Source organism: Aythya marila, assembly GCF_965140915.1.
Source record: "Aythya marila genome assembly, chromosome: 2".
Taxonomy (NCBI): Eukaryota; Metazoa; Chordata; class Aves; order Anseriformes; family Anatidae; genus Aythya; species Aythya marila.
This window is the reverse complement of record NC_139043.1, coordinates 69,103,295-69,175,383: the sequence shown is the minus strand read 5'-3', so window position 1 is coordinate 69,175,383 and position 72,089 is coordinate 69,103,295. Positions and strand designations below refer to the sequence as shown.

Sequence of the window (72,089 nt, the reverse complement as noted above, 5' to 3'; positions counted from 1 at the left end):
TAAACTTCCAAAGGTTAGGTTTGCTCACTACATGGAATTTTTCATTATAAAACCTTCTTTGGACTTCTCTTGACATGTGTAAAAGAAGAAAAAATAACAAAATAAATTTCTTGCTCCGGGCCCAACCCTGTTTTGCAGGTGAATTTTAACTTTTGATAATCCATAAGAGTTTAGGGAACATTTTGAATAACAACTTAATGTAGATAAACTGTTCTCTTTCATAAATTCCTCCTCCTATCTCTACATGTGTCTCTATCAGGAATAGGTTAATATATCACACGAAGTCAGTGTTAGTCCCAGGTGCAGAATATGCTGCCAATGAGCAGCTACATGTCTAATTAAAGAAATTACCTTGACAACATCTGTAGTCGCTTCTGGATGCTAATGGAGACCTGTGAACATGTACTGATGACCTTCAAGGTCCAAAGAGCTAGAGAGAGCATAAGAAAGACAAAGAAGCAAAGCAGCTGGCAAGTTTGAAAATATCGTGGGCTATTTTTTCACTTGGACACTGTCTTTTATTTCAATTGGGACAGGGATCACAAAATATCAAACTCTATATGACATCTAATATAGATGCCAATATCTTTTCTATCAGGGAAGCTTCTTAAAATTCATGAGAAGCAATAAGAAAGACTTCAGATGTGTAGAAAGTGAGGAGAAAGTGATTGATACATTAGACAAATACATACCTGCCCAAGTCATTAACATGAGGGAGGGAGGAAGGATACCATGGTTAATGCACAGAGAAAATGCTTTATATAGAAATATCTCTGAAAGCATTCAGCTAATTAAGGACCTGAAACAAGAAAGTATTACTCACATGAGTAGTCAAAATGGTAATCAAACCACCACTGTAAGGACAACTCATGAGTAAAGGTTTTCTGTCAAGGCCTGTATGAAGTAAATGCACGAAAACCCTGCACTGATGATTAAATCCTGTGCTTGTTAAAATGTAATAATTCCAGTGACAAGGAAGAGATTTGATTAGTGTGCTTGGACAGGAAGGCATTATTATGAAGGAGTGATTTATGGTATAAAGCAGCACAAAATTTTCAGATTTTTTTGTATGTTTCAACAGAATCCAAAGGTTTTTTTTTTTTTTGTTTTTTTTTGTTTTTTTTTTTTTTCTTTTCACAGAGTAAGACCATAATAAATTAAAAGCATTCATTAATTTTAGTGAAGAAAGTGAAGAAGCACTTCTGTTGTTCATGAGTTAAAAACAAACAACTTTTTTCAAGTGTAAATATTGGGTTGGTGTTGAGTGGTGTAATTTTTTTTTGGGGGGGGGGGTATAAATTAAAAAATGATCAAAAAAAAGCTTTCACTTTAATAATAGAGGTTTTCCATGTAGCCAGGTGGCATAAGATGTGTGCAAGATTTATTATTTGTGCTACAGATTGTAAAGAATAATTGTACCTGTTAGCTGAGTGTATGTTTCACGGAATATCAAATATAGTCCACTGAAATCATTGAGAATCTTTCTGCCAGTGCGGTGGATTTTAGACCAAACCAACAGAGATGTTAGCTCTTCACAGAATATTTCTGTTATACATTTAAAAGAAAATTAATCAGGATTTATTCCGTCCTGAGATTACCAAGAGTAGGTACAGAGACACACTGCAAGCCCTCTGTGACTGGCCATGTTGTGCTTTTGTGACTTGTATAGCAAAGCATCTTCTAAGGTAATATAAATTAGTATACTAATTCTAAGCCAATATAAATTAGTTACTTATACTTCATATATACTAATAACGTATTAGTATACTAATAGCATATTAGTATATATGAAGATATAGTCTTCATAGTGTTGATTAATACAAGATGAGGATCAGGGTCTGCTGTACCCTTGGAAACTAGCTTCCATTGTTGTTTTTACCAATAAGCTACCACCTTTCTCCTGGTGCTCTTATCCCATGTCAGTATATTAAGAACAAACATGAAACCTTTTTCTAGGGGTCTAGGTAGTGTCCTGTGACACTGCCATGTAATACAAATAATGACTATGCTCCTCTAATTATCATGAGGCTGCATCTCAATCACTGTGTCCAGTTTTGGTCTTCTGAGTACAAGAAAGACTTTGATATACTGATAGGATACAGTGGAGGGCCAACAAGGCAGTCCAAGGTGGAAGCACATGTATATGAGGAGTGGCTCAGGGAAGTGAATTTTTTCACCTGGAAAGAGAAGGCTTTGGGGGAGATCTTATTTCTGTTGTCCATCACCTGAGAGAGCATAGGTATGGTCAGAACTATCTTTTCACAAATTCATAGTGAAAGGATGATGGGCAGTGGGTCCAAGCTGCAATAAGGAGAGTTCTGATTAGATACTAGGAAATAAATTTGCATAGTGAGAGCAGTCAAATATTGGAACAGGTTGCCAGAGATGTTGTATGCTCTACATCTTTGCAGATACTCAAACTTGCCAAGTCAAGGCTCTGAGTAACTGGTTGGACCTGCTTTGAGCTGTGGTTGAACCAACTTCCCCCAGAGGTCCCCTTGAAGCTAAATTATTCTATTATTCTGCGTAAGTACTTTTCATCTCACAAGCAGTGATTTCCTATAACTGAAATTTTCACACGGCTTCTATATATTATCATGAATTGAAACAACAACAGATGTTCATCTGGTGGGTTTTCACTAGATTCAAGTTCTGTTAAAGTATTCTTTACTGTATATTCTTCTCAACAGTAGCTAGATTTGTAAATAAGTGTTGTTATTCATTTTGTAAATAAGTGTTGTTATTCATTTTGTACTGCGCCATAAATAATAAAGTTTTCAAAGAATAAATTATAGAGAGTGTAAGAGGTGCACTGCTGACTGTTTTGAATTTTTCTCATGCACAACAAAAATGATTTAAACAAAGTATATCATGTACATACAAAGTTAATCTATGTATTATGCAAAACAAACTAATGTTGAAAGTTAAGACTACGGAATGAAGTGCTCTGGAGTTAAAAATACTAGAAAGAGTATGGGTTGTGCAGAATGAAAATTAAGACTATAGGAAGATTCTTCTAAAAGATAAAATTCAGTGTAGGTACATGTAACTGGCACATGGGGGAAAAAAGCATTCTCAGATTCATATATCTCTCTTTGTCTCTCAGGAACCAGATATTATGACAACAAAATCAGTATTTACATGAGAGCACCAAAACAGTTATCAAATGGTCAAAGAAAGAAACAAAATCTTAGCACTAGAAAGAATGAGACGTGTAACCCAAAAATGTTAATAGACCTCTGCAGGTTTGTATCTAGAATACTATGAGCAGTTCTGGTCTCTACTGTCTCTAATTTCAAAAGAATCCAACAGATCTGGATTGTATGTACAGAAGGACAACAAGGGTGACCAGGTATAGGATGGAATGTCCATACAGGGAATATTAAATGCCTCATTCATTTGCCTGCACAGAAGTATCTAGCACCAGTTGAGATACCTTTGAATAACTGAGACATTCACACAGTGCCAGCAGATATAATAAAGAACTTTGTATGTACACCCTTTTGGTGTGGCATTTAGGATGTATAAAAGGGTATCTCAGGTAGAATTAGAAACCAGTGTGAGGGCAACTGAATCAAACCCAAGCTCATTGCTCCAGGAGCTTTATTTAAGCTCAGGCCAGTCCCTTCCTGAACTATCTCATAGGCATACCTCTCTCCAGAGCAGTCTCCAAGCTTGTCTCATGCATGGACTTTGAAATCATATTTGTAGGCTTATCTCCAGTTCCATCTCCACCTCTGTTTCTTGCTACTCCTGACTGGAACCCCCCAGTAGGACTCTGGATAGACCCTGGACTTGATTTGTGTCCTTTGGCTTGTTAGGGACAGTTGATGGAGATTATTATTTCCACCCAGGTCTGCCCACTTCACCCACCAGCCCTGCGGGATGGCATCCTAGCTGGGGAGACCATATCCTAGGCTGTGGTCACCCTCATCTACCAGCTCATTCCCTGTTGTGGAGCAGCCCTGTTCTTATTGCTCCCTGATTTTTTTTTTCCCCATGATCATAGCAAAGCAGAGGAGTAGGCTGCCCAGAGAGGTTGTACAGCCTTCTTTCTCAAAGCTTTTCCACCACAGATTGGATGGATCCCTGGCTAGTCTGCCTTCACCCTGCTTTGAGAAGGAGGTTGGTCCACATGGTGTCCCAAGAGACCAACAGGAATTATCCTATTAATACTGAATGGATAAATGTTGATTTTTTTTATTTCATCTTCCAATACAAGAATTATTGGGATATCAAAAGAATTGGACAAGTTTAAGACAATGGAAAGTGTTTTTATTTATTTTTATTATTTTTATTTATTCATTTCCTACATAATTTCTTGCCTTTAGGATAACAGTGAAGTTTGAGGCTTACATGTAGTCAAGATCTAGACAAGCTCATGGAGGAAAAATCCAGTAAGGATTTCATAAACAGAAACTGCCTTTGACTCTGGAAGTCTCAGAGTTGCAAAATTTCAGAAACTTGATGGATATTCAAGGCTATTATTATTTTATAATTATTTCTAGTCAGCATACGTGGTGTGACCAGCCAGTCCATGCCCCACAGTTTTTCCCATAGCCCACAGAAAAAGAGATTATTTTCCAGTTGCAGACAAGGCAGAGGGAGGAGAAGCAACACGCAAGGACTGCAATTGGTGCAGTCACACAACATGACAGAATCATGGGAAATCAGGCTTCATTACAGCTGCTCGTTGTGAAACTGCTTGCTGCAGAAACTCCATAGCAGCATCCTGGAGACTGCGGTTAAACCCCTGGCATTCTGAAAGGGATCCTGCATTTATATCATGCAAGAATGATAATAATCATTTTCTCTTAGTCATTTTCTTTTTGTTGCAAACCTAGATTTGGTAGGATTCTTTCCTAATGGATATTCACATAGTGTATACCGCATTATCACTTGGAAATTAGGAGACATTTCTTCTCAGAAAGAGCAGTAAGGCATTGGAACGGGTTGCCCAGGGAGGTGGTGGAGTCACCATCCCTGGAGGTGTTTAAGGAAAGGTTGGACGTGGTGCTCAGGGACATGGTCTAGTGGATGACATTGGTGGTAGGGGAATGGTTGGACCAGATGGTCTTGGATGTCTTTTCTAACCTTAATGATTAATGATTCTATGATCATGATTTCACATAAGGCCATTATAAAAAACAATAATCCAAGTAAACAAGCAACTATGTGATGCAGGTAATATGCTTTGTGCAGGTGAGAAGGAGGCAAATAAAATGTTCAGATCTGATATTATTTATACAAACATTCTCTGCTGGGAGACATCTCTTCATGAGCAGTCACTGTGGTCACTGTGGCCTAATCTTCAAGCCTATTCCTTGTGAAATGTTATTAAAACTAATGGTGGTCCAATCAGTTTATTGAAGAATCAAGAACAGTTATAAACTGTTTATATTTCGGAAGAAAATGAGCCTTGTTGGGAAATAAATATTTCTCTTATTTATAGTTTTGTTTTGTTTTGTTTTGTTTTTGGATAACAGAAAAAATTAGAACTGATTTTGTAAAGCATAGGAGTGCCCTATTAAGATACATATAAAATTAATGAGAAAAGCAGTCAGACAGCTAGTTCACTTCTCTTTTCTCTGTACCCAGCATCCATTTTCAAACAACCTCCATTTGGTTCACAAAGCTAAATGAAACTGGACAGGTTACACCACATTGCAATGTCTTTGTCACAAAAAGGTATTCAACAGTATAATGAAGTGAGAAATACATTAAAACTGGTATATCCAAAATATCCATGTGCATTCCTGAGATACATATGTACATACTTTTTATTAGTAATACTAATAAAGGCCAGGCACGGGTGCAGCAGGCCTTAGTTTCTGTCTTTGGGGACTTTCATCTTTAATATAGTCTCTTAAAAATACATGCATTGCTACATTTTTCATTACCCTTAATTTTTTCATCAATCACGTTAATTTATACAGGGGACACTTAATAATAGCTAATTAACACTTATGACTTTTTAAATTAAAAGACCTTTGGAGAGATTACTGCTGATTGTGAAAAGGTTTTTGTTCCTCCCATTAAAAAGAGATGGAAAGAGAGACTGAAGATATGGCTCAGGCATATGAGGGGAACTTCTCTCTTGCTTCACTGATCACACAACAAATGAAAACAGCAAAGGCCTGCACAAAGGCAGTAGTGCTATTAGCCTCCATTCCTGAAAGGTGCCATTATTTTAACTGATTATTAAGCAGCATATATATTATTCAGAGTGACCTTTAAATAGCTGAAAATTAAATTATAATTTATATCTAAAACCATGTAGCTATTATTACCATAAAAAGGACCATGAGCTTGTGCAATCTTCTGAAAATATATTTTTATTATTACCAAATGCAGTGAAGAGAGAAAAGACATTGAATTCTGACAGTAAGAGAGATTTCATGGATATAAATATTTTTGAATAAAACCCCTGTTCTTACAGTGAGAACTTGCTCACATTTAATTTTTTGACTGTGTTCACTTTTATATGTTATCGGGGAACTGTTCTGATTCACACCAATTTCCTTCTCTAGTAACGATGGTAAGATTACTTCCTTAAAAAAAAAATAAAATAAACACAAACACATATATCATCATTCAATATATGTAGTAAACAGTTCTCACATTCTCTAAATCTTTATGATTTGGCCACATTGCTTTACTTTCAAGCATCAGCGAGAGCTTGTTGGTTTTGTTGTTGTTGTTATTGTCATTGTTATTACTGTTATTATTGTTGTTGTGATGATGATGACGATGATCATGACGACGATGATGATAATGATGATGTCTCACCATTAGATGCCTCCAAATCCTGACAGATCCCATGGAAATACTCAGCATCTGTAACATCTATTAGGTCTTACATCAGTCTGCTGCTGACAGGGGGGAATCCAGTTTAGGAAGACTATATTCCACACCATTAAAGAAATCTCTAATAAGCTCCTCTGAATGTGGCACCACTACAGCTGCCTGAGGGCCAAAGGAAAGGCTGTCTAACATGCCCAGTGCTTCCTCCTACATTCATCCAAGGCTGTGATGCTTCTTCTCTTTCAGGCACGGTGCGCTCTCCAGAAAGTCGGTACACACCCAGACCAACTACCCGTTAAAAAATGCCGCAGTTCAGGTCACCGGATGCAGGGAGTGTCTGAGCCTGTTGCTGCCATCGGTGGGAGGCAGAGAAACTGCGTGCGTGAGGTGCTGCGAGCAGGTGGATGACCTGGTCCGCATGGTGGCAGAGCTCAAGGAGGAGGTGGAGAGGTTGAGGGCCATCAGGGAGTGTGAGCGAGAGATAGACTGTAGGAGTAACTCCCTGCAGGGCCTCAAGGGGAGGTACCGAGGTGAGACTCCTCAAATGGGGGTGGACCCCCTGCCCTGTAGCCGTCAGGCAGAGGGAGGGAATCTGGGAGTTCAGGAGGAATGGAAACAGGTCCCTGCTCGACATCGCAGGCGATGCCCTCCCCTTCCGGCCCCACCTTCCCAGGTGCCCTTACACAACAGGTTTGAGACCCTAGAGCTCGACAGACCAATAGCTGAGGAAGAGGTAGCAAGTGTTCCCAGGAGGATGCCTAGGGCAAGAAGTTCGACTCCACGCCTAAGGACTGCCTCCATCAAGAAAGACAGGAGGGTTATTGTTGTGGGAGACTCTATTCTTAGGGAAAAGAGGGCCCTATTTGTCGGCCTGACCCTACCCGTAGGGAAGTCTGCTGCCTCCCTGGGGCCAGGGTCAGGGACGTTGCCAGGAAGCTTCCCAACCTGGTACGCCCCTCTGACTATTATCCTCTTTTGATAGTCAAGGCAGGCAGTGACAACATTGAAGAGAGAAGCCTCAAGGCTATCAAATGAGACTTTAGGGGGCTGGGTCAGTTAGTGGATGGAGCGGGAGTGCAGGTGGTGTTTTCATCTATCCCTATGGTGGCAGGGAGGGGTACAGAGAGGACACAGAAAGCCCACCTGTTAAACACGTGGCTCCGGGGCTGGTGCCAACGCAGAAATCTTGGGTTTTTCGATCATGGGGCACTTTACTCAGCACCTGGCCTGATGGCCGCAGACGGGTCCCTATCTTTTAGGGGAAAAAGGATCCTGGGCCAGGAGCTGGCAGGGTTCATTGAGAGGGCTTTAAACTAGGTAGGAAGGGGGATGGGGCTAAAGCTAGGATCGTTGGGGCTGTGCCGGGGGAACAATGGCAAGGCCGGAGGATAAGGCAATGGCCCAGCTGAAGTGCATCTACACCAATGCACGCAGCATGGGTAACAAACAGGAGGAGCTGGAAGCCATCGTGCGGCAGGCAGGCTACGACTTGGTTGTGTCACTGGTCCCACCAGCTACGACTGGTCCCACCACGTCTCCGTGGTGGGACCAGTCTCATGACTGGAGTGCTGCAATGCCTGGCTATAAGCTCTTCAGAAGGGACAGGCAGCACAGAAGGGGTGGTGGTGTGGCTCTCTATATTAGAGAGTCTTTTGAGGTTGTAGAACTCGAGGCTGGGAATGACAAGGTCGAGTCCCTTTGGGTTAGGATCAGCAGGGACAACAAGGCTAGTGTCCTGGTCGGGGTCTGCTATAGACCGCTGAACCAGGATGAGGAGACGGATGAGGAACTCTACAGGCAGCTGACAGAAGTTGCGAAATCTTCAGAGCTTGTTCTTGTGGGGGACTTCAACTTCCCTGACATATCCTGGAAGCACAACACAGCCCTGAGAAAGCAGTCAAGGAGGTTTCTGGAGAGCGTGGAAGATAGCTTCCTGACGCAGCTGGTTAGTGAACCTACCAGGGGTGGTGCCCCGCTAGACCTTCTCTTCACAAACAGAGAAGGACTGGTGGAGGACGTGATTGTCGGGAGCTGTCTTGGGCAGAGTGACCACGAAATGGTGGAGTTCACTATTCTTGGCGAGGCCAGGAAGGGGACCAGTAAAACCTCTGTATTGGACTTTCGGAGGGCTGACTTTGAGCTGCTCAGGACACTAGTTGGTGGAGTCCCTTGGGAGGCGGTTCTGAAGGACAGAGGGGTCCAGGAAGGCTGGGCGCTCTTCAAGAGGGAAATCTTAATGGCGCAGGAACGGTCTGTCCCCACGTGCCCAAAGACGAACTGGCGGGGAAGAAGACCAGCCTGGCTCAACAGAGAATTGTGGCTTGATCTTAGGAGAAAAAAGAGGGTTTATAATCTTTGGAAAAGTGGGCAGGCCACTAGGGAGGACTTTAAGAATGTAGCGAGGCTGTGCAGGGACAAAATTAGGAAGGCCAAAGCTCATCTGGAGCTCAATCTGGCTACTGCCGTTAAAGATAACAAAAAACGTTTCTATAAATACATCAACACAAAAAGGAGGACTAAGGAGAATCTCCATCCTTTACTGGATGCGGGGGGAAACTTAGTTACAAGAGATGATGAAATGGCGGAGGTGCTTAATGCCTTCTTTGCCTCAGTCTTTAGCGGCAATACCGGTTGTTCTCTGGATAATCAGTACCCTGAGCTGGTGGAAGGGGATGGGGAGCAGGATGTGGCCCTCACTATCCATAAAGAACTGGTTGGTGACCTGCTATGGCACTTGGATGTGCACAAGTCGATGGGGCCGGATGGGATCCACCCAAGGGTACTGAGAGAACTGGCAGAGGAGCTGGCCAAGCCACTTACCATCATTTATCAGCAGTCCTGGCGATCGGGGGAGGTCCCAGTTGACTGGCGGCTAGCAAATGTGACGCCCATCTACAAGAAGGGCCGGAGGGCAGACCCGGGAAACTACAGGCCTGTCAGTTTGACCTCAGTACCAGGGAAGCTCATGGAGCAGATCCTCCTGAGGGTCATCACGTGGCACTTGCAAGGCAAGCAGGCGATCAGGCCCAGTCAGCATGGGTTTATGAAAGGCAGGTCCTGTTTGACGAATCTGATCTCCTTCTATGCCAAAGTGACGCGCCTGGTGGATGAGGGAAAGGCTGTGGATGTGGTCTACCTTGACTTCAGCAAGGCTTTTGACACCGTCTCCCACAGCATTCTCCTCAAGAAACTGGCTGCTCTTGGCTTGGACTGGCGCACGCTTCGTTGGGTTAGAAACTGGCTGGATAGCCGGGCCCAAAGAGTCGTGGTGAATGGAGTCAAGTCCATTTGGAGGCCGGTCACTAGTGGCGTCCCCCAGGGCTCGGTGCTGGGGCCGGTCCTCTTTAATATCTTCATCGATGATCTGGACGAGGGCATCGAGTGCACCCTCAGTAAGTTCGCAGATGTCACCAAGTTAGGTGCGTGTGTCGATCTGCTCAAGGGTAGGAAGGCTCTGCAGGAGGATCTAGATAGGCTGCACCGATGGGCTGAGGTCAACTGCATGAAGTTCAACAAGGCCAAGTGCCGGGTCCTGCACCTGGGGCGCAATAACCCCAAGCAGAGCTACAGGCTGGGAGATGAGTGGTTGGAGAGCTGCCAGGCAGAGAAGGACCTGGGAGTGATGGTTGATAGTCGGCTGAATATGAGCCAGCAGTGTGCTCAGGTGGCCAAGAAGGCCAACGGCATCCTGGCTTGCATAAGAAGCAGTGTGGCCAGCAGGTCTAGGGAAGTGATTGTCCCCCTGTACTTGGCTCTGGTGAGGCCGCACCTTGAGTACTGTGTTCAGGTTTGGGCCCCTCGCTGCAAGAAGAACATCAAGGTCCTCAGATGAATCCAGAGAAGGACAACAAAGCTGGTGAGTGGTCTGGAGAACAAGTCCTACGAGGCGCAGCTGAGGGAGCTGGGATTGTTCAGCCTGGAGAAAAGGAGGCTCAGGGGCGACTTTATCGCACTCTACAGGTACCTTAAAGGAGGCTGTAGCGAGGTGGGTGTTGGTCTGTTCTCCCACGTGCCTGGTGACAGGACAAGGGGGAATGGGCTAAAGTTGCGCCAGGGGACTTTTAGGTTGGATGTTAGGAAGAACTTCTTTACTGAGAGGGTTGTTAGGCATTGGAATGGGCTGCCCAGGGAAGTGGTGGAGTCACCATCCCTAGAGGTCTTTAAAGGACGTTTAGATGTAGAGCTTAGTGATATGGTTTAGTGTAGGACTGGTTAGTGTTAGGTCAGAGGTTGGACTCGATGATCTTGAGGTCTCTTCCAACCTAGAAATTCTGTGATTCTGTGATTCTCTCTAAAACTGAGAACATATGGCTGCCTGTAGCAAACAGTGTTTATGGGTATGTTTTCTAGATAATATGAAGGCAGGTTCACACAGCACAAGACTGTATCACAAGACTGATATAATTCCTTTATAAGAGTCTCCAAGCCATTCCTTCTGTTCTTAGGTATAAAGGAAAGTGCCACCTTGGAAGCAGCATTTTGTAGTCATTATCTCATATTAATCACCGTGCTTTACATGGCTTGCTTATCACAAATTAAAATGGTACAGGATATTTTTCTGCTACAAATCAGACTCAATAAAAATCAAATCCACAACCATATGGATGTGAAGGATTAAAAAAATCTAAATGTATTAATGAAGTTGATTGAGCATAACAGTTTCTGCTTAATAACCTTCTATGAATTGTTTTGGGGCTCTTGGGTATCACTTCAGCAGATAAATACAACTGCACAATACCATATACTATCAGAGATTTCAAAGTCTACCTGTAGGGTCAACCTGTGGCATTGATGAGTTGGCAGGAACAATCAAGAAAATAAAAATTGCACCCACACTAGATTTACATGCTTCACTCCACAAAATTAGTAGAATAGTGATTTTTTTTAAGTGGAAATGTGAGAACAACTGCATTTCAAACTGAAATTGCTTTTACACTTAGGCTATATATACTTTTACTTTGAAATGAGTGCATTGTTTCCACATGAGACCTATTTTCTTGGAAAAGCACAGTGGAACTGATGAAAATCAAAATCACCTCTGACTTCAAAATTCTTAGATCAAACTATAGAAAAAGTTTAAATATTCAATATTGAGTCTTAAAACAATTTTCTTTGCATTCTATTAAAACATAGCACATCCTGTAACAAAAATTCTAAAAACAAAAGTGATAACATAAAGAGTAATTTCTTTTTCATTATCAGAACAATCTTCACCACAATCTGTAGAACTATCTGTGGGCTTACAGCTGGGGCTAATATTATCTCTAATTTTTGTAGATCACATAGCCTTTAAAATTCAATTTGTCTGGCTCATAAAAAAGAAAGACCTGAAACGAGTAGTGATATATTTTACTGATGAAACACAATATATAATTGCATAAATATATATAGGATATATAGGATATATACTGAGAGAACATTCTGAGAGAATGGATAGATGCAACTTTTTAAATAAATTAGATTTTTAATGAATTATTTACTCATTTAGAGTAGAATCACAGAATCACAGAATTTCTAGGTTGGAAGAGACCTCAAGATCATTGAGTCCAACCTCTGACCTAACACTAACCAGTCCTCCACTAAACCATATCACTAAGCTCTACATCTAAACGTCTTTTAAAGACTTCCAGGGATGGTGACTCCACCACTTCCCTGGGCAGCCCATTCCAATGCCTAACAACCCTCTCAGTAAAGAAGTTCTTCCTAACATCCAACCTAAAACTCCCCTGGCACAACTTCAGCCCATTCCCCCTCGTCCTGTCACCAGGCACTTGGGAGAATAGACCAACACCCACCTCGCTACAGCCTCCTTTAAGGTATCTGTAAAGAGCAATAAGATCACCTCCTGAGCCACCCCTGAGCTGGGAACAATCCCAGCTCCCTCAGCCGCTCCTCGTAGGACTTGTTCTCCAGACCCCTCATCAGCTTCGTCACCCTTCTCTGCACCCGCTCAAGCACCTTGATGTCCTTCTTGTAGCGAGGGGCCCAAAACTGAAGACAGTACTCAAGCTGCGGCCTCACCAGAGCCGAGTACAGGGGGACGATCACCTCCCTAGCCCTGCTGGTCACACCGTTTCTTATACAAGCCAGGATGCTGTTGACCTTCTTGGCCACCTGGGCACACTGCTGGCTCGTATTCAGCCAACTATCAACCATCACTCCCAGATCCTTCTCTGCCTGGCAGCTCTCCAACCACTCATCTCCCAGCCTGTAGCTCTGCTTGGGGTTATTGCACCCCAGGTGGAGGACCAGGCACTTGGCCTTGTTGAACTTGTAGAAAGGTTGTCTCTAAAAACACAATGAACAGGAATTATCTCAAGGTACACACTCAATATTAAAAAAGGAAAAACAAACAAAAAAAAATCAAAACTGTAAAATAAACAATATTGTAGTATAGTTTATGTTGTCTTTGAAGTCCATGGATCTCAGCTTGCACATGGTGGTCATTTTTCCACCACAGGACTAATGGTTCTTCCAGATGCCTGGAACCAACGTTATGTTGGTCAAAGAAGCAAAATTATGTTTTCAGAAAATAAGATGTTGATCTTTGCAATAATGTGAACAGACAGTCATAATGAAACAGCACATTGTATTGTATCAGAGCCAAACAGGTCAAATTGAGTAAATTTGCAAATTTGCAGTGAAAGGATGATGGAGAATGTTGTAGGTTTTTGTTACACATTTATTTTTCTATTGGCCCCAGAGGAGTTTGGATGAGGCTAATTACACTGGCTGTGAAATTCACTGCTGACCTGGAACAACTAAGAGTAGTACTTTGAAGCCTCTTGTGAGGCATATTTCCTGCGACTCTCTTAACTTTTGCTGTTCTTTTCTATCTGGCAACTCCAAACTGGAGAAAGCAGCTGGCCAAAAGGGGTGCCAGTTCTGGAGAATGCCTGATTGTTTTGCTTGCCCCTTCAGTTAAGATTTCCTGCATTAACAAACTACTGAGCCACTGAACCACACATTGGAAAACTGGCATCAGATGTCAAGACAATCTTAGAGCTGAGGCAACAGGAGCTAGCAGCAGAGTTGTCAGCGGTAACATTTGCTAGCATGGCTGTATGGTGGGACTTGTAGTGAGGGCATTTGCCTCTCATCAGAGGAAGCAGGACAGGAATCAAAGCAGTACAAGAGAAGAAACTTGCAGCTCACTTAAAGAGTGACTTGCAAGTCAGTGCAATGACTTTCAAACTGCTTAACATCCCAGGAATGGGATTTACATATAAATGATGTCATTCATGTTTATTTGCCATAAAGCTTTGCCAGTAACCACCTCAGTATTATTCATTTTGATATCGCCCCATGCTCTGACAACACATATGAACCAAGAGAGTTTTACTGTGTTCTACTGAGTAGAAAAAAAAATAATTGTAAAAATAAAAAGCAAATATGCAAATACTCATCATTATATATTGCCAACTCAGTAATGGCCAACATAGTTATAACCAACATCCCTCATGTTAGAATTTCATGCTGCAAGTTAAAGCTTTAAATTAAAATGCCGTGGTGCAGTGTGTTGAATTACCAAATATCTGAATAATAGTAATTTAAAAGGAACTTGAAAAAGCCAAGCGTTACAGTTTTTTAAATAGTTTACAATTATTTTTGGTTTAACCAAGACAGTTTTAAATCTTTTTCTTTAATCCACATTTATAGAAAGTTACTGAATTTTCCCACCCTACCAGTAGATGATAATTTTTACACAATTTTCAGTAGCTGTACCAGTGATTCATACTTTACCATCTCCAAAGACTTCAAATATTAGACAGATTGTAGCAGATGAAATCCTGATGCTGGAAAAAACAATAGGCACTACACCCATCATCCCTAAATATCAGGAGGGGAGACAAATGTTTAAACCCTTGATTTTCTATTATCAGAAAGGTAATAGCAATACCTCATGTAACTTGTGACAACAAGAATGCAAGGGAAGGTGGAATTCATAGGAAGTGATAGTTTGCTCTCAAATACAGGAGGGATTTTTTCCTGTAGTATTTTTATAAGTAAACAGTGGTTTACCATCTAGTTAACAACAGAAATAGTGAAGGCCCTGGTAGATTTCCTTAAATCTTTGGCAAATCTTCCTTTTTTGGTTCTTTCTGGGAAGTGTGAAGGGGGGGGAGTTTAAGATTCAGAGTGGGTAGACAGTTAAGGTTCAGGGGCTTAATCTACATGTTTGACTCAAACTGGAGTTTCCCTGAAGAACTCACTGTTTTTCTTGGAGAATTTAATGTTTGTCTGATCCCTTTAGGATCCACTCAGTTGAAGATATTCCCAGCACTTATGTGCTACTTCTAGGATTTTGTGAGCTTCCTTGTCGTAAAGGAACACTGCTGTCATGGCAGTGCATAAAACAGAACTGGAATTTTGGTGTAAATGAGGCTGAATCCAGTAATTGTTTTAAAAGTCTTTGAGATTCACATTGTCCCAGAAGAGATGCAGTTAGAGCAGTTCAAAGAGCATACCACACTTTGACGTTGTAAGGGATGGATGCATTATTGTTTGAGATTGTAAGAGCAAAGCTTTACATGGACATTGGAAATTAGATGGGAGCCAGTGGAGGGATATGATTGCTGTCCTGCAGTGCTCACAGCAGACTGAACCCTGAAAATTCACTGCTACATTCTCTGCCATCTCCAGCCCACTCACACTTTCAATGGGCAGCTCCAATGAGTCTCAGTTACTCAAGTATTTTCCAGTGGCTAAATCCTCAGCCAGGAGGAAGGGAGATAATTTCCTTTTCAGTTTTAGGGTGAAGGAAAGTTCCTCAGGAAGCTGATGCTATTTTCTTCTCCATGCTTAATGAGCCTTAGAAAACACCAACAATTTCTTAATATACAGAAGTTGTTTGTCTTTGGCATGTGCGGACAGAATCCTTGGCCACATTTTTGAGTGTTGTCTGAGCTCAACCACAGCCAGCTTCTTCATCCTGGAGATAGCTCCTTGAAATTTGACGTGTTATAAATGCTGGGCTTGGATATTGCTAGCAGTTTGTCTGAAGGAAAATGGAGAACAGCCAATTTACTAAGGTGTGTGGTTGCTGGTATGGTTAAATGGGCTCCTGAGCTTAACAGACACTGTAACTTGCTAGATATCCCAAATTATGGAGGTTTATATCACACAACCAACCTCGGTGTCCCACAGGAAAACCATATGGGGCATAGATCCTCTTACACAGTTGCTTTTCTGGATAGTTTGCAGCCTGGTTTGCAGTGTGTCAGGGTAACAGGCACTGCAGGAGTCCGACTGAGGAGGCACACCTGAGGTAGTCTGTCTGAATGTGCATCAATTGTCTATCTGGAACTGTCAAAAATCTCTATTCAGCACTGTGCATAAGGTCTCCAAAATATTTTATGACAGCTTTAGTCATGAAAAGATCCTTCAGGGTGTAGGCCCACAACTGGATTCAGAGTCTGAAACTCTGGTGTGTCTGACATTCGTAGTCCAGCTCTGTGGTTTGAGAAAACAAGTCTACTGCCTTTATATGGTGAAGTTAATTCATTGTACTGCTTACAAGTTCACATACATATGAGGACAAAATCAGATTCATCTTGCAGGGTGTACAGAAATAATTTTATAATAGATGCGTAGTATGGAAAAAATAGGCAACATAATAAGAGGAATAAAATCAATAATAATAATAGTAATTAACAATTCCTTTCCCTTTTCCAGACCAGGCAAAGAAGAGTTAAAACAGTTTGTACCAATTATTGACTACAAGATCTGCAAATGATTGCATAAAATTTCCAAAATATGCCTGCAAGCTTCTATTATTGATGTTGCGCCCCGGGACATGCACATATGGATTTAATTGTCTAAAGTGTTTTATTAATTAAATTGCTATGATTTACCTCTCCCATGTTAGCATTTACAGTTTATGAAACAGCTCGTAATTAGGAAATGACTATACTGATGTTGCTTGTTTACTTTGCAAGCAATACATAATAGTGCCACATTCCTCTTTGAAACCCACCCTCCCAGGCTACCTTTTTTCTAGCCCGATTAATAGGCAACTGCTGCTGGTGCGTTAAATTGCTTTTTGGATATGTGTAGGGGAGAAGATAAGTGCTAGGGTTACTACACAGCAGTATTCTTTTTCCTAGAATAGAAGCTTCATCTAGAGCTCTCTGAAATTAACAGACATCTTACCCACATCAGTGTGTTTTGGGTCTGTCTCAACAAGCCAAAATGAGGATTTTTGGAAAAAAAGGAAAGGGAAAGGGAAAGGGAAAGGGAAAGGGAAAGGGAAAGGGAAAGGGAAAGGGAAAGGGAAAGGGAGAGGGAAAGGGAGAGGGAAAGGGAGAGGGAGAGGGAGAGGGAGAGGGAGAGGGAGAGGGAGAGGGAGAGGGAGAGGGAGAGGGAGAGGGAGAGGGAAAGGGAAAGGGAAAGGGAGAGGGAGAGGGAAAGGGAAAGGGAAAGGGAAAGGGAAAGGGAAAGGGAAAGGGAAAGGGAAAGGGAAAGGGAAAGGGAAAGGGAAAGGGAAAGGGAAAGGGAAAGGGAAAGGGAAAGGGAAAGGGAAAGGGAAAGGGAAAGGGAACAAACATAGGTCACCAGAATTATGCAAATAAAATAATAATATATGTGGGAAGAGAATCAGGACTTAAGATGTTTGCATGGCAACTGGCATTGTTTTCTGAAAAAATGAGTTCACCCTTTCCTACAAAACAAAATCTTGGCCAGCTTTAGACTTTGTTTTGCTAGTGAATAGTAGATGGTATTTACTAGACAGTAGAAAATAAAACAGTGTTTGGCCTGTCTAATAAAATGGGCATTAGCAGCCCTGAACTGTTTTTGTGGCTTTGTTAAAACATAAAGTTGTCTTATAAATGATTCCTACCCCTGTGCCTTGCTGAGCATTTGGTGTGTGGCAAGCTATATTTCCAAGAGGCAAATTGATCATGGATCTCTATGTGTAAAAGTTATTTGGGGAGAAATCATTAAATGGGATTTACCGACACTGTTGCATTGACTTTGATTGTATTTGATGAATGAGTGAGACCATGTCCATCTGCAGTCTGACTGATAAGTTGGTTTCTTTCTCCTTCTTCGCTGTCTGTGTATTAGGAACAGAAAGTTACTGTCATGTAGCAATGCATTGTAAGATAGCTAAAACCAGATAAAAAGGTCAGACTCCAGAGCCTTATTTCATGCTTTTAAACACCTCTTTACTTTCCCAAAATGTTCACCAAAGCAATTCTGCCTAGTACTATGAGACCTGCTAGGCAGACATCTTTGAAAAACAGATCCTTTCTGCAAGTGCAAGAATATGACCATCTGAGAACACTGAAAAACAAAGAGGCTAGAGGTCCTTACATCTAGCCACCACCCTTTGGAGGAATCCCTATTTTCCTGTGGACCACAGCGGGAGCCTGCAAAGGTTTACTATCTGCCAGGCCAACTTCAATGCTTGCAAATAGCTCACCATCCTCCCTACCCACATGCAGAACTACAGACAACCACTCAGCCATGGAAATAATTTTGGGTTCAGCAGCAGTGGCCAGTGTTGCACTCATCTATTCCAGCCTGTTTGGTGCAATGCCATCATGGGCAGTGATAATGCTTCCACAGCAAGGCTTGCTGCAAGCACAGGCAAGGCAAGGAGGCAGCTGCCTAGGATAGCTGGCTGCCAAGGACAGCAAAACAAACCAAGAATGGTGGGTTAATTTCTCTACCAAATGAGGCTTGCTGATACTGCTTCTGCTGTTGTCATTTAAGAGCTTAGAGGATTGAGGACCAGGTAGGGAGGGGGACTGTTGGCAGATATCAATCCTCCCTGCAGACTGAAGCTCCCATCCCTCCCATTTCCCTGGGGCAGCAAGAGCAAAAAGCATGCTTCCACTGTGCTCTCTGACACCAAAGTACCATTTCTTCTATTTCCCATTCCTATGGCTCAGCTTTCTTTCCCAGATAGGCAAAATTTACCTTCTTTGTAGCTGGGAAGCTTTCCGTGGACTATGCCTAAACTATGCCACTGGCTGTGCACTTTCTGAATTCTAGTGCACAAAGTCACTTTCCTTGACATCATGTGCATGCTTCAGGCATCCCGCAACTTCACAAGGTAATTTATCTGGATTCCAATTAAAAGCCTGTGAAGAAATGTATCTGTTGCTCTTTTCATCGTAAGATCATCATAAGACTTTGGTTTGCCAATGGAATATTGAAGCTGGTGTCTGTACAACTAAAATACCAATTATACTGTTTTTCAGTTTCATTTTGTCCTTCACTCCTTTATAAACTCCCTCACTATGCCTAAGATAAGCAAGAATAGTCAGAAGAAAGTATAGTCAGGAGAAAAAGAAAATGATAGGGAGAATGAAATCCTCAAAGATAGCATCTAACCTTTATAGGACACAGAAAACCACTTAGTACCAGCACTTGGTACAATGCTCAGCTCCATGAGGGCAACAGCAGTGTTTCTGCTCTAGTAACGGTTTTGCCTCTCTATAATATTAATTGATTGAATTTCAAATGGCAACATCAGTGTCAGCATGCTGTCTTCAAATCCCTGCCATGATTTTTCAGTGTGTGTACAGAGTGTTTCCTACTGGAGCAGCAATTAGACAGCCTCTAGCTAGTGCAGAGCTCTGTGTGATCGCTATTCTTGATGGCTGTAAGCCCTGGAGTGGCTTCCCCCAGTGGAACAACTCACCTTTGCTCCTGTGTTCATCTCAGACAGTGTAACAGGCAGCTTCTGCTGATTTGGGGTAATGTCCCCATGTACTCCCAAGACCTGACGCAGTTGTTGGCTACTAATCTAAAAAAAAGACAAAGGAAAACTAATGAAGAGAAGAAATGAAGAGAACAAAGAGAAGACAACTTCTAAAGGCATGCATAAAAATCTTGCCACCAAACTACGTTCTTCAAGAATAAATTGTAACTTCTTGATGGAGGCCTTGATCCAAGGCCCAAGAGAGTTGTGGAGAGTGCTTTCTGCTGACTTCTGGCTGTGGGTCAAGTCCTTAGAGCAAAGTTTTCTTTTCTCATAACTTAGAGCAGTGACACAGAGAATCACTGATTAAAAAACTGAAAATAAACAAACAAAACAATAAAAACCTTAAACTGCACTTTGAAATAAATAAGGACCATGAGTTTTTCCTATTTTTTTTTTTTTTTTTTATCTTAAAGAACAAAACAAGCTAACAACACTCAAAACTGTGAAGTAATGCACACCACCGTGATCACAAGTTTAAGAGCCCATCTGTTGATAGGCAGGCCCAGCTTGTCAGAAATGCCTCCTTGCACAGAAGGCCCAAATGAAGTGGCCGGGGCCTTGAGAAGGATCCTCAGGTGACATCCAATGCTGCAGCTCTCTGGTGGTGTTAGGGCAGCATGTGCCAGCCCTGCTCCTCCCGAGGCTTCTGCAGGCCCTCCACACCACTTGGAGCTCATATCTAAGTCATAGCAAAAACTGGGCATTACAGATGCCTTTTTGTGAGCCTTCACTTGGAAATTTGGTCCCACAGACCTCTCTGCTGAGTAGCCCCAGATGAATACTATTCTGACAGCAAGATTAAAAGCAGAAACCATACTTGGCACCCATGTAAAGGTAAATTTATGTCATTTTCCTCTTCAATTTTATCTCTTGCAACAGTATTAATCGTCCCCAAATGACATATTTTTATGATGGTCTTTTCTTTATTAAGTGCTGAGCAAAACCTGTATTTCTCCAGAGCACTGAGGGGCCACTGGTGTGAATTTGTCATTAACATGCTAAAGAGTTCTGCTGCAGAAGCAGTGTGACCTGTTCGTTTGTATGTTAATAGAACTCGTGTCTAGAAAGATTTGAAGGCGGTCTTCTGGCAGACACAGAGTGCTCATTAGGACAAAGAAAAGGGCTTCTGTGAAATAATAATAATAATTAATACTTTCCCACTTCTGTAGCGCCTTTCATTCAAACAACTCCAAGCATCCCACAAATTAATTAGGCCTCACGGCAGTTCTGGGAAGTGCCATCCGCTACCAATCTGCCTCAGGAACTCAAGGGGTGGAGATGGGGAAGGAGAGATATTTGTCCCAGACTTTCCATGGAGTCAAGTGGGAGAGCTCTGAAAAGCACCTGGAGTCCTGAGACACATGCCCCTGCAGCCTGACTCTAAGGTGGCACTGCTAGGTACAGTGCAAAGAAGCAGAGTGGCTATAGAGGGTCTAGAAAAAAAATTCCTTAACACCAAGAAAATGTATCAGTTATTACATTTCACACTGGATTCCTGAAATGAGCTTCTAGATAAATGTAGAAATGAAAGTGGCCTGGTTTTCATTTATACTGAGCATATGTGGCTAAATCTTAGCTAATTCTGGGCATTTTGGTGTGAATGCAGATATCAGACTGAAAGCTGCTGGATTTCAAACAGTTGGCTCTGCAGAGTCACAGAAAACAGAAACCGTGGTCCTGGCTCTTATTTGATGCACAGCTGATGTGTGTGACATTTGTGTTGTGGTGAAGGTGTAACATATCTGTATTAGGACATCTTATAGGATCGTGCCATGTAGCAAAGACGTACTTCTGGCAGAGAGACAGACTGATGAGAGGAGCTGGAAAATGTTGGAAGCTAGAGGCCGTGGCTAGTAACTAATTTCTGTAGGAGATATTTCCTGTCATATATAGAATCACAGAATCACAGAATCATTTAGGTTGGAAGAGACCTCCAAGATCACTGAGTCCAACCTCTGACCTAACACTAACCAGTCCTACACTAAACCTTATCACTAAGCTCTACATCTAAACGTCTTTTAAAGACTTCCAGGGATGGTGACTCAATCACTTCCCTGGGCAGCCCATTCCAATGCCTAACAACCCTCTCAGTAAAGAAGTTCTTCCTAATATCCAACCTAAACCTCCCATGGCACAACTTTAGCCCATTCCCCCTCATCCTGTCACCAGGCACGTGGGAGAACAGACCAACACCCACCTCGCTACAGCCTCCTTTAAGGTACCTGTAGAGTGCAATAAGGTTGCCCCTGAGCCTCCTTTTCTCCAGGCTGAACAACCCCAGCTCCCTCAGCCACTCCTCATAAGACTTGTTCTCCAGACCCCTCACCAGCTTTGTCGCCCTTCTCTGGACTCGCTCAAGCACCTTGATGTTCTTCTTGTAGCGAGGGGCCCAAAACTGAACACAGTACTCAAGGTGCGGCCTCACCAGAGCCGAGTACGGGGGAACAATCACTTCCCTAGACCTGCTGGCCACACTGCTTCTTATGCAAGCCAGGATGCTGTTGGTCTTCTTGGCCACCTGAGCACACTGCTGGCTCGTATTCAGCCAACTATCAACCATCACTCCCAGGTCCTTCTCTGCCTGGTAGCTTTCCAACCACTCATCTCCCAGCCTGTAGTGCTGCTTGGGGTTGTTGTGCCCCAGGTGCAGGACCCGGCACTTGGCCTTGTTAAACTTCATGCAGTTGACCTCAGCCCATCGGTGCAGCCTATCCAGATCCTCCTGCAGAGCCTTCCTACCCCCAAGCAGATCGACACACACCCCTAACTTGGTGTTGTCTGCAAACTTACTGAGGGTGCAGTTGATCCCCTCATCCAGATTATCAATAAAGTTATTAATGAGAACTGACCCCAGTACTGAGCCCTGGGGGACTCCACTAGTGATCGGCCTCCAACGGGATTTAACTCCATTCACCACGACTCTTTGGGCCTGGCTACCCGGGCAGTTTCTAACCCAACTAAGCATATGCCAGTTTCTTGAGGAGAATGCTGTGGGAAATGGTGTCATAAGCCTTGCTGAAGTCAAATAGACCACATTCACAGCCTTTCCCTTATCCACCAAGTGCATCACTTTGTCATAGAAGGAGATCAGGTTCATCAAGCAGGACCTGCCTTTCATAAACCCATGCTGACTGGACCTGATTTCCTACTTGCCCTGCAAGTGCTGCGTGATGACACTCGATAATCTGCTCCACGAGCTTCCCAGGCACTGAGGTCAAACTAACAGGCCTATAGTTCCCTTGGTCTACCTTCTGGCCTGGTAGATGGGCATCACGTTTGCTAGCTGCCGGTCGACTGGGACCTCCCCTGATAGCCAGGACTGCTGATAAATGGTGGAAACCAGCTTGGCCAGTTCTTCCGTCAGTTCTCGCAGCATCCTCGGGTGGATCCCATCCAGCCCCATCGACATCAAAGACCTAAGGTCTTAGGTCGTACATCCAAGAGCTGTAGTAGGTTGCCAACCATTTTCTTGTGGATTATGAGGGCCACGTTCTGCTTCCCATCCCTTTCCACCAGCTCAGGGTACTGCGTATCCAGAGAACAACTGTTTTTGCCACTAAAGACTGAGGCAAAGAAGGCATTAAGCACCTCAGCCTTTTCCTCGTCTCTCATCACTAAGTTTCCCCCCGCATCTAGTAAAGGATGGAGATTCTCCTTAGTCCTCCTTTTTATGTTAATATATGTATAAAAACATTTTCTGTTACCCTTCTGATCACTCATGACTTTCCTGTGATTCCTACTTCTAGAGGAGTTGAGAAGGAGTTGAGAGGTTGAGAAGGAGCAGCTTGAGAGGTGTCACTTGAGGGTAGGAGTGATAAAGGCCCAAAGAAGTACTCAGAGGCTTTCCTCACACTGACTGAGGAACATAAGTCCTTCTGTCAGCACAGACTTGTACCTGTAGCGGGTGATAGGAACATCTGTCCCATCAAGCTTAACCTCTGCAGGGTGGAAATGGATACATAACTATACTCCTATCAGCTCTATCAAACACTTCTGAAATAAACTCAAAAGGCTTACTGGACAGAATGGACAATGTTGTGTCTTTTATCATATAGGTAGTATTATGGGGAAGGAATAGGAGGAAAGAAAAATAATTGCTTTTTCTGACTGGATCCAGATGCAAAAATGTCCCCCTGCTCCCCCCACCCTGCACCCACATGTACATATACACACACATGCACACACACACATGAAAATTGGTGAATTGCACATTCCTAGCTCAGTACTTGTAGACAGCTTTTCATATCATGTGAACAGGGCAAATGGGCTGAATTAAATTTATTAGGTCAGGGAAAGATAACAAAGCCCACCTTGTAGTGTTGCTCTGTCCTCAGGTTTGAAGATTTTGCAGATCAAGATGCCCTTAATTCCACTTGTCAGTCATTTGTGTGAACTGACAAATAGGGAAAAGTAGTCGCTAATGCAGAGTAGAAACAGTTAGGTCTTTAAACAGAGGGAGAGTATGTGGCTCGTCTCTGTACCAGTGTTTATCTATGCACTTCATGTTGTATTTGCAATGGATGTAGAGCAGACCATGAAGTAAACAATGTCTTTGCCCTGAAGAGCATCTCATCTAAGGAGCAAGGAGAAACATCATATATATAATTACTTTGCCATAGGAACGAGACTGCTTCATCTGGCAAATTACAAGAGTACATACTTGAAGGAAGAATTTATTGGAAGAAAGTAACTTGCTTTACTGAAATAACAGCAAGTACCTGAAAAGAGATAGACTAAAAAAGATTAAAAGTGATTTCTTAGGCAGGAATCAGAAAAGACCCGGAACATGCACCAAACATTTTCTCATTGTATTCAGATGAAGCCAGAAGCTGGCACATACAGAAGATGCTGTAACTGTTAAGTTATGATTGGACTAGATGATCATGGAAGTCTTTGCCAACCTTAAGGATTCTACAGTTCTATGAAGATATGGTTTGTTTTTTTTTGTTTAGATTCAGATGGAAAGAAAATAAGCATCTAAAACTGCTGCATTCTCTAACTCTCATCCAAATCAAAATTTAGCCGGGCTATGCAGAAATTCTTCCTGTTTTCTTCAAGGATTCCCCCCGCCTTTTATTTTTTGCCAAGTATTAAGGTTTTCTGCCACTCAAGAATATACCAAATGATATAATTTATCCAGCAAAGTAAATGTCAGACAAAGCCCAGAAATATCAGTTGTTAAATTATCTACTAACAGTTCTACTAACAGTTTTCTGTTTCATTGTTTAATGCTAAAGGAAAATAGGAGAAGAATTGAAAGAACATTGGGCAAATTCCACTTGGTTACTTGGTTCAAGCAATGGTTTGGAGTTTCCTTGAGTTCATGGTAGTAAAATAAAACAAATCATACTCTCTCCATGTGGATTGGAAACCATGTCTAGCAACAGAGGAAATGTATTGAAAAACCAAAAGGTGTGAAAGAGAAAAGAAACAAAAAAGAAAAGAAAAAAAGCAGAATGGCAGAGACTCAAAAAAGAACTGGGAGAAAACACAACATTTTGGAGCAGGCTTTGTATAAATGAAGGAATTTTGGGGCATCTTTACTTATGCCTGTATTCATGTGATACAGAGTTCATTCAGACTAAGGCCCTCAGCTAATTCACTTGCTCTCACATCAAAGCTTTAGACTATTGCAATCCTGAATTTTTTAAAGCTCATTTTACTGATTACAGTAGTCACAATTTCCCAACAGCTATGCAGGGCTATGTCACTGTAGTTCACTGGATATACCTTAGCCTAATGGCAGAACTAATAATGTGCATAACTGATAGTGTCATGCCAAAATCAGCAATACACTGCTGATTTCAGTAACCCAATTTAGAAGAGAAGAATCAGTTAAAGAAAAGTTAGCATTAGCTCACAAAAGCACTTATGACCTGTTTCCAAAGGGCAATGACAGAGCACTTTGGTAAAAGAATTAATATGACTTACATTAGGGTTTAAAGTGGCTCTGGGAATTATCTGTCATCTAGAAGTAAAAGAGTTGATATCTGTCTTAGTTGTGAGATGTAAATTTTGTTTAGGTTGTATCATTGGGTATTTACTTTTTTTTTTTTTTTTTTTTCTTCCCCTGAGAATAAAATACATTTTAAAATACATTATTAAATACCAATTAAGTAGCCAGGTTCTCATTTAGGTTAAAAGGAAAAATTGCAAACCCCTGTCTGTTGTGTGCTCCAGGCTCAGGGGGCTATGCAGGAGCACAGTGAAAAGAAAAGAGAAGGAAGAAACAGAAGATGTTTAACATTCAGAATTTGTCCACAGCTGATAATTTATTGGAACTCATCTGTAACAAGGCCTGGCACTGATTTATAAGTTGATTTGAAAAATAAATAAAAGTGATAGAAACCTGCATTCGGTTTTAATGATAGACTGTTGCAGCGTGAAAAGTAAGGATATGAAACATTGCAAGGAAATTAGATATTATGCCCTGAAGACAACTGCAGCTACCAGCCCATTAATTGTTAGATATTTATTATTAAAAATTTCTTTTCATGAGCGACTGCAGAATATTTGCGCTCTTAAAGTTGTTGAGTTCTGACATGAATGGAGTGTATGAAGCTCATTTTTTTTCTTGCCTCTGTGTGCGTGCGTGTATGTGTTTGTGGAGCTGACAAGGTAGCTGACCCCCAAATGTGATGAATCTTTACTGCACAATTACAAACACTCAAGTGCTGCCTCTGAATTGATAGTGAATAGGATAATGAATGCTGGGAAGTTTGTTTCTGCTCTGAATCTCAATAGCAAGGGGCCTGTGGGTGCCCTTAAACGGCTCTCTCTGGAAGCACAGAGTACCTGACTGTTCACAGTGAAATGAACATCATCTCAAAGGGGCTCTGAGCGTTCACATCCATAGCCTACCATTGTGTGGGTGCTCCCAGAATGCCACTGATCACTTGCCAGGTGCTGCAGACAGGTAGCTAGGAAACAAACAAGGAAAAAAAAAAAAAACAGCCATGCATATCAGCCAAACCTAAAGGAAGGTACATATTTTAACAAGTGCTCTAAAGCTCTTGGCAAACAGAAGCATTTTATCATGTCTTAAAAATACAGAGGACATTTGATCAAATACATTCTAAACGGTTTACAGAAAGGCAAGACCACCTAACATGTTCTCCTACTTCTCCATCCTGGAATTACACAACAACCAGCATTGCTGATCTTTTAAGGAAGCAATACCTAAGAGAGAGAGCATGCATCCGACTGATGCATAGGAGGCATGGCACAGGGAGCTGAGTGCCTGTGTGCTGATTGCCACACTGTTGGCTGAGCATGCATGTTGACCCACCTGTATAAACAGATGATAATCTGCCCTTTCTTTTAAAAGCATTTTGAGGTCAACTACTGCAAATGGGAGACAGACAGGGAGAGCATAACAGAATGTTTTATTATTACATGGTTATATTTCAGCAGTAGCGAGAGTTAAGATGTTACAAAAATATATAATGAGGAATGGTCCCTACCTCAACTGGCCTGTCATCTACCTGTCTCTCATTCTGCTATGAATTATTAAGAGCAGTAATAGTAATTAAATGGGATAATAACATGGTTACAGAAACTTTTTGGAGGAAGATCACATTTTAAACATTTGCTACTTGGGCTTGTATGGCCTTTTGAACATAAAAGGGAACTCTTACTCTACTACAGGGAAAAAAGTGCATCCTTGTTCCTCTTTCCCTTCCAAGTTGCATAAGGCAGTTTATCCCCAATTCTCCATCTTTCTTTCACTTGGAAAACCACGTCTGTAAAGCCACATGCCCTATACAAGTGAGGTTTTCAGAAACTGAACAGGGATGCATTCAGCCCATAGTAAAAAGTACCTGGTACTTCGTCTGTCTTTGTGGTGTGAACGTTTTTCTCCATAATGATATATTATCTACAGTCTACCTAAGAGTAATTTCCTCCTAGGTGTTTCTTTGGTGTTTCTAATGAAGATAAAATGTGAGAGGCCACATTTCATTTACAGAACATGGATTTAGAAAGGGGGAACGTTTTACACAGTGCAAAGAAGACAGGCAGCTATTAAAGAAGATTCACAGTTATAGGCAAATATACTAATGGTGGGGTTAGCTCTTGAAATGAGAATTTAGAACATGCCTTAACCTAATCCCTCATTAAGATAATTTATTCCCACCCTCAAGGTCTCACAACACAGCTAGCACTAGGCAAATAATTAGTAACAAACAATTCATTTGATCAATTTCAACTCTTCCTGTTTAATGAATTGTCATCCAACGCAGTACATTTTCTCAAATATATTTATTATTCAACATTATTTGCCAATTTCTGTTACAAATTTGTAGGCTGTTGTTTATTCAGGAGGAGTTGGGTGCTGTATGGTAGGCAGTGTGAGTGGATGCAGAATTCACATGGCATAACCCTGTTCTCTGTCTGGGAAATGGAACATAGAGATGAATTTTGTGAATACTCAGGCTTTCAAAATTTGAACTAAATAAAGTTGAGTGCGTTTTTTGCGCATAACTCATGTATGACAATAGCAGTTCTTTGCTTTGCAGTCACATTGCTTTAAAAACTCACAGCTCCTTTTTATAGCAAGCTGGGAAAAGGATCTACTTCTATTTTGCTGCTGTGAGATAGCATCCTGCCATAGAGAAGGTTGCAAGCCTTTGTGCTAATTAAGATAGCCTTAGGAAGTTACTGCATCGGAAATGTTTCCTGAATGAATCTCCAGCAAGTGTCCAATGCTTGAAGTACTGACTAAGCTCTTTGCCCAGCTGCCCTTCTGCCACTGTGGAGAAACCTGTGGGAGCCTGCTTCACAAACATGGCATCTAGAGGACTGACAGGCTGTGAAATGAATTGGGGTCTCTGACACGGCCATATCTGGGCCACAACCACAGCAGCCCTGGAAGGTACTTTCAAACTACATTTTTCTTGTTGTTTCAGCCAGAATGAGCGCAGTTATCACACTAATGAAATTCTTACATCTCTGTCAGCTGAGGGGAATAAAGCCACACAATGCCATTTCCTAAAACAGCAGCATAAAGCCACTGACTAAATGCATAGCCTATAAAAAAAGAAAAATACAATGTATAATAAGCAGTCATGGTATAAACGCACCAGACTGGCGAGTTGCAGGGCTGCATCAGATTCACCCCATACAGCATTCCTGTGCCAGTGTTTTTCTTTTCTGTGCCTGTGGAGTTTTGTTGCTCTTCATGTGAGGACAACTGCCTGTTGATTGTGATGAAAGTTGAAGGACTAATTCTGAAGATCTTGAAAGCCAGCTTCTTACTGCAAGGTTGTTTAAGGACCAGCAAGACAGAGTTTGGTGTGTGTGTCACCCTTTACAGTGATAACTGGGTGGTTTAAAGACTGTCACTAGACAGTACTGCAAAATTAGAAACTTCATTGAAGATTATGTTCCAAGACACTCAGGTAGCAAATGCAACTAAAGTACTCAGCCTCAACTCAGCTGATAAAAAGCTGCTACAGTGATAAAAAGCTGCAACTACTCAGCCACAGAAAAGCATTTTAGCACCTGAAACTAAACGCTTTATAAACAATGTAATACATTTTCCTGCAATGCTTTATCCTTCGCATGCCTGGATACAAAGCAAAAAAAACTGTGTGGGGGATTTTTTGAGAGGGTTAAGTGTCAAACTACACTGTTCTGGCTGGGGACCATTACAATTTCCCCATAAAATTTATGTTCTGTGCATAACATTATCAAAACCTTAACTCAATTTTAATTTAGCTCAAGAATTTCCTTAGGATAAACTATTAGAAATCTGCTACATGAATGCCAATTAAGAAACTCAAATGAAGTATTAGTATGCAGTATTTCTAATGAAGACACCATTAAAAAAAAAAAAAAAAAAAAGAAAAAGACAACACATCCACATCACCCCTTACTTCAAAAATGGCTTAAGCAAAGAAAAACAAGTTCATAGTTTGACCATTTTTCCCCCTTTGCTTGCAGGGGATGTACTGTTTTAGAGGACTTTTAGAGTGGCCAGCTCTCCAAAGCATGGCCTCACCTATTTCTCCACGTTGAAAAGGCAGTTTAGACTTCCTGCTAAATCCCATCCCAGTATAACTTCGGAGGAGAAACAAGCGTCGTGAACAGATTCACTGCTATTGATGCTTCAGTTATAATACTGGGGAAGTGTAAGTAACAAAATTAAATGAAATCATTTGTAAAAGTGCTTATTCATTCTTGTACTGTAAAACTGGTAACATATATATTATATATATATATATGTTACAAGTTTTCTCTAAAAGATGCAACATACAAGACCCAACTATTTTTTCTTTTACTTCTCTACTACTTGCTAGGAAAATGCCCAAGTAGACTGTGTTGTACAAAGTGGTGGGATACTGTCCCTCAAAATTTTGCTCCACATCCTTCAACATGGCCTATAATTTACTATCTCTGACAAGATTACATCCTTCTCAAGAAAATAAGAACTGAAATAAAGCAAATGCTTTAAAAATTATTCTGGATTAGAAGCAAGTTTAATGCATATTAAATGTACGAGGTCATAGTAGCACTCTGTCCTTCATTTAGAATGGAAAGGTCTCTTGAACACTTCTACTTTAGGGAAGATGCTCTGTTCTGCCCAGAGAGAGAGAAGCACTAGCTTCTTTTCTGAGGTTTCTGTTATCAGAAATGCAAGTAGCACTTACAGTCATATTGCACTGAAATAACAATAGATCTGCAGTCTGTGCTGCTCATATGATAAAAGACTTTACAGTAAATTGTGCAATGGACTACATTCAATAGAATCTGGATGAAGCTGTAGTTACTGCACATCTTGCAAACAATACAGTTTTTTTATAGAAAACCATAGAGAAACAGGGAGATGTATCTGAACAGAAGTTTATTAATCCCTTGTTTAAAAAAAAATCTGTAGTGTCAGCTATAGACTTCTGAGTAACAAATCCAAGTAAATCACCTGATTTGCTTTTGGATACCAGCATTCCAGAGGCAAAGAGACTAAATTAGGTTAGAGTCATAACCATCAGTTATTCCATGCAGTCAAAATAAATCAACAATTGACTACACACATTGAGAGCTAGTCAGGATGTAGCTCATACATTAACCAAAATGAAATTACACCTGTTAGAAAAATGTATTTTTATTTATCACTAGAATAATAAAAAATATAAATCTGTGCTTAATAGGAAGAACATGTTACTCCCTACAGCAATGTGCAGCTCACAGGCTACTAGAACTAGTGCTTTGGTAGTTGGATATTAATAGACTCCACAAGCAATAGCACATGATATGACATTTCTCCTTCATCTTTTCATGCAAAGAGAGCTCCAAGGTTATGAGACTACATGAGTATTCAAGGAAGTATGGTTGCATCTCTTTGCATGAAGAAATAGTACATATACCATTGGCTCAGAAGAATAAACCCATGAACACTCCATAGTGGCTCATCTGTCATGGTGTAAAGTAGTAGAAAAATTACTTATATAAAACTAGTAACCAGGAATAGAGGAGAGAAAAAAGTAAAGTGCAAGAGCAGAGGCACAATAGAGATATGAACTATAAGCAATCTGGTATAGGTTGCTCCCCCCAAAAAAAGGAACAGCATTCTTCTGAAGGACCACTTCCTCACGTAGCTATCTCAGCTTCTTCTGTTGCTGCCTTACAAATTCCATGAACAGAAAAAAAAAAACAAAAAAAACCAAAAACACACACACAAAAAAACCCCACTCATTTTTGTGAGAAATAGCAGAAGTAACAGAATGCACTGCCATCCCTCCTTGCTGGGGCAGTTTTGAAAGGATGATGTGTTATATGCTATCTTACATGTATTTGCTGTTGTGATGAGCTTCAAACATGTACTATTATCTACTACATGAGGATGAGAAAATAACACAGGTTACCAATTCTATTGAAGTTATAATAGAAATGAACAAATGGAAGAAGAGATGCAGATAGCTACTTCTGTGAGTCTCAGTAAGTGCACTAAACAGAGTATAAAAGCTAAATACTGAAAACTACTTATAAAAAACTGTTCTGAGTAATATTAATCTGGAAAAAAAAAAAAAAAACAACAACAAAAAAAATTGAACTGAAGCTCCCTAATCTGTGCCAACATAAGTATCTATGCTTTAAAAAAAAAAAAATACATTTTATCACTAAGTCATTACCAGAAGGAGAACAGTTAAACTCCATTCAGTCATAGCTCTGAAAGAAGAAATCTAGGAGCCCAAAAAAGCCTCATACTAAAGCATGTACAACTTCCTTCTTCAGTCACCTGCATGTGTACCAAACATGATTAACAAGCATGGCACAGCTACTCTCAGCTCTGAAGGACTTGCAAAGATGATGACTGAGAGAAGCCATACTATTTCCAAACATGAAGTCTCAAAATCCCAAAAATGAATGTTTCTGGTCAAAGTTTATATTTGAGATGAATCTGTCTTCAAGGTGGATCTTCACAGACAGCAAGGAAGCTTTGTAAACATGGAGACAGTACAGAGCAGTCTTCTGTGGTGTTTGAATTTGGCATTTTCCAAGCAGGAAAGCAGGATTTAGAGATTTTTCTTAGATTACTTTGAAAAATCCCAGTCCTGATTCTTAGTGTCATTACTGAAGCCTGAGCTGTATCTGTTACATTCAACATTATACAATGGAAAAATAGGATAGCCAAACACTAACACTCTTGCTGTCCAGTACATCTGGATTTTTATTTCTCTCCTTCGCTTTCTTTCCTCATCCTACCACAACAGAGAAATACAGCCAGTAAAAGAAACTGCACTGCACACTTCTGATACACAGCTATACCTCTGTTCTCCATATGAATTCAGCTGTCAAAAGAAAGCTAACTATCCCAAGTAGTGACATTTCTATTTAGAAACCAAACAAACAGGTATCATATGTACACAGTCCATGCTTCAAATTGTTGGGGGAAAAAAGAGCTTTTATCTGGGAAAAGAGTGAAAAGTGTTGAAGTTGTCCTGCAATGCAAAAATTACCCAGTCTGACATTGTCAGTTCATGCTGCCTCTACCTAATATGCCTTAGGATCCAAAAGCATGAGGCAATACATGGCCTCATATCAGGCAAGCATGCAATCCTGGCTGTTTAATCATGGGCTGCTTTAATCCCAGGAGAAATGGAATTTGGAAGCCAAGCTTGTATAGTCACACACGAATCAATAAATAAGGATAAGGAGTTCATGGAAATTATGTGTGATACTTATCACAGATTAGCCACTTTTAAGTCACTTCTTACCTATATAGCTATATAGAATCTGTTTTCTTTTGTTAAAATCAAGGGTGTTGATACTGCTTAACAGCAAGAATATGGTCTTCATTCAAAGAAGCCCAAGCCCTCTGTTAGATTTTAACATCAATTGCATTGCACTGGATAGTGTAAACTGGGCATAGCACAGCAACAGCTGTTAACCTGTACTGCTTATTAAGGGCAGTTTTTAGTCTATTTCTCACTAAAATGATTTTCCAGTACCAAAATTTGGAGAGTAGGCAAAATAAATAATCCTAACTTTAGGCTAGTGTAACAAAAGATTAAAGGCATGTTAAAGCCTAAAGAGCTTAAATACTGCGTAGTTGCCTGAAGCCTATGTGAACTCTGCTTTATGCATTAAAGCCTTTCAGGGGCCTCAAATCCTCTTTGTAGAAATGTCTGTGATTGTCCAAATCTTGTGATGGCAAATATCTATCTTAAACACCCATCAAGTTCAAAATAAATAGGTATACCTTTACCTGTATGCAAGAATAAGCAGATTTACAGGATTAAGCATGAGAATATTGATATAGCAGGCTACATCTAAAGACACAGTGAGCCACAGAGAAGCCACTTATCTTTCAACAGCACTGCTCACCACTGTATGATATGGCTTTTCTCTCCTCAGTCACAGTAGTATGAGCCATGCCACCCCCTCAACTCTCTTCTGATAGGGTACTTTTAAACCACAGATGGGGCACTTTAATTCCTATTGCTGCTTCAATCACGAGGGACAACTATTTAGCTGGACCTGGCCATTCAAATTAAGGCTAAGACAGGTGTAACTCACTTACTTGTACATTTGGGTGTCTCTACTTTCTATACCTAGCCTGTAACATAACCTACTTCCTGAGTACAGACTGTAGTGTCCTTATTTTTCTCTGCTGAGAGATGTTTACTTGTAATACTTAGTCCTGCAAAATACTGTGCTATTTCTCATGTAATTAAACCTGTATGAGTGCTTGCAGTTTTGAAGTCACATATAAGCACAACATGAAGAAATACCTTTGTAGCATGCAGCCAGAAATGCATAGAAGACTGGGTTGCAAAGCTTCTTATGTGCTATTGGGGTTCAAGCATTCAACCTGCCATAGTAGTCCGATATAAAATCAAAACCAAACTAGGACTGTTACAGAACAAAGATTTCTGCTCATGTAAATGCCTGATAGAGCACAATGTTTAAGTGGAATTTATACTTGTGTTTTGAAGAATTCAGAAGGCATCTGTCACAGCTGACCATGTTGATGCAAAAACAGTGGAAACAGGCAGCAAGCAGCATAACAACCGCTCTAATAGATACATCACGCAGTATCACATGCTGTACTAAATCATGCCAGAGGGTGGTACGAGCTAAATGCAGAAAAACAAGATCAACTTTAAACTCCTTTAAGGAATACATTCAATAGTTCTGTACTGACATCAAGTTAATCTGCCAATTTCTTACATGTGCTTCACATACTTCATTCTGCACTAGAACATGTTGCCCAGGACCATGCCCAGAAAATTTTTGAGCATGTGGTTCACATCCTTAGAGAATCTCCCTAGGCAACAAATGCCAGTGCTGTCACACTTTCAGTATATATAAAAAAGTGTTTCCTAACATTCAGGTGGGAGGTCCTATGTTTCAGTTTGTGCCCATTGCCACTTGTCCTGTCACTGGGCACCCTGAAAAGAGCCTGGCTCTCTCTTCTTTGCTGCCACCCCTCCTTCAGGTATTTATACATTGATAAGATCCTCCCCTGGACTCCCCTTCTGGAATCTCAGCTTTTCTTTGTAAAATACTCCACTCCCTTGTACCTCCAAAAGTTCCTTGTCCTGTGAAGCCTGAAACTGGACATAGTACTCCAGGTGTAATGAAAAAATTGTAAGGTAATACTTTAAATATAACATAAGGAGCAAGAGAAGAAGAAGCACAAAGCTGAGAACTCTTAACAAAGAAAAGCATTAAATATCCAGAAGTGTAGAGAAGCAATACACTACTACCACATTTAAGAAAAAAATTAAAAAAGGAATTGATCCAGATATAGAAGAGTTACACTAGCACTACACTCTAAGTAGAGTGCGTGCATGCTCTTCATTGCATTATTGTCTTTGCATTTCTACGAGTGAAGAAAAATACAAATCTGGCATTATGCTCAGTTCCTTATGTTATAACAATTCCTTGCAGCTTTGGCTAGTTGCGAAGTGGACAAGACTAGGACAAGTAACCTGAAAGCAAAAGGTATGTTTCTCCTACCACTACTACTTCTGTCCTGTTTGTAGAAACCAGAATAGAAAAACACAGTAACAATGCACAAAATGCAAAGAAGCTTTAAACACAGGAAGCCTATTTTATGGCTCCCTGAATTTAACTTTAAATCATGCTAGCATAGACCACAGAATAGAAACAATTTAAGATCTCTAATGCTGGGGTAAAAGAAACTGAGTTTATATTGGTACCGTTTCATTTCAGGTATGGAAGGGCTCTGTTGGATTTGGGGCAGAGAGCAACTGAGGGTATTAACACCTATTCCCTGCTCACCACAGACTTACTACTAAGGCAACTTTGGGCAAGTCTGCTTCATCAGTGAAATGGAGATAGGACTTTTCTGCCTCATAGGCAAGAATAAAATTAATGTCTATAAACTGCCTGAATAGCCAGGACTTTTATATTAAGTATTTTAAGTATTCATTTTAATATAAAGATTTTTAAACAGGTGAAAGAAAAACTTCCAGTAACAAATTCTGAGCTATTACCCACACCACACATAAAATCCCTCTGGAAACAAAGTATAACTTTAATTACTTCCCTAACTTGAGTTTTCTTATTATTTCCTGCCCCCCAGAGCACACATGCAATTCTGTACCAAATTCTTTCCCAAACAATAAGCAAACCAAAAAGCTGCCATGATTAACAAGCAGTGGTTAAATGGTTAAGTGGATAAACAAGGGCTTATTTATGCTCAGGAGCATGGGAGGCATAAATAAAAGAAATAATTAAAACAAACCAGGTTAAAAATGAAGGCCCTTATTAACACAAAAGATTACTTATAAGTAATTTATTTCCTCCTTTAGTTCATAATGGCAAGCAAAAGAGATTTTCTTGGAATATGGAATAAGGTCATGGAGTTAACTCATAAATGCACTTTGCAAGACCTTTCCAAAAATAAAGGAACATACAGAAGTAAAGATTTGTTGGTGGAGGAAAAAAAAATAAAAGAATCACCTAGGATGCTGTAACTGACATGCAGCAGAAAATATGGAATGTGACTAGTTTCTTAGAGCATGATGTAAGCCTTTAAATGCAGGAATAGAAAGCTGAAACAACTTATAGAACATCAACACAGCATGTTAAAAAGGAAAAGAGCATCCAGAAGACAGACAGTTACAGAACTAAGGAAGACAAACAGGAAACACTGTATGCCTAAGTGTGCACTTGCAGCCCAGAAAGCCAGCCGTATCCTGTGCTATGAGGTTGGTGAGGCACTGGCACAGCTTGCCCAGAGAAGCTGTGGATGTCCCCTCCCTGGAGGAGTTCAGGGTCAGGTTGGATTTAGTTTGGGGCAACCTGGTCCGGTGGGAGGTGTCCCTGCACATGGCAAGGGGGTCGGAACTGGATGGGCTTTGAGGTCCCTTTCATCCCAAAACATTTTGTGATAAATCTTAGGTTAAAATACTTGGTAAGTTCATTCCATGTGAGAAGTTAATAAGAAAAGAAAAAAACAGTTTAATGCAGAATAAGGAAAGACTATAGGATAAGGGAAGGGTTCAGAGCACTAGTACTTCCATAGCTATATTCACAATACACGTATATTAAAATTATTAGCAGTTTGATGGTACTGACCATAGTGAAATACTGAAGAAATCCACAGTCAATTACTTTGGTATTAACGTGTGCAAAGTAAATGCAAAAATCTACTGTGAAAGAAGCTACAAATACATAGTAATTTAGGAAACTCGCTCAGTCCTTCAAAGGAGGCAGAAGCAGAGGGCATCACAGATGCAAATAGCTGGTATCAATGGAGACCTTGGGCAACCTTAAATTTCAGTGTGAACTTCAATCCCATTGTAACTAGTTCTTACATCAGTTTTTGTGTGAAGAGGAGAAAGCTGTGTAGGATAAGAATAGGAAACAACTTATTCACATTATATTTATACAGTAAATTTTACGGTGACTTTTTTTGTTGTTCCATAACACCTACTGTGAAGAGTCTAGGAACTAAGGAATGTAAAATGCAAAAGTTATTTCTATCAGCCTACATAACATTAGGTAGGGTTAATCAACACAACAACATAACTGCTCTCCCATGAAAAATAAAGAATTTACAGTTACTTCTTAAACAAGCCCTTACTCGTATTTCATAGACAACACAAAACAATATACATATACAGTACAGAAGATCCTAAACTCAAGTTCTGTAATAAGAACACTTGGAGGCCTGTCAGGTTCTTACATGTACATGCAATAATGCTCATTAAAAAAAATACAGCAATTCACTGAAATACTTTTTTTTTTTTTTTAAACTTCAATGAAAGCATGAAACTACATAGACCATGACAGCTGACAAGTTATGAGCTGCTCTCATTTCTGTAAGCATGTTCTTTCACACACTTAGTAATTGTTACTCAACAATATGTAAACTTACACCTATGAAAATAAAAACCTGACAAATTTATGCTAAATCTACAGTATTCCTTTGTCTATAAAAATCACATTTTCAAGTACCTCACACCTGTAAAACAAAACCATTTTCTATAGTTAATGAAATAAAAACTCCAAACTTCCCTTAACATGTGCTCCAGTAAGTAAGTCTCATACACAATCAAGGGTAAATTCTAAGGCAAATGATAGTGAACACTGTTCTCAAGAGAAAATACAAACAAAATTGCACTATAATAGAGGTGTGGACATGGCATGAATGGACACGGTTTAGTGAGTGAAGTCAGTAGCTCAGGTTGATGGTTGGACTTGATCTTGAAGGTATTTTCCACCTAGATGATTCCATGGTTCTACATAAACTGTTCTGCAACCTACATAGTATATATTAATTTTTACCAGAAACTTTGGGATTTCTAAAATTTATATTATCTATTTACAGAAAACAGATTCCATATGAATTATTATAACTTCATGCATGGATGATAGCTTTCACATAATTTGATTCCCTGAAGGTCAGTAAAGTTTAGCAACACACAGTTTACAGGTGACAAAACTGAGACTGAAATATAGTCACTGATGCTCAAATTCTAATTACCAAGTTCCGCCAACCTGGACATTGCAGCCAGTGTTCTACTCCAGAACTTTCCTTTCATTGGTTCAAAAACTGCCCCTCTTTTAAGCCTGATAGGTAACTTAACACCACTGCAGAGAGCAACTTAATTTAGGGAGAAGAATGAATTGGAATAAAAAGACTTGATAAATGTTATGGGGAAAAAAAGATGCATCTGTCCCCTTGATTGGTCCAAAGTACACTGTTGCATCAAATCCAAGTTGTAACCCTTCATTGTATCTTACCATACAACTTTGGCTGCAACATGAAAATATCAGTGATAACCATAGCAGGCCATCTTTCTATTTCTTTATTTCAAGGTTCATCTGTTTGTCTAGTTCATACCTCCATACCTAACCCATGACAATACATCATACAGCAGCTAGGAATTCAAAAATGAAAGCTATTACACTCACAATGAGGTCTCGTATACACACCTATTATTGTTGGCAAGTCACATGTTGAAGGGCTTTGCTGACACATCAGAAGTAGCTTGAGCACTAGGAACAGCATGGTTGTTAGTGCAGCTCTGCACTTGTGCCAACATAGCTATGTTATTCCCTGCCCTATTTTATAACACACCTAATATGTCATATGCTAGCCACCAAATTATTAAGCAAAATTTAAGGCACACTTTTGTCTGTGCTTTGATTACAAGCTCCTTGGTAGAGCAATTCATCCTAAAACATGCACAATGTTTGCCAGACATCGGATTAATTTCACAAATTAGTATTTTTAGCAGAAAGCAATACATCCTGTGATTTTTCAATTTTTGTACATTCTTCCTGATTACACAGCTCTATTGTCAAATTTACATTTCTTTAATTTGAATAAATCATCCATTCTGTATGAAAAAACACAAAATAAGATGCATCTAAGGGACCCAACAACAAAAAACACCGTAACTGTGTGAACAATGAACTGTAAAGCAATAAGTATTTTTAAAGTGCTATTGTTAAATACATAAAATGAAAGAGAAGGCAAATGATTCAATAATGAATTGAATACGAAAGTAAGAGAACAGATATTACTAAATTCCAGCAATCTTTTAAATTTACAATGAAAAAGAAAGACTGGTAGTACACTGTATCCCTGTCATTAAATAAAGAAAATTGTGATTTGTACCATAATCATTTTATATTCAAAGGACCACACAGAGACCGACACAGTAAATATCCCAAATACAGTAGCAGGTGCTGTTATTCTTTAGTCCAATACTGAAAATAAAAAATTTGATTTGAAGATATTAATTCAGAGGACCACCTTTCATTTCTCTCTACATCACTATGACATGGAAGTCCATAGGCCACTAAAAATTTAGTACTTCACCACAGAATAAGCAAATTACAGCTTGGTACACCACTGCTTCAGTCATGACTTTTCATTGTGTTCTCAGCTGCTTGGGGCCTAAAAACCCATTCTGCCCTTGTTCAGTGCTCAAATGTATTTTCTTACTTACAAGCAATAACCAAACAGAACAACAGCTTAAGATTTCCATAAAAATTTCAATCATGACAAGAAATACCAAGTTCCGTGATGATCTGATCAATAACTTAAAAACCCACAATATTTTTATTTAAAATGAAAAAGTGACAGCATATCATATTCTAAATCTTCCATCTTTAAAACTGCAATTTGGTCAACCAGTTGCTGATTAGGTTCCATTAAACGTGAATACAGTATTACATTTAAATTACCTCACCTAGACAATTAACAAAGACAGAGAACCACTAATCTCAAACCAGCCACATGGCCAATATTATTAAAATGCCCAAGTAAGTCTTCTAGTGTGTCACATTTGGGGTGCAGCTTCTCAGCAGTTTGCCAGGAGCTGCTGTCCTTCATTGACTGATAAAGCCATCTGACAATGGCCTATAACACCTTTTATGATGAATTCAAGTGCTCTGAAGAAAGGGCTCACGAAAATGTGCACTTCTAGCCATCTGCAAGCAGACAATATGCCTTCAGCTCCTTTGGTTTTAATAATGTTCCCTTTGGAAAGTGAATCAGTTGAAGACTGTTCCAATAAAACGTTAAGTCATAGTCGTCATAGTCTAGACCATAAACCATTGTCTATACAGTTTGCGACAACGTCCTTGTTTTTCTTTCTTCCACACTTTTTTTCCAAACACCATGCAGCGAAGGCAGTTTGATTTTATCCATATTCTTACTGTAAACATTAAGAAATATACCAAGAACAACCAGCAAGCCTGACCACACATACCTAAAAGGGAGGGAAAGGAGGGGAAAAAATTACTATCAGCACTTTAGTTGTAGTGATTATATTTATCTAATTCATAAATATTGATACGTAAAGTTCAAACCCTAATGAGAGGAGGTTAAGAAAAACAGCAACAACATTTTAGTAGACTTGGAGAAAGAATTTGTTCGAGTCTTTATTTCTTCTGTCCTTCAACCCTTCATTTTCCTGTCCAGGCTGGAGAGTTAAGGTGCATTGATAATTAAAACAAAATAAACAGTACCTGTTCTTTCTTGTAGGAAAGAAGCAGCTCTGAGGGGTTTTAGAATGTTTTTCTTTCCTACGTTTAGGAGAGCTACTCTCCCTATTACTGGTCCAAAACCACATTTTCACTCAATGCCTTATGTCTATACCTCCAAATGTTCATTTTTAATTTAGCTCTCCATTATTTTAAGTCTCAACATTCTTAGCTGGAATAAATTTCATTTGGGCATTTGACTAAGCTTTGTTCTGAAGTCTCAAATTTAGATAGCAATAAAATCAAACACTATTTTGTTTCAGATCAGAAATATTTAGGATCAATGAAATAACTGAGCTGCATGTATCAGCATAAGGCCAAGTCTTCCTAGAGAAAGGACCCAAACAATTTATTAAGTCTCTTAAGCACTACATATTACCCAAGATTTTTCTTAAAAAGCAAGAACAAAAAATACCAATATGTGAAACAATTTGTCTTCCAGACCCTTAGAAAAATTGAAACTATTTTCTCTAGCATGATTAGCATCAACAAGGCAGTCAATATTCACAACAGATTGCCAACATTTGTAGAAGACAGAAGACAAAAACCATTAAAGCCTGAATGTAATTAATTACTGGTGTTGTATTTCCATGATCAACGTTATAATTTTTATAAAATAAATAAAATCTCATTTAAAACAATAAATACTCACTGGAATGTGAATGGTTTTGCAAAGAACAAAAAAGAAAGCACAATGGTCATTGCTTTTCTTCCCGTTGTTACTGCAGAGGAAAAGAGATGTTTACTTCTTTAATAATTCACTTACAATGTAAGAACATCAAACAATCTTTAATATTAGTAGATACCCTTATTATCCAGTTAAAGGTCTGGCTAAATGATTATCATCCTTGATGCAAACAAACCGTAGGCACATTCCTACAGTATGGAATTATGCTAGGACCACGTTATGTGAAACAAGCATGCTGTATCAGCTCCAGTCAGGTATCTGCAGTACCTGAAAGCAATGAACAATCCCTACAAATAACTTATTGTATAAACTAAAAGCAGTCATCTGTTACAGCAGGAAACAAAGTGGGATCGAATCCACGGGTATTTGGACACAACATATCTCTTGCCATTCCTACTTCACTTTGTTTTTTTTTTTTTTTTTTTTTTTAAGTGGAATGGAACCAGCATTTTGTAATCCTGTAACTTTAGTTATTTAGCAGTGCAGAGAAATACAAGTTTGGCTAGAAACCTAAGAGACCAGGGACGCTAGACTTCAGTGGCTTAGTAGGCTTTCCTAGAATTATTAAAAGGCCTTCTTCTACACGTGATCTCATCACTAGCAAGAATCAAGGTAGTAAGAACTGAGGACAATTCTGTTACCAAAATTGAATTAAACTATTTGCTTGGTTTACTTTCAAATTAACTATAAATTTCAACAATTACTTGAACAATTTCAATGCTATTTGCTACGAAGAATAAAGTTCTGCTAGTAAATTGTATACTGGGAAACATACATAGTTTATCACTGAAACATGCAATCAGTAACTAAGTAAAAGTGTTATGAAAACATTGAAAAAAGTAACAAGCAGCCAGGTGTACAAATTCATCTACAGAGAAGGGACCTGGGAAGGTGTTACATGACAGCACAGGTTTCTCATTTAATAAAGATCATAGTACAATTGTCTGGACCAGAAGAAAACCACGCCTTCTTTATTAACAGAAAATATTTTTCTTATTACATACTTTTGCTATAACAGGTTAAAAAGACCTTGTTCGTATAACCATACCCACATGAGTATTAGTGTAACACCAAAACAAAAGGAAACAGTGACTACTGATGTATTTTCATGCCTTTTTTTTGGACAGTAAAGCAAGTTTTATTCTCCCCCAAATATCTTATCTGAAAAAGATGTTTAATACTGAAATAAACAGCCTTCACCATTGCTTTGTCTGCTCCAGTCTCAACCTCCTAATAACAATTTCTATACATTAAGAAATTTATGCACATCAAATGATTTTCTATTACATGAAAAATTAAAAGTAGAATGAAAAAGAAAATTGAGTTTTAATTAGAAAACAGTTTACAGATGAATAATTTAAAAAATGGTAAAATTCAGTTTTTCTAATTACGATTATTTCTGTTCTTTCAAATCAGTTATTAATTAAAATATTTATGTAACCATTTCCTTCTAAATTAAGTGCCTTTTATTCTTTTTCCCAATTAAGTCTGATAATTTCTCATTCTGCTAATAGAAATACAATTTTCATTAAACTCCTTCACCCCATTCCCCCCAACAAGGAGAAGGGTTGATGGGGGGAGGGGGGGGGGACAGTAATGAATGTGGTGTTCTTCCAAGGCACGATAAACATTTTCACATTGCTACAGGCAAGACAGAAAGGGATTGTCAAGGTCAGACACAAGGAAATCTGGGAAGGGTCTTCTATTCCACAGCACTTAAGCAATTTTTAGCACAGGTAGTTTTTTTTTTTTTTTTTTTTTTTTTTTAAGAGCTATTTCAATACATGAACCAACCCCTCATCTGAGCCAACTTCCAGCCAGTAGATTTCTCGAACTTTAAAACAAACATAAAACAGAAGTGCTGCAGAGGTAAGAATTAACAGGAAACCAGACCATGCAACTTTCATGTCCAGAAAACAACCGTCTGTATTCTCCTCTCTGCTAATGCAAATGAAGTAGACATTACCTGGCAGAAACCAGCTTTTGAGGGAAGAGGGAAGAGAGGAAAGTAGTTCCATGGCATCTTGCTACACCTCCCCACCCCAGTCCCTTGTGACTGATGTTTGTAGTTTAAAGAAAAGGTAACCTGAGGAGGGAATGAGCCTGATGTAACTGTTCTTGACAGACTACTGTAACTACTTACAAAACAGCTAGATAGGTAGTGACTTAGTTTTGGAAAGTTCACACAAGTGATGTTTTAAGGTTGGAAGCAACTGTTTTCTTCAGACAAACAATTCACTGTTCCACAGCAGTTACATATACTGAAGAGTAATAGTTTTAGGGATAGTCTGGAAACAGATGTACGGAGAGATGCTGAGAAATGATCAGATAGCTTAGACTTTCCTTTCAGTAACTGCTGCTAACATTAACAGCAGGGTCATTTCTGCTTATCCTAACAACTGAGGATATTCTGACAGGTAAACACTTCTGATGACTATTTACAAACTCACAATGACACAAGCTAAAAGCATTTACTTGCTTGCAACACAGTTATGTCATTTTACTGTAGCTAGCTTTGCCACACTCATCACATACTAAAATTTGTCATAGCATCACAAATACTGATGCAAGCCACAGTAAACTAGTGCAAACAATGTGTTGTACCTATCTTATCAGCAATTCCTTTGATTTAACTGTATTCTATACTGTTCGTTCCACTATGGATCTTGCACAGACAAAGTTAATGACAAGCTCACTTCTTTGAAGCCATACAGTTGTCCTTCCACACAGAGTATATTTAAATACTTTTCATTGTTTCTAAGGCACTTATATCAGCCAATGCATTGGTAAAGACGAAGTTTAACCATATGATGTTACTTGCCAGTGCAGCATTGAGATTTGCTGTGCTCAGCACGCTCCTCAGTCTTAGGTATTACAATTTCAGTCTCTAGAAGATTTTTCCAGATGACTGATTGCTCAACATGAAGGTTATATCCAGTTATAAATGGATTAAGAGTCAAGTCTGACCTAAAGACTGAAAATCTATAATGGTTGTGACTGCCTCTTGTTTCAAGTCCTCTTTTTCCTCAGTAAGCTGGCTAGATACCTGCAGACTGTCAGCACAGAAAGGTCTGATTTGCATTCACTCACAAAAAACGATTATACTGTTAGATAAGAACACCACCTCACAAAATTTTAATTATATGCAAACTGTCACAAGAGCAGTTACAATAGCATTTAGTGACTTTTTTAGCCTGTAGAGGATTCCAATAACTTTTGATGTAACTTATGGATTGATATTTTTCTACATTCATGTGGGGCTAGCAGATACACCAGTAATAGGCAAAAAAACATTTTCAATATATCACTGATACTTTACATTCATACCTAGTTTTTTTCTGATATATACTATACTACACATTCAACAGAAAGCATGACTGCTTTTCAGTCATAGGACAACTACTTCTTAAGTCCAGAAAAGGAACTGCAAGGTAAGAAATTCTGCTTCTTTCATTAATAGGCTACTATTAATGATAGTACCTGCGATTTAGAGATAATTCAGCAGCTGTTACACAGTCCATGAGAAGTTTCTTTGGTTCATATCCTGACTTCAAAAACTAATACCCTTTATTGCATTCAGTTTAATAAGAAGAACCAAGGAGACATTCTCAAATTCTGACAAAAGTTGGAATTTGTTCCACTTTCGTTTATTTTGAACAGACTACGGAGTATACGTTTAATGTTGCTACTTCTTACAATGTAGCCCCAGTTTTCCACTGAAAATCTATGGACATCCAAAAACTTCAAGGGAGTCCTACACACTTTTTCTAGCAATACTATTTGTTGGTAAACTCCAGAAATTCTGTGCTTAGAAGTGATGACACTGCCTTCCATGCCTTACGCATTTCAAATAGTATTTATCTTTTCCTTGTATCTTGCTGTGTATTTCCATAGCAATTCCTCTGTTTAGAACAGTGCTGATTCTGTATTAAAACATACATGTAGCATAGGCTACATGCACAAGATTGCTTAACAGGCTCTTCAACATTGAAACTGTCACACAGAATGAACTGGGAAGTTCCCAAATATATACTACGAGAGAAGACCCGGACTAAATAAACCAAGACTGGTCAGCACAAAGAACAGAAAAAAAGACTAGAATATTATTCTCAGAAGCTGTCCTAAATAACAAGATTACTTCATGTTTTTATACCAAAAGCAGGAAAGATATCATTTGTTCATACCTGTTACAGCCAGAAGGGCACCAAAGATTTTAATCAAAGCTAGAACAAAGGATATGCCAAAATACCCAGTCAGGGAGAAAAGGAATGCATAACCATAAGTCTGAACTGGATGCTGCAACAACAAAAAAAGCCTGTTAGGAAAATGTGAAAACAAACCCTGAGGTATTGCAAAATGACATAAAACTACAGACTTTAATCAACTGCTTGAGCTATAATAAGCTGCTCAACAATGCATTCATGCAAAGATCTTTATTTAATTGTAGTTAAATAATGGAAAAATAATTATGAAATTGAAATGAGTCTGGTCCTGTGATTTTGTTTTGCCTTTTTTTTTTTTAAACATTATCCGATATATCTTATACATCAAAAACTGTAACAACTGCGTTAATGTATGAACTACAGAAAACAACCAAGTTACACAATGAAAACAACATTAGAGAGTTGGTGACGTTTTTTCCAGACTATACAGAACAATGTTTTCCAATGAGGTTGTTTGTAGAAAAAAAGGAAATCTTTGCACCTACCTTTGAGCAAAACGTTACTGCAGGGCTTAATCCACTAGTGCATGTTAATCCGAATAAAATATACAGAAAACCTATTGAATAGGAATATAAAACCTAGAATAGTTTAAAAGAAAATAATTATCAGGTGATATTATAAAAAGCAGATAATTAAATGCTTTTGAACATATGGCCCCATTAATATTTTTCAGTTTGAGTTAAATTTGAAGTGTTTGAAGATATTTTTGCTAGTTATTTCTTTAACAGCTGATGTACAGTGAGAAGTCAACAAGCATTCTTCCTACCCACAGCCACATAAGTTTTTATTTATTTATTTTTTTTTTTTTAAAGCTAGACAGTTAATGTCCCGAGGTCAATTTTGACTATTAAACCCTTCAAATCCAGGATTTCACAGCCTAAATAAAGCTTCAGACAACTATATAATTAGGTTGAACAATATGCGAAAGGTAGATAGATTTCTGCTATTTATCCTGCATGTTAAAGATACATTAAACATGCAAAGTGCAGCACTTAATCACCTTGAACTGCCAGAACGTGTCATGAAGCATCATCTGTGCCACTTCAGTTCACCTACAGCGCACACCTGCATTACAGCTATGGGATACTGAATCTTCACATACAACCAGCTCTGGCCTAGCTCAGAATACATCCTTCTCAGCAAGGAAGTAAGCTCTTCATTTTGTCTGTACCCTAATAAAATTCCTGGCTCCATACAATGACAAGATAATCTTCATATGCACTCTTCTCATGTCAAGGCAACAACAGAAGCTGGAACTGCCCATCGATCTATATACCGGTGCAGTGGGAGGCATTCAGCTGTTTGCAGCTTTTTCTTGTGGGAAAAGGGACAGTAAGCAAAACTATTCCACATAATATTACTAGCTAGAACACAATGATTTATTACATTTCAAAGCACAGTGTCAGTTACAGACATACTTCTTATGGAAAAATTTTTTAATCAACTGTTTCCTTGTTGTAATATCTCTTATCTACAAAGATAAGCCTATTAACAACTGATAGCAACACCATGAGAAGACAGAACACGTAATACTGCTCCACAATAAAGGAGGATCGATATATGTTCCAAGAGCAGAACTGCTTTCAAGTTCACATAACAAAAAGTAAAGGTCTAGAGAAATCAGAGGCATTGTAAGGCTGGTAGCAATTGCCAGAAGACTGTTGGCAAGATTCAAATTGGGCAAGAAAGCCGCTATGGATGTACTAATGGATTTCAGAGATTATGGCTGTAGAAGGCTACCCTGGGTCTGATAATGTTGACCTAGCTAAGAACCCTGACTCTGGCAGCAGTCAACAGTCGATAACGAGAAAAAGCACAAGCAAACAAACAAAAAGAACACAGCGATACCTTTCAGGTATATTCTTCTACTTCTCAGAAACCTGCAGGCCAAACTTCTTGAGCCAACCTAAATGATTTTCAGGCATAAATGAAGTTTGCTCCTAACCAGTTTTCTCTCCATTTATAAAGCTGTTCTCATAAGTGAGGAACTAGGTTGTCCTGTCACATCAGTCAAGTTAAACATCAAATACAACTTCAGTATTTGTTTTTATTTGTGGCATATTCAAATAATATTGGCTACAATGAAAGATTTGCTCATCTTGATTTGATTTTAGAGAAAAAGATGGCAAGTTCAAACATAAGTTTTACATAAGTCATGGGATGTGAACAAATAATCCTTGTTTCAAAGAAGTATATAAAAATATTGAGCAATACTTTTTCAAAATCACGTATTTTACTGAATCAGGAACATCCAAAAGTCAAAGTTTTACTGATTTCAACAGAACAAGCTCCAAAAGAGGCTGCCTCTCAAATGGTAGCACACTCTAGAATCAGAAGTCTATCAAGTAGGAAAAGCAACGTGTTCATGTAACAGACATTCATCTATACAAGAACTGTAAACAGTTTGTTTTGTTTTTTAAAAGAGATCAAGTGCATGACCATACAGAAAACACTCTACTGCTTTCAGGCCTGTACAGAAAGTGTACAGAAAACACTCTACTGCTTTTCAGACTCTCCCCTCTATGTAAAAAAAAAATGCTGCTAGAAATAATGTGTTTTTGTAGCTGCAATATACATTTGCAATTGCATACCCCCGAAAAGCAGCACCCCTGAAAGGTTAAAAACAAAACATAATGAAAAAACAGAAAACAAGAACAGAAGGAAAAAAAACAAAGAATGCAGCAAGAGTCACTACTCACATATGAAAGAGAAAAACAGAATGAGTTTCCTACTTTGTTGTTTGACGTGTTGCCTGTGATAGAACACGTTATTTTAAAATTGCAAAGGATTTCGAAGTCTGTATTAATTCAGGCTTTTAACAACCTCCCCCCCCACCCTCATAGAATTATCAGTATGACTACTTAAATACTTTCAAATTGTGTGTGACAGAACACTAACTTCAAATCTGGTATTTACCATTTCGGAATTAGAACCATTGTGCAACTTCATAGCTTTTTCCTGTACATTTCCTATAACTGCATCTGCGCAGAGGGCAAGGGATATTAGGATCACACCTAATATAAGGAAAGAAATAAACAAAAAACCTGTTGAGAGTATTTATCAGCAAAACAGAGCAGTGACAAAAAACACTCTACTTATCCTGAAAATTCTCAGGAATAGAATAGTAATAAATATCTGTATCATTCTGAACATCAGCAAAACTACTTCATTATGCTAATAAAAGTTTTAACAATCTATAAAGCAGTGTACACTCCCATTCCTCCTGTGAGTTAAGTCTTGAACCACACTTGTCTCTAGGCTTGATGGGAATATCTGAACATTACTAGAAAGAAGCAAGCTGTAGTTCTATGTAGTAGCAAGAGTGAAAGAGTGTCAATTGTACTTATTTATATTTGAATCAAGATAAATAACCAGATAACTTTTTTTTTTTTTTTAGCAGTTAATCTATACCATTTTCCCTGGAAAAAGTAAAATAGAGGCATTAGACGTAGTGATAACGCAAATGTGAAAGGTTCAGCAAAAACCTTTCATTACAGAAATAGTTTGTTTTTTTTCTTTTTAAAGAGAAAAGTACTGTTTAGGTATAAAATCCATAGTTTTAACATTAATGCACTTGGTCATAACAAAGTCACTACAGATTCAATAATGTAATCAGCTTTCCAATAGCAAAAATTAATAACTATTATTGCAGTCACAATTCATTTTTCAACCTCAAAACTTTGATTTTCTCATGAACGTAACAACTGTTACATTTAACGTTGCAAGCTTAGGAAATTAATGATGCACACAGGTTGAAATACCACTTCTCTAAGAAGACTATATAAACCTGCAGCACAAAAAGTATCAGACACCAAAATCATGTTTATTGCCTGTCCTTGTCTTGGTCCCTGAAAAAAAGCTGAGTGTCAGAAAAATGATGAGTGGAAGACTTGGAAGAAGCACCATTTTATCTCCCTAATATTATACTCTTAAATTCAGGGGTCTCAAAATAGGTATTCTGATGGACCAAATGGCGGATAAGCTCCTGACAGAGAAGAAAAATCCCACTTCCTATAATTTTCAGAATTGAAAGACTTTTTTTTTTTTAAAAAAAAAAAAGTAAGACCAGTGTACTTTAAGGTGGTATCTCCTTGGTAAGCTTCTGGATATATGCAAGCTTCCAAACCAGCATTTTTAGTTTGGGAACCATTTATTTTTCCATGCTAGACATATGCAAATATGCAACTGAAACAACACGGAAGACGGTGTGGACAACAATTCATTATTCCAGTTACCATGCACCAGAAAAAGCATGAGTGAACAGAAATGACATGACAACCAGAGTAGTATTGGTTATGCTAAAGACCACAGTTTAGAGATATTAACCACATGGATTCAGCTCCGATCCAAAAGGTATAGTAACTCCATCCAATCAATAGCTTTGCTGCAGATCACTTCCATACAGTGATCAAGCACATCTGTACTCTCATTCATGCCGCTTCCAAGCGGTGCTTAATGGCCAAGGCATACCACAGGACAAATGCATGGGTTCAGTATTGGACTGATATGATAAAAGTTATCTGGAATCTGAAGGGCAAGTGCACATAGAAGGGAGACATGTGGGGACAAGATACATGCTAATACTACACGTGGTTTTTGGGGCACAAAGGCAGAAATTGTTCCACTTGTGACAGCATTGCACCTGCCAAGAAGCAGCAGCAAAACAGGGATGAGCGTAGTAACATTGTGTAATATGGAAAGCTTGAGTAAAAGAGATTGGAAGAACTGGTCCTAAGTTAGTTCTAGAAGAGATAAGACTGTAGTTCACGCTTCAACAGTATTTGACCCTATAAATGGCATGCTTGAAGACATTACAATACTAACCCTAGGTATACATTCATAAACTACCGCACACTTAATGGCTTCCTCAGTAACACATTCTTGTACTTGCAATCCTCACCATGCAAGTCTGTTAAAAGATAAGTTGTTTAGAGCTTATCAGCCCCTTGAGATCTCTTCAATACTCCACCTTCTAGAGGTAGGTAACCAAGCAATAAACAACAGTGAAACTAAGGACAGAACACCTCAGTCTTCAAAAGGCTAGACTGCACCCACACATATAATCTAGGGCAGAGGAACCTGCACACAAGTAACGTTTTTCTCTTTGCTGAAGATAGTTAATTTCCATTTATGCCTGTAATGCCAGAACAGTGGAAGCTTCGATAGCACCAATGTTTCAAGATCACCTCCTTCTGGACACTATTCCTTTCTGGTTTCTCTTTTTTGAAGGTCCTCTATTTTTCATAACTATTTAGGATATCTACCACCACCTCTCCAATTAGAAATGCTAAGGGATGTTTTGAGCTCTTATTACCAACTTCATCTTGAAAAAAAAAAAAAAAAAAAAAAAACTTCTTCCTTAGTTACAAATAGGTACCTGTTCTGGCAGAAGACAGTTTCTCTTTTCTTTGCTGAACTCTTTCATATGCAAACAAAACCTGTGTAGATTCCTTTTTTGAGGTGAGGTTGGATTTCAATAGCAGGAAAAAGAAAAAAAAGACTTGTAAAATTCTTGAAGGCATGATATGGGCAAAACTGTTATGTCTGCTCATGATCCATTTTTAGTATTTGCATTGGACAGCAAGGACTGTGTGTTGTTTGACTTTTCAGCACAGCTTTGTTTTCTTAGAACTGTGATATGTAAAATGTTTTGTCTTCAACAAGCAAGTTGATAGAAGTTCTATGAAATTCTATGAAATCATGCTAGAATCATACTAGTCTGCATGGTGAAAGTTCTACGTAAGTGTGCATATATTACTAGAAGAAACTCAGAAATTTAGGGGGCTGTAAGTAGGCAGTACCAAATGTGCAATTTTAGAAAATAATCATTTTGAAGGTTATCATGTACTTTGCTGCTTATGCTTTTAAAAGTTTTAATATCCTCAAATACTTTAATGCTCTTTTCTCTATGAGAATAGAACATAAATGTTTACCTCTCCATTCTTGGTTCTTATCTTGTGATTTACATTTAAAAGGGTAATTAGTCAAAAGAATGTCGTTTTGCAGAGTGAGCATGGCTTTTTTTTTTTTTTTCCTGATCACTGGTTTTACACTTCAGATATGTATTGCTGCTACATTACTAAAAATCTGTACATTTCTTGAAGGAAGGGACCATCTAGTTCCTTAATTCATCCAGGAAAATGAAAAAGTTCAGCCTTTCCATTAGGAAACTTTTTTTTTTCCTGATTATATTAAGTGGCACAGAATAAAATAATAAGGGAACAGAGAAATGGAGAAAGTACCTCCCCAGAAGGTGCAGAGTGACAGAATTTTGAATCACCTTCCAAAGGGAAGATCCAGACTTTCGAATTCTAGAACTACATTCTAATTTCACAGAACTAACACCCCCCAAACGGTAGTGCTCTAAGCTTGAATATATACAAATTTGTTTGAAATGTACAGAATAAACTGATAATGAAAGTGATAATGAAAGACACTGTTTATTCTCTGAAGATATTTAAAGGTTTTTATCTTGCATTTTGGCTATATTTGTGGGCATCAGGATTTTGCTACATTTACTGCACTTTACCCTATCCCATGCAGTTTAAGAAGGAACTTTTCAGATCTTTTCAGATTAAGTCACAGCATATACTTAAAATAATTCATACTTTACAAAGAGAATATATCAACGTGAGTGAACTTAACTGGAATAGTCTAAAATAGGTGTAAAGATTACATGCCTATATGTCAGAAAACACTAGAATGTAATAATATGCATACCATCTTCCTTCTATAATCAAAATACATACATTTTGCTCGAGCACCCATTTACACCACCAACACATTAATTTACAGCAAGTTATATACTTCACAGGATTATATTGAGAATTAATTTATGAGCAAGGCCAAAAAAAAAATAGAGCTTAGACAACATCACAAGTCCTTTCCATTTGATCATCAGGAACAATAAATGAAATAATATTCTGTGAAGACAAAGCTTTTTTTTTTTTTTTAAACCAGGAATTTATTCATATTTTTAGGAACAAAACCTATAGAAGTGTGCCTCCGCTATTGAGAAATAAAGGTTTCACACTGAATGTTTCTCATAAAAGTTACTATAACTCATCCCAGAATTTCAAAGAAAGAACACACTAAAAGTTGATTATTCAAATGTTTTTTAAGGTTCAGTATTAATACAAACACTGACCAAGTACATAAAATGTCTTTTAGGAATAACCAGTTCTCCTGTCATTTGAGATAGAAACTCAAGTTTTTCAATCCAAGGGGGTTAAAATATTTCTGATTTTATTCAGTATAGAAAAGTTAGAGTGTGTATAACTGTAAGAGATATAGTAAATCTAAATGAGATCATCAAAAAATACAAAGTGAATAGTTGTGAAATGGAAAAACAAAGTTTCAACTAGAAAAGAGTCTTTTCAAGTTTTAAAATGGTCAGACTGTATTTTTTCATATTGACTTTTACATATCTACTGGGTAGTAAATATTTCTTAAGGACAAGCTTGTGTTGTTTCATCCTAAATGGCGGTATTTCCAGAAGTTTTAAGAAACTATAAACTAAGGCTTAGAATAAACGCCTCTACTGCCGCAGATACAGTTCTGCTAATTTACACAAAACCAAACCTGTGTTTTCAGTTTGATATGAGGCACTACACCAAGAACTCTTAGAACTTTTACAGAACACTTGCAGTAGAAAAAAATATGCATTTTAATAAACTGGAAAATATACCTTTACCTGTCAAATTGAAGTTTGGTGCAACTGTGCTGTCAGCTAAAGTAAACCATATTAATCCAAGACTCATACACAGGGCAGCAGACACATCTGCAATGTTATAACGTTTTCCTACAAAAGCAATAAAAACAACATGAGACTGTAATACTCTAACCATTTGGTGTTTATCCTGTCAGCAGCCTAGAAGGCAAAGGAAAAATGTCTATCTTTTACTTTAGCAGACGTCTTAATGTTCTGGCCTTTTGTGACTGGAATCAGTTTCTTCAGTAGCAGCAGTTTCTAACATGGAGGAGGATCTTAACAGACACTATCTGGTTCTGGTAGTCAACTTTAATTTTACACCTCATGACAGAAAGCACATTCTCCCTGACAAATCGCTATCTCAGCAAGTTCAGGACAACTGTGATGTTACTCTTAAGTTTTCTCTTATGCAGGATACTTTGTCTTTTTTTTTGTTGGAGAGAAGACCTTCCTAAATGTTAATACATCATTTGGGAAATTTTAAAACCCTAAATTGTCTTTGGGTTTGTGAGAGAAAGGACATAAAGAAAGGAGGTGGAGAAAGAAAGGGAAATAAAAAAGCAGGAGTATTGATGTCTTGTTTTAAAGAAGACATTCCTCTTCTAGGAGCAATCCTTTCAATATAAGCCTCTAAGTTATTTTTTTTTTTAAACTGAAAAAATAAAAATCACAGTTTCTGAGAATAGACTACTATAAAATTTAGAGCTTTGTGAAGTTTCATGGGAATACCAGTTCAAATGATACAAAAAGATTCAATATATGATAAATACTATATGCACATATGTAAGCTTGCAAAGTTATCAAGCCTGAATAAATGTTCTTTTCGAAAAGAAAATAGAAAAACGTATATGCTGGCCCACAGTCCTATAGAATTAAGTTTTCTATTGCAACTAGGAGGGTGAGACAAACACACACATTCTTGATTTTGTTCTGTAATACATTCATATTCAGAGTTTTACTGACTTTCTTATTGTTTGGTACATAAAGACTCATTATAATATACCTTAACCTACAAACTCCAGACACTGAAGTTTATTCATGTATCTACAGTCTGGTGTTCTCCAGAACCCTTCTTCTGTTCTTCAGATACTAACTATAACTCTAGAATTAGCCAAGGCCAATTGAAGTCAGATACACTTCCAATTAAGCATACAAACTAGGAAAAAACAACAACAAGCTCTTAATAAAAATCAAACTTTTCAAACAAAAAGAGCAGTGAATTCCTTCATAAATTAATTGTGGCTAGATTTTTCCATTTCAGCATTGAAAATTGTTCATTTATGAAGTGCTTTTGTTCAGAAAAAAATATATTACTTGAAAATTAAGAAAGCCTACATAAAACTGAAGTTTTGCAAGTAACCCATAGCTTTTTTGACCACATTTTCTGAGTAGATACTTTAGAAATTCACATTTTTCCTTCTATAGAAGAAATGCTACCTGCTCCTCCCTAGTCAAGAACCTCAGTGGGATTTAAAGTACAGGATTCCAAACTGTGTTGTCTCCCCAAAATAAGTAATCTAACAGCAAGACAAACACTTACCTTGTATAAAAACCCCGCCTACCATAACTGGAATAAGTTTACAGCACTTGAAGATGACTTGAGTAGGATAATTCAGATATCCTAAAGAGGTATTTGACAAACCCATTGTTCCCACTGTTAAAAATGCTATCATCATGTAGGTTTTGCCAGGAATTCTACAAAATATAAACATACAAGTCTGGGTATTACAGACACATCTAGAAGATATTTAGCTTGGAAAATTTAGGTAAAGGAATATGTTCCTAATACAACTTGATCATTTTTCTTACTGATTTTCACTCCATAAAAAAATAAAAACACATAATGGCTCGTTTCAAATTTCATTTCTTTCAATTACTGCTAATAAATAGTGTTTAAATGCAAAACAAAAAATTTAATGGCTCACAAAGTACTGAAAAAAGAATGCTCTCTCAGAAAAGTAAAGACTTACAGAGCAATCAAGACAAAGGCTTTAGGTTATTTATCAGAGGAAACGCAGAAGGTTGGTATACCTAGATACCCTGAATCTTAGTCCTGCCACAGTCACTATGATGATTTTTTGTTAAAGTTTTCATGTGAACATTGACAGCTTTAGAATGAAGAAAACAGAAAAAAAGGTACTATTGTTTTTTAAAACTCAACAGAAAGATAAGTCATTCAGATACCATAAACAGGACTCCTCAAACTTTTTCACATGTATTGTTTGCAGTTTGATGAAGTCATCACCTGACAACAAGTGATCCATCAGAAATTCTTACTGCACTATTTGTGATTTTTTTTTTTTTTTAAGTTACTGCTGTGCATATGTTCAACTATTTTTTGTGTGTACTCAAAGCCAAATAAGATGTCATCTTGTGGTAACCGTGTCTTACCCATAACTCATTCTGTGATGCAGGCATGCAAGAAAAATTTGTATAATAAAATTTAAGAGAGATTCAGCATAACAATGAGGAAATAGATTTTTAATGTCTACAAAAATATTCCGATTACAGAAAACAAAACAGATAATACTGAAGTTCTACATTTCCAACATAACTTATGTACTGCGCCATGTACTATAAGCAACAGTTTTAATTACCAAAATAGTTGCTAGTTACATAATGCCTAACAGTCAGCTTACACATTATCTGATGCATCTCCAAAAGACAGATAGCTTGAAATACTAGCTGTCATTGTCAAAAGTAATAACAGAAGATTCTCAAAGTTACATTGGAGAGGAATCTATTACCTAAAATCAATGTATGAGAAGTCAGCTGATGATAACTACAAGTAACCTAAACAGGTTACGCTCAACTAGGAAATAAAGCATCAATGAATTTTAAAATGTGTGTACACCACGATGACTCGTCTCCAAGCTTTCAGAATGCCTCAATATAGATTGCAAAGGCTGTATTAGGGCAGGAAACCACAGAATGGCCACACTGAATCAGAAGGAACTACACCATATCTTTAGGATTCAAGACAGCAAGAATCCATTTGGTTGACTGCAGTGAAGACAGAATAATTTAATGGCAGTGACACATTCTTTCGAAAAATGTGAATGCCATGTGGAAGAAAGCAGAGCTTTGATACTCTCCAAGATGCATAGGAACCTGTTGGTTAGGAAGAGACAAAGTCTGAGGAAAATACATTTGGGTGAGAGAGAGCTTCAAGTGCTGCGAATTGCACTTGGAGCTTTCTAGACATAATAAAAAGAAGCAGCACAAACAAGACTCACTCTATATCGACTACCTTAGAGACAAAACACACTCCATAGGCAGAACAAAGTGACAGGAAGGACAGTCAACAAGACTGTTTGCAGGTCTGAAGCCTAAGTGGGTGCTTATGAAATATTTTCTAACATCGTCTAGTAAGTACAGATTTTTATTTTTTTTTTGTTTACTACAGATCTGCTACCAATACCTTACAAAATTTACATTTGAACAACAGAAATTTACCATAAATATCAAAATATTTCCTTGTTGACAGATAGCGTGCAAATGTTTGGAAAAAACACATACCTTCTCCTTTTGTCCTGAATCAACTGCAATTCTATTAGTCCAAAAATGGAATAAAATCCAAATTGCACTAAAGTGAGGTACCAACCAAAAGGTTTAAAACCTTCCACGGAAAATATCAATTCCTATAAAAACAAAAACCCACCAATGTCACATGCATACACCAAAACATTAAAGTCAACACATTTTTCTTCATGTACATGCAAATCTAGCCTTTGCACCTGCCAGTTATTAACTAGAATTCAGCTGCCACATATTACTTGCAAAGTACTGAAAAAGACAATTTAGTTTCTTCAAAAGATGGGAACATTTACTTCTGGTGTAAATCTACTGAAAATAATAAGTTGATTCATTAGAGGGGGGGAATACATTTGATCCATGAATATTTATCACAAAATATGGATGGTTTTCTGTCTGTTTTTCAGTTCATTTACTTACAGAAACACTTTTTGCTGGAATTTGTAAATAACTTACGATAAATTAAATTCAAGCTTTCTCTAAGAGACATATTTACTAGTAATTTTCATCTCTTATATATGTGGACCTAAAATTGAGTGCCTAAATTAAATAGCATTTTTGAGTTTATAAATTTGTAGGTTTTAAGGATATTTAAAAGTGGAACAATTTGCTATGGAAAAATACATGCACTGCATAAAGCATTTATGTATGTGTGTCAGTTATAATTAGAGAGGGCAGAACTATATAGTGAAAAAAAAAGTTGCTTAGTATTTTCCTTTTAGAGATTCTGTTTTGCTTTCTGTTATAAACAAACTTATTCTTTGAAAGTAGCTATTTTCCGATTAAACTTTTTAAGCTGTTTTTGAGAACTACACGGGCAACGTGATTATTTGAAAATATTTTTTAATCACTGCTTTATTGAGAAGACACATCTAAACTTCTAAAGAAAGGAACAGAAATGTAACTTATCTTGATAAGAGCAAAAGGTTGGCAGTAAAAGAAATTCTTATGTAAAACAACATAAAATCTAGCATTTGCCCAAAGATTATGCTTACATTTAACAAATCACCATAGTCTGTTTCAGCCCTGTACTAAATAAAATACAGAGAAAACAGACTAGTACTACTCTGCTACGCTCACAGAACTCAGATGAATATGGAGGTTTCAGCACCAGTTGAGACTTGCATGTCTGTCTGTACCATTCTATTTTTTTTTCAGAAGACTATGAAGTCACATATAAAAACATACATTAAAAACAATTTTGTATAGCACAGTGTGCCTTAGACGCAGAGGTAAAAAAGCAAGTCAAAGTGAACCGAACCTCATAGCCACATTAACTGTGGTGAAGTCTTGTATTATATAATGGCTTACTGCTCTTACAATTCTGAAAGCTTCACAGTCAATATCTATTTTAGATGTCTACACGGACTAAGATAAATACTATGTTACTACTCCACTAAAACTTAAAGAAAAAGGAAAGTAGCATTAGACAAGTTATTAGACAAGTTCATAGCATTTACCTGTAAATATCCATAGATTAGATAAAACATAAAAACTCCAGAAACACAGATGAAAAATTGAGTAGGTTTGTTAAATTTGCTAAGATTGACACCAAGAACTACAACATCATCTACTGATTTGATATGGGGTGACATAGTTTGAGATTTGGAAGGTACACTGATGGAAATGTATTTTCTTGATGAAGTGAATTTCAGATCCATGACTCCTTGTTCGCTGCATTCGGTGATGCTGTTATCTTCTTTCTGTTCTTCTTTTTCCTTGTGTTCTCTGTCTGTAAGCTGAAAAGAAACGCTAGAATCAGACAAGACATAACATACAGTCTTCAAACAATAATAGTAAACAAATGTGGAATTTACATGGATAATACCAAGGGTTCAGAGTTTTGTTTGGTTAATTTTATTTGCAGGCTTTACTTATATTTTCTAATGTCTAAGACTAAGCGGCCTTTCAACGCTTTTGAAAGCATTTTTGCTTGATGTGGAAAGTAGTATTCTCACACTTCACAGAAAAAAAGACAGCAACAGAAAATTAGCCTCAGTTCCCCAACAGCTCCAAACAGCCCTTTTATGCCAGCACTCATAGGGGTGACCACCTAGGAGATGAATGATGCCCAAGATCTAAGACCAGTGAAAATACTGGTGTGGAGCCACTGCAGTTCTGCCTAGTTTATTTCTACAGTGAAATATACCACACTAGCCCATGGCCAGTGAAAGTTTTCTGAAAGCTACAGACTTGAGCCTTTGATTGGTTAGAAGTGTTGAAGTGAAAGAAATTACCCTCTCATTCTCACTATTCACTATTTCTCACACACTTCTGAGGAAGAGTTAGAGATGAAAACAAGGCTAAGAAGCCAGTCTCAGAAATTAATCTTGTTATCAGATAAGGTATATGGTATGGCAATCCCTTTAACATTAACTACATGTAGCCATTTCCATGTAAAATAAGAAACAAAATTAGGCGAGTCTGGAGAAGAAATTTAGCAGCTTACTAGACTGACAGGCAAATAATTCCTCTAGTTCAGTAGAGAGTATGACTTTTTAAACGTTTTTTCCTTTTCAGCCTCAAGACAAACACACTGGTCAGTCAGTAGTTCCAAGATTTTTAAGGATAGCTGAGAATCTAGTTCAGTCACCAGACAGAAATTATATTGGTCTTAACTACACAGCGGGTTGTGATCCCCAGCTCAAAAATACTTTTCATCATACATCTATGAAAATTATTCTTCCAGCCATCTTAAAATGGAAAATATGCTAGTATATGAAAACCAGATGCATGCATGCATCTTATGCATGTACTTATGCATGCAATAAGTACAGCAAATGCATTCTGCATAGACTTTGGTCATTTATTATTGCAGTGTAAAAAAAAAAAAAAACACACAACAATGGATTAGTATAAAACTTACATTGTGGTTATGTTTCCCTTTCTTTGATATAACCTGCTACCATGTTGGAACAAGATTGCTATTAGAGTTCTGAAAGAATAGCTTGGGGACTATAATAACAATTTAGGGACTGTAATAACTATTTCTGTTTAAATTCAGAGCTCCTTAGATGAAAACCAGAAGTAAGAGGTAGAAAGTTTACCCTTGTGGATTGTTAGTTAATCACAAGATGAGGTTGCCGTAAAATGGAAAAAGGAAAAAGAAAAGGTTAAGTATGCGTTTTCAGCAGGGGCAGAAAAGTACCCCTGTCATCCTATAAGGCAGTGGTCAGCCTTTGCATACAGTACCACACACACTTATCCCTCGCAAAAACGAATTTAAAGAATGACTGCAGGCAAGGTTATCAGGATGAAGGAACAGATAGCCCAACTTCTGAACGGAATCAAGATCAAAGCTTAACTTGCCCAGCCTAGTGAAACCCTGATGCAAAGAGAACAGACTTGCTTTCAATAAAGTGATCATCACTAAAGAGGAAAAATAATTCTAATTTTAAGGGTGATGGCATGAGAGCAAATTGACATAAAATGATCATAAAACTTCACTAGAAATTCCTTTTGAATTCCAAAACTATCAGCATTCTAGAACAGACTAAGAATGAAAGATGAAACAATTGAATTGTTTATAAGATGTCTTTTACGAAAGTGATTATGTGGAGCTGTTAAGTTTGGATTTGATTACTGAGCAGGCCCTTTCAGTCCTGTGCTTACTGCATTCCTTCACCATGGCAAACAGAGCAAAGGTATCTGCAGAAGGCACTTGGCAATCCCTCATTACCAGAAGAGATGACTAAAGCAGGATACAAATTACTACTCCTGCTGAAAGAATTGTGAGCTAGGTTAGGACCAAACTTCAAGCCCAAGGAGCAAATCACTACCACGGAAAGGCAATATACCCATTGTTTACACTACAGTTGAACTTTTAGTTTCGTTACTGCCTGTTCAGATCTTTCTTGACCATTTGTTAATGACACATTTTCTCAGCAGGATCACAAACTGCTGAAATAATCTAAGTCTCATTTTTCACCTAAACTTCAACACAGAGAATGATGTATGTGCGGCACAGCGTATAGCCACGTGCTGTCATCTGTACTTCAAGTGTCCAGCAGCGGGATGACCTGTGCAACTCACAGTTTTGTACTCAAGCTTTCCACTTTGGCCACTACTTTAGACATTATTTGTATGATGCCTGAATGAGGAACAGAACATCACAGATCCAATGTAGAGGGAAGTCCAGACAGTAACAAGTGTACTTATTAGCACACTTTTGAATTTGCAGCTGTTTATATGAAAATTATTTCCTCAGCAACAACACCAGCTTTTATGACCTGTTCATTTCATTTATTGAAGCTTACTGAATTCACCACTGAAGTAGTAACAAACAGCACTGTTAGCTCCAGTCATGCCCAAAGCCATCCATAGGATGATACAGAACAACTGTTTTGTTTATATCATACTCTAAATGAAACAAACAAAACAGTACTGAAGAAACATTTCAAGGAACTGAAACTATTTAGCAACTGGACAAACACTAAGTGTACATAGCCACCTGAAACACTCTCCACCAAATAATTTCATTGACAACAGCACAGGAACTTTTCCAAAGTCCACCGTGACTTCTCAAACTGTTAGTTTTGCCACTATCTAAAATGTTATTTTGTTCTTACCAAAACCCCTCAAGCAAGTGATCCACTTGTTCAACAAACGCGCAACAAGAAGCTGTTTTATTAAGTGCCGAGTGGCATAGTGCCATCCTGCCTTGTGTGGAACAACACATCCCTCCCTCTTCCTGTGTAGTAGTGTAAACAAAACAGTCTTTAGGCCAGCGATACATTCTGTTCCAATCTCTATTCATTTGGGAAAAAAAAAAAAAAAAAAAAAGAAGAAATCGCATGCCATACTAGTTTTAACTTGGGTAATATGTACTAATTATTGCATGAAAAAAGACGAAAACAAGCAAGTAACTAGAAAAGCAAAACGTCTTTGGCCTCCCAAAAGTTCATGACTTGTAACCATCACAGAATAAACACTACGACGGAGCAGGGGAGTTTTTATTTAACCTCAGCGAGCACCCTTTCAGAGCAGCACTTCAGCAGACGCCAGCAGCTCAGTTCTCTGTCAGAAACACCCTGCCCACACCGCACCCCGAGGCCAGGCCAGCAGGGGCTCCCCCCGAACAGCCTCACGCTCCCCGGGTGCAGCCAGGCCCGGAGCTCCCGAGCACAGCCGCAGCGGGGCCCCACGCCCCGGCCCCGGCCCCTTCCCCCCGCCAGGCCCGGCCCGCTCCGCGCTCCTCACCGCCGCGCCCATGGCCGCCTTCCGCCCCTCTCCCGGCCCCACCCGGTACCTGCCGGAGCAGGGAAGAGGCCAAAAGGGAGGGAGGCGCGACGGCACCCACCGCCCTCTTCTCGTTCCCGTTCCCGTTCTGCTTCCTCCTCCTCCTCTTCCTCCTCCGCCTCCGCGCTTCTCCCTCCCTCCCTCAGCGGAGAAAATGGCGGCGGCGGGGCGCGAGCGTCGAGCGCATCGATGCGCGCTCGGCTCTCCGCTCGTCCTCCTGGGGCGGTGGCCCGCGACTCCCGCCTGGCCCCTCAGGGGCTGGGGGTGGAAGGGGGGCACAGCGCGGGTGTGCTGGCCGGGCGCTGCTCGGCTGCTCAACGAAAGTCATTAAGTCACCGATGAAACTGCCCCCCTAAAAGCCGCCAAAATGCATTTTGCTCCGCAGGGGGGGACCTTCTCGTCGTCCTCCCCTGGGAGACCGCAGGAGGAAAATAATAAAAATGTGTAATAGTGACACATGGAAAGGCAAATCAGGGCAGTAACTGCAAAGCACACGGATAATGTAACGTAGGGAACGTGACATCAGGTAAAAAGCTTGTGAGAAAGGTAGCTGAAGGCGATTTTGTGCAAATACATAAACTATATAACTTCAGAACACATAAAGTCTAGTGATGAATCATCCTGGACTATAAAATGGAAATGCTGCACTCCTAGAAGCAATGTGCAAAATATTTAACATTGTACATAAATATTTATCTATTGTCGTGTAGCATTTGGGAAACTCAAGGCTTTATGTCTGTAATGTTTTAAAAGTTTTCCTTCAATTTTATTTATTTATTTATTTATTGAAGCTAGCATAGTAAATCAGTATGTATGACGGATAATAGTGACAAATACATCAGCCTTTGAATTTTTTAGCACATTTATTAGTTCACAGACATGAAATAGAAAGTGTAGGCTTCAAATTGACTCTATATCACAACCCTCCATCTCCCCCCCCCCAATCTTCCCAAACCTTTCAGCAAAATAGTTGTTTTTGAAGAAATGAATCAGTGATTTTCTTAAGGAAAATAAGCCATCATCTTCAGAGGTTCCAGTGCTTCTTGGTTTGTGCTTCCTTTACGTGGACTGAGGGATTTCACATTTGCCAGACAGTGGTGCTTTCTGTGTTTGCACATGGTCAGGTGGGATTTTCTAGTTTAAGTAGATTCTAGATTAAGTAGATAAACAGATTCTCTAGACCTGTCATCTGTAATGACCTTTACTATTACAAGTGAAGTGATTACTCCTCTACGTTTTTTCTTCCAGCTACTACTAGATGGGAAATAGGTACCAAAAGGGAAATCAGTATCAGCAAAGCTCTCTTCGTGAAGATTGAAGGCAAGTTAAAACATATAGCAGGCAAGATTTGAACTTTGCACAGAAAGTAGTAGAATGCCCAAATGACTCGGTGGAAGCAGGCAGGTAGGAGGAAAAATCAAATCGTGCCAGTAAGTGGGGTTGGCTAAGTAACCTGTAACTGGAATGAGGAACATGAAGCTTTTGAGTAGGAAGAGTTGAAGAAATGTACTCTGGCAAATGTGACTCTGATGTAGAGTCATAGAATCATTAAGTTGGAAAAGACCTCCAAGATCATCTGGTCCAACCATCCCCCTATATTTCCTCATGTTTGAGACTTTGCAGTCTTGTTGCTGTCTCACTATAACTCTTTCTTTTTTTTTTTTTTTTTTTTTTTTAATTCAGAAATGTGTAAATTAGATGGCTTGATTTTGTCTCAGAAGGTCTCCTGCCTCTTTGTAAAGAACGTACATTTTTTTCATTTATTTTTTTACATTTTTCTATTTCTGTTACCCATATTCCATCATTCAAACTGGGGGAAGTACAGAGTAGGGTATGTGCTGGTGAATGTTCTCTTTAAATAAAGCAGAAGAATGAACTATGAGAAGGATGTTTATTATTGATCTCACAGATGTTTTTGCAGTCTGCAATATGAGCACGTATGGATTACTGGTAAAGCTGGAAAGCAAATTACATTTTCTTTTATCGCTTTTAAAAATGAAGTTAAGGCTTATGAAAGGTGCTGGATTCAGACTCTGGAGACTTGACTTCTCTGTTTATCCAGGAAATAGATATTGTACATCACAAGCTGAGGCAGTGGAAGTATTAAAGATCTCAAAGTTGTCATGCTGCCTGTTTGAACTTCTCAGTCTTGACCAACTCAAGGTACCAAATGGGAAGTTTACTCTTGCGCAAACATAATCCTGTGTCTTTCAGGTGGAATATATAAGTGAAGATACACAATGTAGTTCTATTATCAAGAACTTTTGTTCACTACAATCTAACTTATAAATGCTAACTTTTTGATATTAGTTTACATTGTCAACCTAGCCTAGATTGTTATCTGGCTTCTTCAATATGACTATGTCTAACTTCTCAAATGTAAGATGGTACCCCTTTATCTATACCATATACAGTAGGTTGGGAATTAACCAGGACAAAGGTGTTTTTTGTTTCTTGTTTGCAGGAGAAAAAATAAATATGGAATATTTTAACAAGTGCACATATTACTTTTTGTTGGTGAATTAGGGGCAGTAATGTCTTTGTGCATATTTGTATGCTTGTAGCATGTTTTCTTATTATGAATTCAAAGGAGTAAAAAAGTCTTTCCTATCTGTGTAAAAAATACCCACTGATACTTCTGTTTCTCCATGAAACATGTAAGTATGTGTTAGTGACACAAATGACACAATGTTAGTGACACAGTGTTAGTGACACAAATATCAACAGATTATCATCTGGCTGACAGACAAAATTAATGAAGCAAAACAATGTGGGTTTTGTTACATTTCAGCATAAAAAGCAAACTCATACCACTTTCAAAGGCTTGAACCCTCCTCTCAGAGCTAAATTTTTTTAGCTTTGTTTAGATGATTTTAAATTTTACTGTGTTGACTAAAACATGGCATATGCAAATGAGGATGCAGTATGTTAGAAGTTACACGGCTAAAAACAGTGTAATGTTTTATTGTCATTACCAAAAATAATGGAGAATTACTGAAAAAACATCATATTTTTGTATGAATTGTCGTTTAGGGTTGTACTCAAGACAACTACAAGAGGAAGTATTTTGGTTAAATGAAAGTGCATTTGACATCCACTGAATCTGTGAGAGTTAGGTGAACCTAAAAAATTGATTCACAAAAAGAAGTGAGGATGTTTATTTCTGTAGCATCAGGAAGGGAGGGAAAAGCAATAGTTCCCTTCTCCCATTGATGGCTATAATGCTATTACTGGCTATTACTGTTAACTTAGTACTGTATGTTTCACAGTGGGATTTTTCTGCCAGCTTTGTACTTTTTTTTGTTTTTTTTTAAACTGCTGTTATTCTTGTAGTGAGCTGCTGGGGAATGAGAACAAAATAAATAAAGGCACATGTAGAAGAGAGACTCAACTGACTTTTTGTTAGTAGTATTTGTTAAATTAGGAGTAAGTGCCTATTGATGCCAGGGATGGCAAGTTAGGTATCACAACAGTAATATAATTAAACAAGGACATTTTACCTTAAAATGTATGTTACTTAGGTTTCTCTATTACATGTTTTCTGAATCCTTTCCTATTGCTTTCTGTACTTCAAGTCCAGCTGAAATGATTTTTCCTAGCCTAATTTTTAAGAGCTTTTCTAATTCCTGCCATGTAGCACTGCATTTTACTGCCTCAGAAACTGAATTGCAGTTCTAATAGTAACAAAAAGCTCTATGATTATAGAATACCCTGTTTGAAATGTGTGATACATCACTTCGTATTCAAGGAAAAGCTATTGTATCTGAAATTATAAAGTTAAATTAAGGTTCTGCCTCTCATTACAAAGTACTGTAATACTGATTTTTAAATTTTTAAATTGCACTTAAAACATGTAACATATGACCAGACAGTTAATCTATCAAGCGTTGGTAATGCTCCAGATACAAATTTATTATTTCTGTCTTGTCACTGGTGCGTATACATACTAGTACTTGGAAATGCAAACAGCAAGAAATCTTTTATAGAGAGCATATGTGCACATGTGTAATCGATCACTGGTTTGGAATTAACATCATAGGGAATTTTGCACTTGTAACTCATTGATATGAGAAAAATTGTGCTTCAGCTGGAACACATTGAAATTAATTTGTGCTTTTTGTTCTGAGGTGGTTAGTAACATACCCGGTCAGCTTAGGTCACAAACAGCCTTCTTTAGAAAAACTTTTTTTTAAATTCATAAGCAGCTGTGAACAGGTGTTGTGACCCCAAATTGATTGTGTTACACTGGTGGCACTCCAGTGTGCTAATAAACGCTGCCTTACTTGTGCCTGCAGGTCTTGTGTTACTCTGGAGACAATGGTGGAGTAAGTACTACTGAGGCAGGTTGATTGATAGAATGTTCTCTATATAAAAATTTCTCACTGTCCTATTGCATGGTTTTTTTTTTTTTTTTTTTTTTTTTGAAATAGTTCAGGGCCTTCTGCACTGTAAATAATAGGGCGTGTCATGGCTGTGGAAAGTTTGAATTCAGGCCCTGCTCCTGTGAGTGATGATGGATGTTTTTCTTGAAGCGCAAGACTTGGGAAGTTGCTGACTCAGGATGTGGCTTTTTATACATCCCGAAGATATGTGATGCATACTGTGAAGAAATGTCAGGGGGTACCTATCTGGGTTTGTGAGCCAACCTAAGAAAAAGTATTGGATCAGGTCAAACGTCACTCACTCTGATGGGGTCTAGAGAGCGGTGTAGAAACTATGGCTACATTAAGCAGTCCTCCTCCTGCTATAGCCTCCTCGTTTGTGCTAGTAGCTTGTGTGGATATTGTGTCTAGATTGTTTAATGGCCACTAGTAGGCATCTCCTCCCTCACTTTGTCTATCTTGCTTTGAAGTCATATAAATTCTTGGTCTCTATAATGTCCAAGAAAAGAAGCTGCCGCAGGGAACTTAAACAGATTCTTAACTTGCATATGTCTGGGACTGAAGGGTATGTTAAAGATTATGGGATGGGTGAGAAGAGAGAATACAGTATTTTGAGGTGTATGAACTTGGAAGATAAATGTTTGACAAGCAAGGTATGTTCCACAAAGATATAATATGACTAAACAATGAGAGTAAACAATGTTGTTGTGTTGGTGTCGAGTGGTACTGGAAAGGAAAGAAACCTTTGTTATTCTGAAGTTCATTCATCACTACATTTTAATTAACCTTAAAAGAGTACTGAAGCAATTTTTACATTTTAGTGGTTCTTTCTGCTGAATTAGTTAATAATATTAGGTAATAGCTTGTGTTAAAAGCAATATACTGTATTTATTACTAAAGACTTGGTTGGTGTGATAAATAATGAAGTTTATATATCTTACCAAATTTTCTGAAGGCCAAAAAGATTGTGAAAAACTCCATTCCTTAAAGCAATCTGAGGAAACTGACATGTTACACGTGGAAAGGCTTTTTAAATATATTGTCATATCACTTGTTTTGTACTCATGGGTGTTTTTGTAGTACTTTTATAGTGCCTTATAAGTATCTTGGAAACATGAATTAATTGTTAAAACAACACTTATGTGAAGTAAATGTTTTGTTACTGCTGCTTTATGAGCACTAGGGCTAGTATGAAACATGATACAGTGGTATTTCCAGGTCTATATTGATTTAAGTGGCTGAAGTGAGAAGCGAATGCAGTTCTCCTTGTTTCAGTTCTTATTCTTGATTTTCAGTGGTTAAAATCTTGGGGTCTGTGTACCAAAATACTTTTACAAAAAGTTTCACATTGCAGTTAGGCTGTCCTAATCTCAGTTATCTGAATGGATCCATATAGCACTAGGGCAGAGTCACCACTAAACATGTCTGTAATTAAGCTTAATTTTCCCTACTTAAATCAGCACAAAGCTTTGTCTTTTGTGCATGAAAATATATTTTGGAAACTTCAGAGAATTTCTTGGAATAGCCAGAGAATTCATCATCTAAGATTCTCTACCTTTCAGTGAAAGGATTCTCCTTCAAACCGACATGTGCCAGCTTTGCCTTCTTCTTGTCATGCTGCTGAGAATGATAGTTTGATTTCTGCCAGAAACAGGTGATCAAAGGTGTTGAAGCCACAGGCTTCTGTAACTGCCAGTTTCGCCCTCTGGTATCTTTGCTTTAAAGTTCCATACTGATTTGGTTTGTAGCATTTGGTGTAATTGGTACTGTTTTCTGTTATAGGAAATTTCTCATCTTTGTTTTCCCACAGTGTGGACCTTATGACTTGTGAGTGATGTATTGAGAATACCCATTCTTTTTATACAACCTCAGCATCATTTGCTGGGCCACAGGAAAAATTTGGCTAGCCTGTTGATTACTAAATAAGTATCTGGACCAGTGGTGCTGGGTCTGCAAGAGCTTTGGTTCTAAGTATTTGTAGAACTCTAGAGACATTAATATTCAAGGTCTTACTTGCTCTTTTATACTAAAATGATATGAAGACAACGCAAATGACTAAAACGCCTTTAGAAATGTGAGTTATTTAAGTTTCAGAGCTGTACAGAAGAGGAATAGGGGCAACAAAAGCACAGCTGATATCTTTTTAATGTTTTATTCTTTAAAGAAAAGTATCATTATTTTCTTTGGGAAAGTTGTGCTTGTAGTTAATCTCCAAAATGCTGTATTGGCTTTTTTTGTGTTTGTGTGATTTCAATGCTATGATGTACAGAGACAGCGAGCAGAGTTACTTGATGCATTTCAGCGTTCCATTGCCAGCTCATGTTTACTGGCATGGCCTACTTTCCACTACAGTGAGCAGGACCTCGTGTTTCTTGTGCTCATGGTCTGGTCAAGACAGTTGGCAATACTCGTGTGAGGCAGCAGGGTGCTGCGTGCTTTCAGATATGCACGTGGGCACTGTGCAGCTACTGATTACTAGGGACTCCAAGAATCATCTCTTTCCCATCTAATAGCAAACTGCTGCATGTGTTTTCTGACTTGGTAAAGCCCCATGCATTGGAATAAATCATCAGCAATATTATCAGAGACTGCTGCCTTAAGAAATTTGTAAGTGACTGGAGTGACAGATTTTGATATTTAAAACAAACAAGCAAACAAACACTCCACCCATGTTTCAGAAATTTAATTGTAGCACTATTAAATGTAAAAGATGTTTATTAGGCAAATATGTAGAAGTATGAAGAATCTATGTCAGAAATGGCCTCTAAGCATTTTATTTCCATAATTGTCCTTTTATAGCAATATATTTTCCAGAACACTCAGATTTTTTCTGAACTTGTAATGTACTTTCCTGATATTTCTGAATATTCCAATAAGTGGCACATTTTCACTGCAACAGAGAAACAAGCATTGTGATTGTGCACAGTTGCATAATAAGTCTCTTCTTTCACCATTGTTAAAAAAGTCTCCTAAGCATTTTTAGATACTCTTTATTATTATTATTATTATTACTATAGTGTCTAGATTCTTCGAGCATGATAGGGCTTGAGTTGTGCCTGAATCTGCACAAACTTACAGTAAATTAATGTACTTGGCCAGGGGAGTTTAAAATATGGGAGAACTTTGGTAAATGTGGAATTAAATGCTATTTCAAATAATTTGATATAATACAACTTCTGCGGAGTCACTTTTGATATGGGCATCTTTTACTGTCCTTGGAGAGAGTGCAGGCTTATTGGATACAATTTTCCAGAATGCAGCAACTTTGAACTGCTAATAGGCATAGCAGATAGTGAGGGCTTATACACCATGAGGTGGAGCATTAATCTCACCACTTATGAATGCAGACATCTGATGAGGCTTTCCAGAAAGTGTGGAAGTTTTGGTCTCCATTGTTTCTCTTAACAGAATGGTCCTTTCTGTTGAGTGTTTTTACTGACTCTTCAGGTTTTTTGTTAGGCATTTGTAGCTTTCAGTGTTTGCGTTTTTCACTTGAGCTCTTGAGTTACTTTTTCTATTTCAACAGTTTCACTTCACAGAATCACAGAATCACAGAATTTCTAGGTTGGAAGAGACCTCAAGATCATCGAGTCCAACCTCTGACCTAACGCTAGCAGTCCCCACTAAACCATATCCCTAAGCTCTACATCTAAACGTCTTCACTTTGTGTTTTCACTTTTCAGCTCAGTAAACCTGAACTGAGATCACATAATGTGCCCCTCAGAACATGGCTTTGACTCACAGATATCTGAGCTCCTGGGCTGTGGATTACAGTGGGAATTTTATTGCTACCCAGATACATGGTTAGATCCTTCGATGTGCTAACGTTACAGCCCTTAGCTTGGGAATATGCAATTTAAAAACCAGCCAAACAGAAATCAACCTTTTCACATGTTTTGTTAAATAAATAGAAGGATAAAATGTGTACGTATACCCTTGGGGAAAAGGCATTGTGTTTTTGAAGATTGAGCTTCATCAGCATTATTCGTGTTATGTTGATTTCATTTTATTAGGAGTAAGTGTATTGGTAATTTTTCTTTCTTTTCTCCTAAAGCATTGTCTGTTGTCTGTTTGAAATATAGTAAACTATGATGTATCAAGAGTCTAATATGCTTGAACTGAAAAATATTTTGTGGCATAATTAATGCAACTGACCAAGATAAATTGATATCTAGAAAGTTATCATCAGTGTCCCAAAAGTTGTCCTATGTGGTGTCATTGTCTTAAATGGAAATCCCTATGGATGCATTCATATAAGTACACAGAGATGATGCCTGACTTTGAGCTCAACTCAATTCATAAACATTCATCTTTTTTTGGATGATAACAGGACAGAACAGTATAGAAACTCTTAAATTCCAGAAGACAGCAATAACTTGGAAAATCACAGATGAGTCAAAATATTGACTCATTAATATTATTTGTATAATATTAATATTATTTGTATTAAGTTTATTATAATAAACTTAATATTATTTGTATTAAGTTTTGAATGTTTGATTTTATAATTTCGTTTTCCTCTTATTATTATTATTATTATTATTATTTAGCAATTGATAGGCAACTCCTGGAGGCATTAAGTAATTAAGAAAGCATTTCTACATTCCGTTGAGTGCTTATTGAGTCATCATAGTTACTTCATTTTTTATTTAGTTTTTATTAACAACTCATGCAATAAATAGAAAGAAAGAGTTTACCGATTTTGCATCAGATTGCTAATTCCACAGTCTGTGAGTACCCATTACACCATGAAGTGAAGAATGAAATTCTTCTCAACCTCCTACAAAAATGAATACATTATTTAAAAAAAAAAAAAATCATCACAATTTTTGCTTCTTAATTTTTCACTGGAAATAGTAATTGCAATAAAATACTATATTGTCTCCAAATATGCTGAAATGTCAGACTATTTAATATCATAATATCATCATAGACAGGTATTAAAAAACAAAAAACAGCAACAACAAAACACAACTAGTTTTGCTTTACTGAGTAAACAACCAAGAACAGTTTGATTATGAATATGTAAGCATCATTTATATGTGGGGTGACTGACTTTTTCCTATATGTGAAATCTATACAGATTAAGAGTCTGATGTAAATGTCAATATGAATCCAGGTATGACAGCTCTATTTGTTACTAAACATGATGTACAGTGTAGTGCCTGTTTCTGTAACCAAGTGTGCCTGAAAATTAAGTGTCACATATTCATTTAAAGAAACAGCCTACAGTCTGCTAAAGACATCATATAAAGAAAAATATCCTTTTCTGGAAGGGAATTTGTCACTCGGCTATTTTAATGTGAATTGTTTCTTCTTTGCAGCATGTCTACTATGTCTTTGGTAGCCAACCTGATTACCCCATATCATAAAAATTTAGTACCTTTCTACTGCAGTAGTTACTGGGTTATTGTTCATTTTGAAGGTATAATCAAGTCCATAAATTGCTAACTCTGCTGCTGAATTTAGGCCAATAATCTAAAGTCTTTTTTTCCCCATGGTTCATCTTGCAAGCTTTTTTTCCTTTGCTAAGCATTTTAAATTGGTATTTACAAATAAGTAAAGTAGCATTATAAGATGCTTATTGTTCTCAGTTTTTTACGGTTTTATTCCAGTTACTTGGTTATGTTGAAGGGTTTAAAGTGTTTTTTTGTTTTGTTTTGTTTTGTTTTTTTCTCTTTCCTGAACCTACACAGCATTATTATTTTGGGTAATCCAGCCAATTTTGCTAAGGCCTTCAGCATGTTCTTTATATACCCAAATCACATTGCAACATCGCTAGGTTGCAGTGTAGTTGGGCTCCATTAATTATATTTTTTAG

General features: G+C 38.3%; 1 protein-coding gene across 6 annotated transcripts; it reads right to left on the bottom strand.

Annotated features, from left to right (window-relative positions):
- Positions 1–35,664: 35,664 nt before the first annotated feature.
- SLC35B3 (solute carrier family 35 member B3) lies at positions 35,665–62,020 on the bottom strand. 6 transcript variants are annotated; one of them, XM_082753099.1, is made up of 10 exons: positions 61,901–62,020; positions 58,109–58,387; positions 56,634–56,755; positions 54,655–54,809; positions 53,097–53,204; positions 48,320–48,417; positions 45,889–45,981; positions 45,365–45,476; positions 41,145–41,214; positions 35,665–40,218 (listed from the first exon to the last, which is right to left on the bottom strand). In XM_082753099.1, the coding sequence occupies exons 2-10, from the start codon at positions 58,307–58,309 to the stop codon at positions 40,068–40,070; spliced, it is 1,110 nt and encodes a 369-aa protein (XP_082609225.1). In that variant the 5' UTR covers positions 58,310–58,387; positions 61,901–62,020; the 3' UTR covers positions 35,665–40,067. The 6 variants fall into 6 exon arrangements, with proteins under 6 accessions (XP_082609225.1, XP_082609222.1, XP_082609220.1 ...); XM_082753096.1 differs by having other exon boundaries at positions 61,948–62,016; XM_082753094.1 differs by having other exon boundaries at positions 61,848–61,966.
- Positions 62,021–72,089: the final 10,069 nt, after the last annotated feature.

Excerpts from the sequence above, each read along its gene's own strand:
- SLC35B3 (XM_082753094.1), bottom strand. Across the intron at positions 56,756-58,108 it reads TAATCTATGGATATTTACAG|GAATTGATATTTTCCGTGGA; the intron begins GTAAATGCTATG and ends TTGTTTTTATAG. Across the intron at positions 45,982-48,319 it reads ATGGTTCTAATTCCGAAATG|GTTTTATATTCCTATTCAAT; the intron begins GTAAATACCAGA and ends AAACTATTCTAG.